Source organism: Glycine soja, chromosome 1 (genome assembly GCF_004193775.1).
Source record: "Glycine soja cultivar W05 chromosome 1, ASM419377v2, whole genome shotgun sequence".
Lineage (NCBI taxonomy): Eukaryota > Viridiplantae > Streptophyta > Magnoliopsida > Fabales > Fabaceae > Glycine > Glycine soja.
Genome location: NC_041002.1, coordinates 46,063,364 through 46,135,452, shown reverse-complemented (window position 1 = coordinate 46,135,452; position 72,089 = coordinate 46,063,364). Strand labels below are relative to the sequence as shown.

The window sequence follows — 72,089 nt, the reverse complement described above, 5'->3', positions numbered from 1 at the left end:
TCCATTTGATTAATACTAATAAAAAATCAATGTTTACATAATTGATGATACAGTATAATCAATTAATACGCAAAAAATGACTTATGATTAATATAAAAACATGGTTTTTTAAAAGTATATAAAACATGGTTAATTGATTGGTAATTTAGTGAAATTGATTGATGAAGCATCTACACTCCTAAAACTCGTTTTGTTACACAAGTATGCATCCAATTTTATTTTTTTTTAAAAACGCCAAAGTTATTTATTGTATATTGTTTTATTTGAGTTTCAAAAAAATTATTTATTTTGGTTTTATAAATGTTACATGACTTAAAAAAAATTCAGATATTCATTTTGCTCAAGGTCTTTATATTTCAAGTTTAGTGTAATCTTATTTGGTTTAGTTTGTTCTTATGGTTTGCATCGTTAAAATGTTCATTGGATTGATTACACAATCTTCATATACATATTGTTGCTCAAATTTAACAAGATGAAATAGTTCCTAAAATTATGCAAACAATTCAGTTAATTCAATCAATTATTAAGTTTCAAGCATGGTATTAAAAAATTTAAATAATCATAGGGCCAAATCTTGAAGAAAGTGAGATGAAAACTAAATCATGTCAATGACTCAAAATCCTACAAAACAATACGTATAACAAATTCTAAAATTTATTCACATAATTGATCAATGAAACCTTTCCTTAAGTATGAGTTCTGTGGGTGTCGTGGGAAATTGGTCTTGCCAACCAAACGGGAGTTTTCTTGCGGGGGTAGTGGATCTTGACATGAAGTGTTAGGGGAGGCCCGGAAATGGATTATCTGCATTCATACACTCGTGAAAATGGACCGTTGATTTGATCAAATGGTTAACATTTCAAAAATGTTTTTTAAGTTGAATTTATTAAAATAATTTATGAATAGTTGTATCTTTATCCGACTGTAGGGGAATCCAGATCTGGAAAGCCCAATTTCGCCAAATATAAATAAACTAAAATTGGAACCCATGTAATGCACAACTTTTTAGTAAAAAGAGTGAGAGAAAAAAAATCGAATAAAATGTTTAAATTTTTTTAAAATAAAAATAAAATACATTAGAAAAAAAAATACAAATTGTTCAACAGTCAACCCATGATGACGACGGCGTAACAGTTTATATATATAGAGATAGATTCCTTTGGCGTAATTTGATTTTATTTATGAAATATTTTGTTTGAAAAAATATGATATGCTGAGAATTTAATCATTCACTAGAAGTTGATTCTCAAGAGCAGACATTTTCAAAATACCTTCTGAAGAGTGATATTTCAAATCCCCTGGTTAAAATTTGCCTTCTAAAAACAGTGATTATTTTCATTTTTTTAAATTCAGACAATATTTTGTGCTAAATGATTTAAACTCTTCCTGAACAAATGCATTTTCGGACTAAAATTATCTATTCATTTACAAATTAATCTATTAGATGAAGAAATATGAATATTTTCTAACAAACAGACTAGTTGAGACTCGTTTTGAAAAGAAAAAAATTGTTTGATAATGATTGTAATGCTTTGAAACTTTTCAGGTACCCTTCTTGAGATGGAAGAAAAACCCAATACTCGCGGCAATGTGCATGGTTTCATCTTGGGCATTTGTATTGCCAATTACATTTTTTCTTCACATGCAGGTTCTATTTTATAACTAATTCTGCTTTTTATAGCTCTAAACAAGCATCCATTAACTTATATGCATGTAATAATAATAATAATAATAATAATAATAATAATAATAATAATAATAATAATAATAATAATAACAAATTTGTATCCTCTGTTTTTAGGGCTGGTTTCGTTGGATTAATGATCAATTATTCGAATTCACCAATTAGAGCTTAATTATGAGAAGTGTGTGGGAAAGTTGAAGAAAAGCTAAATATGAAGAGAGAAATATGAGTTTCATTTTCATAACTTTGGTCTTATATTTTTTCCATATAGTACTAAGAGTTCTATGTTCTTTTACAACCTTTCACATGCTATTAATTAAAGTAAGAAAAATGACACGAAACTAATTTTTTTTATTGCTAATCCATGTAACAATGTCCAGACTTTTGTGTTGAAGAGGCCAATTGTCTTTCCAAGATCACTTATTTTGGCTATTGTAATCATGAACTTCTTCTTTGTGGGTATGGCATTGGCAAAGGTAAAGGCCTCTTGTTTCTCAAAACATATGTTTATTTCCAACATTAAGCTTTCGGTTCAATATTTGTACCTAATGTAAAACTTCTTATTGGATTTATATAGGATATACCTGATGTTGAAGGAGATAAAATATATGGCATTGATACTTTTGCAATACGTATAGGTCAAAAACAAGTATGTTTTTCAAATCCAACATGTCAACAAAATTGGTTGTGTCCTATTGTATATCCTTTAGTTGTTTATAACTAATCTTTGACAGGTATTTTGGATTTGTATTTTCCTTTTTGAAATGGCTTTCGGAGTTTCCCTAGTGGCAGGAGCAACATCTTCTAGCCTTTTGGTCAAAATCATCACGGTAATATGCTTACTACCACATATAGGTTGCATGCAATTATAGGTGTATTGCATCCTTATTCTACTTAAGAAGTTATTTGTTTTGAATGATGAGGTGCAATTTTGATTACCAAGTGTTAGAATATATAACAAATGTCTTATAATATATTGGTTATTATAACTTACGAAAGATTGTCTTATTGATAAGAAAAAAATGTAAAAACAAATGCTCACGCCCAAGGTCCCAAGCTATAAGATGGAAAAGAGCAAATAGAAGTTACATGTGATTTTTTTTTTACCCATTCGACCTCTATGTATACATAGACCTTACTAGAGAGTGCAACAAACTTTATGTTCTAGGATTAAATATATTTATAGTTGTTTTAAAATTTTAAATTTATGCTTTTAGTCTCTATATTTTCTTTTTTACTATTTGTAGTTCTTTATTTATTTTCAATCATCAATATTAGTATCTCTTATGGACTAATTTTTGGCTATTTTTTGCCCCTCTCAAGGTCTAATATTGATGGATAAAAACAATTCCTGAGAGGTACTAATATTGATTGAAGAATATAAATAAATAAAGAATTGTCAGCCAAAAGAAATTTATAGGGATTAAAAACATAAATCTAAAACTTTAGATAATTCTTTTTTAATATTACTAACTTGTGATATGACAGATATCTAGACTTAAATGAAGAAATATTTCCTTTGCAAAGTTGTCTTTGTTGCATATATTATTACAACTTTATACTCTTGTTAATAGTGTCAACGGTAAAAATTGATCTTTAAATGATACATTCCTTTAAGGAGAAAGCTTAGGTATATTATTTTACCTATCGATATAAGTGAAAACAGACTTGTTCAAATTTTTCATCAATGTTTGAAATCTATTCGACACCAATGTTTTAGGGTGTGGGGAATGCTGTTCTTGCTTCAGTTCTCTGGTTCCAAGCCAATTCTATAGATTTGAGCAGCAAAACTTCTGGTGGATCCTTTTATATGTTGATCTGGAAGGTAATCCACTTAAAATTTATTTACCATTTGAGGAGTTCAACATAAAGATAATTATTTTTAAAAAAATATCCATTTGATTATTTTACCCCTATTTTGAGAAAGAAGATTGTTTGATTTCTAATGACTTCCAATTGAAATACAAAACACTTGGGTAAATTATCTAAATTAAAGTTATTTTCCATGAGCAAGAATTTCTACGATTAAGTTGATGAATTTAATCATATATAGATCTAATTTCATCTTCTAGTAAAAAATTCAACACTGATTGAAGTGCAAAACATACCTGAACGTGAATTATTGTCAGTTTACCTATATTTTTTTGAAATTGTTTTGAATTCTTTGTTCATCCAAAGTGGAACATAATCATGTATTGATGTCTTCTTTTTTTTCAGCTAATGTACGCATCATACTTCCTCGTGGCTTTAATTAGATAAAAATGTAACAGAAGGTTAAAGCAGTGAAACAACAAAAACTATAGCGATATATGTTTTCCCGGATATTATTTCTTGTATCATTAATATTTTTCTTTAATTGTGTAAAGACTTCTTGTGTATTTACACAGAGACTTCGATCTATTGTTAAACATTTCATAAATGGAACAGCTTGTTATGCTGAATTTTTTTTAGAAAAAGTTTAGTTAAGAAAGATAATAGTACTTTTCAAAGAGACAGAGACAGGGAGAGAATGAGAGACAAAATAATAAATTTCCATATAAATAGTATTATATAAAAAAATACAAATTTTGTAATATTAAGAATTTTTTATAACCTTAATATATTTAAATAAATAAAAACATAGATAATAAATAAAGATACTTAATTTTTTATTGATGTGAAACTTTATAAATTAGTATTTTAGCTTATGCATTATGGGATAAATGTTTGTTTTTATACGTGTAAAATACATAAGAAACAATATTTTTTAATGTAGAAAATATATTATAATTAAAATTCGTAACAAATAAATATTTTAAATATAATTTATTTTAAATTTACAATGAACAATTTAAACCGTACGCGATAGTATAAATTTATTTTCAACTATTGATATTTTTTTAAAGAAAATTATTGACATTCAATTTAGGGATAAAGATAAAATATAACAAATTTATCAAACAAAATATTAAATATATGAAATATTTAATTTAGGGATCGACATTATGATCATCATCATGGTTATTAATTTCACTATCACCATGACTATTAATACCACTACCATCATCATGAGTCATTACCAACATAATTATTGCTATTGTCATCGACACCACCATCGATAGCGATGACGGTAACAGTAACAATTATGTTGGTGGCGATAATAATGGTCACTAAAATGATTAAGGTAGTGACAGTAACAATGACAACAATCATACAATAATCATGTTAGTGGTAACGATAGTGGTCATAGTAGCGATAGTTGATGATCATGATTGTGGCTACAGTGACAACCATGACGGTTGTAGTGAAACCGTCATAATAGTAATGATGGTCATGATAATAATATATTTGAGATATTTTAGGAAGTCATAAATTAAATCTTTAAAATATTTAATTTTTTATTTAATAGATTTTATAGAGATTTTATGATTAAATAATATTTTAATTTGAATTAAAAAAAATTAATCTTTATCTTTAAAATATTTAATTTTTTATTTAATAGATTTTATAGAGATTTTATGATTAAATAATATTTTAATTTGAATTTTAAAAAAATTAATCTTTATCTTTTATTTTAATCTTGTTAATATTAGCATTATCATTTTCACATGACATAGTCATATGATACCTCCTATATGTATAATATAAAGAGAGACCTCCTATATGTATAATATAAAGAGAGACACTCTTGTTTTCATTTCTTTGCACTCGCATAACAAATTAAATGCCATACACTCTTGTCTTGACTCCTTCCACAAGGAATTGCTTCAATTGAGGGTACTTCTTTTTTTTCTTTCAATCTTTTTACTATGCCATGATGCATAAACTATTATGGATATGGTACGGGGGTATGTGAAATATTATTGATTTGATATTTCTAATAGCTATCACGTGTATGTATATTATACTATGTAACATCTTCCAATGCCTTTCCACTTCCCAGGCCCGGCGATGTTTGCTTGTTTAATTAGAATGCCTTGGTTATTTGTCTCTTGTATTTACTATTTAGTATTATTTTATTTTTCTTATGATATCTTATATATCCTCCTATCTTGTTCTTATACCTTGCATTTCTTTCATTCTATTGTGACATTTTTTTTTCGTTTCAACAATATTTTTTTTCCTAAACGGTTGAAATTAAAACTCAGATAAATGGTAATTAAAAAATAAATAAATAAATTTAAATATGTCTTTTTTTTATCTATAGAAATCAAATTTAGGTATTAAGAGATTTGTAATAATTCACACATTGTCAACCAATTGATCACTTCATTAGTATTTAAATAGTGTTATAATTTTGTCAGTTTATATTTCTAATTTTGTGCTATAATTTTTAAAATACTAGAAATATAAGTGTAATTCACTCTGTTAGTGCTGGTCTTTGAGATCCAGCAAGTCTCCATGAAGAAGACGATTTAGAGAAGAAGGATGAGAGAGAGAGAGAGAAGGTTCGAGAGAAAAAAGAGAGTTTGTTATTGCTTGCATCTAACAGCGTGATTTACATCCTTTATAGTTGGTTACAATGGAACCACTCATAACGGCTATAACGGTATCCTAGCTGCTGGGTAGTTGTTCGTTAAAGCTTGGAGGTTCGAAGCTGTTCTTCCCATGCATGGCTTAGCTCTTCAGCACGTAATCCTTCAAACGCGTGGGGATGTTAACTTGCCTCTTGGGCTTTGCTGTTTGAAACTCTTTTCTGCTATCCTCACTGTTAGGTGTATCATTCCTGCCGCCTTCGAAGAACACCTTGCCCTCAAGGTGATGAAGGCTTTTAAGGGCGGTCCAATCTTCCCACGAAGCTTCATCAGGGTGCAGATCCTTCCATTGCACTAACACAAATTCCTTTGGGCCCGCGTCTGTCGAGACTGTCTTGTGGCCCAAAATGGCTAAGGGAACCGGGACTGGTTGGTTATCCACGGCCGAGGGTGGCAGGTTTGTAGCTTGCGTTGATGCTGGAGATCCTATGAAGGGCTTCAAAAGAGAACAATGAAAGACTGGGTGGATGCGAGAATGTTTCGGTAACGCCAGCTTGTATGCAACTGGTCCCAATCTTTCTACGATCTGAAATGGTCCATAGAAGCGTTTGGCAAGCTTCGAATGAGTTGAACCCGTCATTGTTGTTTGTCTATACGGTTGTAGTTTAACTAAGACCCAATCTCCGATATTGAAGTTGTGATCTTGGCGATGCCCATCTGCGATATTTTACATGCGCGTTTGAGCTTTCAACAACTTTTGCTTAAGTAACGCAATTACTTCCTCTCTTTGACTGAGCCATTCATCCACTGCTTCTATCTGCGCAGAGCCTTCTACGTAGCGAGGGTAGTTGGGAGGTTTTTGACCAAAGGTGACTTCGAACGGAGTTAACCCAGTGGTTGAGTGAACGGAGGTGTTGTATGACCACTCCGCCCATAGCAGGAAACGTCCCCATGTCGACGGTTTGCGATGAACAAAGGCGCGTAGGTATTGCTCCACCACTCGATTAGCCACCTTCGTCTGACCAACCGTCTGAGGATGGTAGGCGGAGCTCATCCTGAGCTTGGTGCCACTCAAGGAGAAAAGCGTTTGCCAGAACCTACTGACAAAGAGTGGATCCCGGTCAGACACGATGCTCCTGGGTATTCCATGGATCTTACCCACCATCTCCATGAAAAGCTAGGCAACTCCTTGTGCTGTGTGCTGCGTCGGTAACATGCCGAGGTGAATCCCCTTTGAGAAACGATCCACTACCACGAAGATGCAGGTGTGTCCCTTGTATGCCGGCAGCCCCACAATGAAATCCATTGATAGATCTTCCCACGGCTGAGACGGTACTGACAAGGGGCAGAGATACCCCCTTGGCTTTGCAGTTTCATATTTGACAAATTGACAATCTGTGCAACTAGCAACGAATTTCCGTGTGTCTGCGGCCATGTTCTTCCATGTGAAATTTTCCGATAAGCGGTTCAAAGTTTTCCTGAAGCCCATGTGGCCTCCTGTGGGTGTCTGGTGGAACTCAGTCATCAAGGCCTTGATGAAAGAACAATTGTCGGGCAACCATATGCATCCACAGTGCAAGATAAAATGAGACGTTGTCGTGTGCTCAGGGAAGTCTGACGGTGACGAGCGTATCTGCTCTCGGAGGGAGATGAATTCTTCGTGTGACTACAGCTCCTTATATAAATCTTCTAAGAACAAGAAGTGGGGTGTTGACAGAATGAAGAAGGAGGCAGTAGGTGGTTCTGCAACTCTTGATAGGGCATATGCTACTACATTGGTTCTCCCTGAACGATATTGTATGGAGTAGTCGAATCCCAACAATCTTGACAAGTATCGATGTTGCTCGGGAGTTTGAACCGCCTGGGTCATCAATTCCTTCAAGCTTCGATGATCTGTGAGGATTTCAAAATGGTGACCTAGAAGATACTGTCGCCACTTCTTAACGGCGTTCGTAATCACTGCATGCTTGCGTACATATGCTGATGATCGTGCAAGCTTAGGACAAAACTGCTTACTAAAAAAAGCTATGGGGTGCCCTCCCTGGGATAGTAGTGCCCCTCCCTGAGGCATCCGTCTCGACGACGAACGGCTTGGAGAAGTCCGGTAATGCTAGCACCGGAGCGTTTGTGACTGCGTCCTTAAGGGCCTGAAAGGTAGCTGCTGCTTCGGGTGACCACGCAAACCCCTCCTTTGTTAGAAGGTTAGAGAGGGGAGCTGCCATCGCAGCATATCCCTTAATGAATCTGCGATAGAAGCCTGTAAGTCTCAGGAACCCACAAAGGCTGCGAGCAGTGCGCGGTGGCGGCCATTGTTGAACAGCTTGCACCTTGTCTGGTACTGGCTGAACACCTTCCCCCGACACAATGTGACCCAAGTACTCGATTTGGCGTTGCGCAAATGAACATTTGGACAACTTGAGTGTGAACTTACCCTCCATTAACACCTGAAAGGCTGTTTCCAAGTGAAGCACATGCTCACGAACAGATTGACTGTATATTAGAATGTCATTGAAGAAGACGACAATATACTTGCGTAAGTATGGCTGAAATAAGCGATTCATTGTGGCTTGAAAGGATGAAGGGGCATTACAAAGCCCAAATGGCATCACCCGAAATTCATAATGGCCATTTTGGGTTCGAAATGCAGTTTTCGTGATGTCAGTTTCCTTCATCAGTATTTGATGGTAACCCTGCATCAAGTCTAGTTTAGAGAACCAGGTTGCGCCTCCCAATTCATCTAACAGTTCGTCCACCATAAGGATAGGGAAGCGGTCTCGAACTGTGATGGCGCTAAGTGCTCTATAGTCTATGCAAAAGCGCCAGGTACCATCGTGCTTCTTTACAAGTAATACTGGTGAAGAAAAAGGACTCGAGCTATGCTGGATATGTCCTTGACTCAACATGGCCGCTACCTGGTTTTCAATTTCTTGTTTTTGAGAGTAAGGGTAACGATATGGGCGCGTGTTAACAGGTGCTGAGTTTGGTAAAAGGTTGATTGCATGATCAGTGGGTCTCGATGGAGGTAACGTGTTTGAAGGTTTGAAGAGTAAAGCATATTTAGTGAGGAGTTGGTTAATTTCTGGGATTTGGCAGGGTGAAGGTAGGGTTGTAGTGGTGTCGGGTTCTAACTGGATATGGAAGTAGGTGCTAGTGTTACCTGTATGTACAAGATGACACAACTGGGAGGGGGAGATTTGTTCCATGTTCTTATCTCGTTCTCCAGTGAGCTCGATCAGTTTCCCTGCATAGATGAACTTCATCATGAGAGAATATAATCAGTGAGCACGGGCCCTAATGACTTGAGCCACTGCACCCCAAGAACCACGTTCGCGCCGCAAATTGGTAGTACGTGGAAATCTACTGTGAATTCATGGTCTTAGATGTTCACTGGAACATCTGGGCAAAGCTGATGACACTAGAGTTCTTCTCCGTTACCCACTGTAACTTTCAGAGGAGACGTATTCTGTGGGGACAACCCCAAGGTGGTGAGCAAAGCCAGTTGGAGGAAGTTATGTGTACTTCCTCCATCAATCAAGATGCGAACCTTATGATTCCCAATAACTCCGACGACACACAAGGTTTCAGGAGCTCCATGTCTGGAAAGAGCAAGGAGGCTGATCTGAGCTGGTGGTTCGTTGACACTGAAAACTGCTGATAACGGTTCCTGGCTCCCCTCCTCTTCATCTGTAATAAACAAAAATAACGAAGGAGTGCACTTGTGACCTCGTGAGAACTTTTCATCACAATTAAAGCACAATCCTTTCTCACGGCGGAGGGCCAATTCTGCTGGTGACAACCGTTTAAAAGGAATCGTAGGAGGTGAGGGTTTGGTGGCTCCCTGAAGCAACAAAGGTTCCAGAGACATGGTGGGTGGTGTCGAGGGTTGCGAGGGAAGAAGTTTTGTGACTCGCGTGTTCTGACGACGCCCATCCATGAGTTTCTCCTCATGCAACCTTGTAAAAGAGACCGCTTGCATCAAGGATTGAGGTTGCATTACCTGAACTTCCCTGCGAATGGCGAGGCTTAACCCCGAGACAAAACAGCTGAGTACAAACGGTGTCGGAAGTCCAATGACACGATTGGCCAAGGATTCAAATTCTGCGAGGTACTCCGCTACTGATGACTGCTGTGTCAGCTTGCACAACATGCTAGTGGGGTCTTCGTATGTGGAGGAGGAGAATCGCATGTGTAACGCGTGGAGGAACGTAGGCCACGATGTCAACTGTCCATTCCGGTACATCCATTGAAACCATGCTAACGCCTTCCCCTCCATGTAGAATGAAGCAATCGTGAGACATTCATGATCTGGTGTTGCGTGGTATTCAAAGAATTGTGAAATCTTGAATATCCACCCCGCTGGATCCGACCCATCAAAACGCGAAACTTCTAACTTTAAATGGTGGACTGAACTCATGCTAGTTGCTGGTGCCGAAGTGAACGCCGGCGAGGGCCCTTGAGGCGTCTGTGAAGTCTCCAGCTGAGTCATTCTCTGAAGAAGCTCATCAAACCTAGAAGATATTGATGACGAAAGCTTCGCAAAGGCGTCTTCCCATCGTTCAGTGCTTGTCTTTGAACGAGTACCATCTGCCATAGTAACGACAATGAAAGCACCAGTGTTAGTGCTGATCTTCGAGACCCAGCGAGTCTCCACGAAGAAGACGATTTATAGAAGAAGGATAAGAGAGAGAGAGAGATAGAAGGTTCGAGAGAAAAAGAGAGTTTGTTATTGCTTGCATCTAACAGTGTGATTTACATCCTTTATAGTTGGTTACAATGGAACCACTCATAACGGCTATAACAGTATCCTAATTGTTGGGTAATAGTATGAATGGTTTTGGGGGAGATAGTACATATAGTGTTATATGTGAAAAACAATTATGAAATGTTTTTATAAGATTAAACAATGGAGGGTTATTGGGTGTAATTTTTTCAAAATTTAGAGGTGACTTGTATTTATTCTATATATAAATTAACAACATTTATGCAATATTCAAAGGTGGGATGTTTAAAGTTGAGAATAAATATAATATAATAATCCACTCTATAATGATCCATTTTCATTATATGACACTTATTTAACAAACCTTGCAAAAAAGATTCAATTTTAATTTGTTAAAATCTTTTATTAAATTATTTAATGAAAATACTTATAAATCTGTTGTGATTTAATTCTTAGTTCACAATCTAAAATCATATAAAAGTTCTAACACACAAAGATATAATACATGTTGGATAATACGTATGAATAACATAAATAATGGAAATACAATATTGTCCCTTATGACACTACAACCATTAGGAAGAAATATCCACGTATCTAAATAAAAAGGATACATGGCCACCAAAGTACATCTCCAAAGGGGTAATATAGAAAATTTTTCCCAAATATATAAAAAAATACCAAAACATACGACTCCCGTTGTTATTTACATCAATATACAACTTTATTATTCACACGGTAAATTCTTTTTTTTTTCTTTTTTTTTAATTTTAATTTTAATTTTATTTTTTAGGAATATATATAAATAAAGGAAATTAATAAAATTGGAGAAGATTATAATATAATTTTTTAGTTACGATGTAGGTATTTTTTAGCTAAGTTTATATGTCATTGGTGATTTTGTTTTGTTATGTACATTAATTAAAAAATTAGTTAGTAGTATTAAAATAAATTAAAAATACACGGTGAATAAATCATTGATACATTTTTCTTATATAATACACATAAAATTAAACAGTGTGGTGACTGAAATGATAGACGAGAATAACGAAACATACCAAAACATACAATTGTAATGCAAATATGATGAAATTAATGATAGTCTGAAAGATGTTGTACAGGAGACATGTCTTTTTTTATTTGGGTTACTGGTTTGTTAAATATAGCTAAAATTTTTATTGGGTAGAATTGTTTCCAGTAGTTGGATTCTACTAACATCTTTAGCATGTCTTTGTTGTTTTTCAATTCTGTTATTTTATATTCGATTAATTTTTCTGAATACTTAACATGGTCCGATTGTCGAAAGAACAATCGTCTGACCACTTGTGATTCGTGAATTCCATAAGGGGGAACCCCTAGAGGTGCAACTTGCTTGATTATATCCTTGAGTTTGTCCATGCTACATCCTGAATGAATGTCAAATCTTATTGGATTTGTTCCAATGAAGGAGTAACCCAAAAACTCACCTTGACATGGTATGTTCCACTTCCCATTGTAATACAAAATTGCAACATGAGCAGGAGTAATAGTGGATTGAAGCAGGTTAAGCATGCCATTCGATGTTCTATTGATGGTACATAATAATTCTATAGGGCCAATACACGAATATTGCTCATTGCACATTAACATTGTGTAAACATCATCATCATTTTTTAATTGTAGAGATTGAAAAAAATATTGTTGACATGCATCTATGAATGGTTTTTGGTAGTAGATTTCATCCACTAATTGATCATTAGTTAGTTGAAGGGTGTTGTGCATCCTACTCTTGAGTGTCTCAAAAGAACAACCATTAGGAACTTGCATTGGTGTTGGAGTGAGACTTTGAAAATAAACACCAGTTTGGTTGTGAGTGATTGATCCATTTGGAAAATTGAAGGCTAATCTCGAGTTAGCAATGGTCTGATTGCTTGTTTCTCCCAAGAATGCCATAGTATTAAAATTGAATTTGATTTGTGAAGGTATGTTGTGTGAAATTGTGTGGTTGTATTGAGGGTGTTTGGTGTTATTTATAGTTGTATGAGCATTTTGCCCCGTTGATATGTATCGGAATTTCATAAGGTTAGAATTGTGTTCCTGCTAAAGGCATCTCTGGAATCCAATGTTGATTTTTCCTTGGTACCTGATACAACAGACGTCCATTATAATTTTCAGAGTGAAAAAGAGATTATGAGTTGTCCATTTTATGTCAGTTTTGTTGGTGAGACATTTATTTTTTTAGAGACTTGTGCAAATTGTGGAGTGTTGTCAATTTGGACTGTGATTTTCCCTGGTACCTGATGTAGCAGACGTCCATTATAATTTTTTGAGTGAAAAAGAGATTCTGAGTTGTCCATTTTATGTTAGTTTTGTTGGTGAGACAGTTATTATTTTAGAGACGTGTGCAAATTGCAAAGTATTGTCAATTGTGACTGTGATTTGTCCCTGGTACCTGATGCAGCAGATGTCCATTATAATTTTTCGACTGAAAAAGGGATTCTGAGTTGTCCATTTTATGTTAGTTTTGTTGGTGAAACCTTTATTTTTTTAACAGTCTAGTGTAAATTGCAAAGTATTGTGAATTTCGACTGTTATGTTACCATGCCACCTACTGTAGTAGAAATGGATAAACTGGAAATTATTAACTTAAATTTAAGCAAACAATTTATTTCATTACGTAAAGTGATCACTGAACACCGACATAAGACACTACAGGAAAACCTCATAGTAGAAACAACTAAGACATGAATCATCCCCAAATTACCAATCTCGTTTGAATATTGTTTTGTGGGATGAAAACATGTTACTTTCTTCGGGCCCAAAAGAAGAGTCAGTATCACTACTATGGTTTTTGACCCAACAACTCTTGTATTCATCTGATAGGTCCTCAAGATTGGAGGTTGAGTAATGTTGGTTGTTTGGTGGGTTATTATTGTTACAAATTATGGCAAATAACTCCACAAATGGTAGTGGTGGGTTGTTGTAAAAAATGTTGAACATTTGTCGAACATCAACATCATCTTGCAGAATAATAGATGTGTACCTATAATGTTGTCCTGACTCAAATATGGGACATCGAAAGTGGAGATGTTGGATATGTTGATGTGGTTCAATGTTTAGTTTTTGGTGAAAAAGTTCAAGCAATTGTGTAAAGGTTATGACCTTGTTGACCATCAAAGTTTTTGTGTTGTTACTAACGAAGGTGGTGCCCTCATTAGTGTTGCAGATTTGGCTGTTGTAGTAATCATAGAGATATGCAGTTGGGTGACACATTGTGGTAGGTGTTGAGATGAATATTTGAAAGTTCTACGAATGTCTTTAGCTACAATGGTATTTATAGAATTTGTTTATAGTTGAGTGAGTCACTAGTGTTAACTGTGCATTTAGATGAATTGGTAAATGGTCACTTAAGCATAGTTTTTTTTATTTTGTTCTCCAATTTTGAAGTAATTGTCCATGGAACTTGTGCACAATATATTTTTTTTTGGATTTTTTGACGTTTAAACTATGGAAAAAATGTATCGTGGATATTAGTAATGTGTTGGACATAATTTAAAAAAAAATGCAGAACATGGACACTTAAGCTTTGTTGTAAGAATCCAAATCATAGTTTTTTTTTTCGATTTTGTTCTCCTATTTTGAGGTGGTTGTCCATGGAACAGGTGCATGATATATATATATATATATATATATATATATATATATATATATATAGATTCTTTGAAGTTTAAAATATGGAAAAAATGTGTCACGGATATTAGTAATGTGTTGCAGATAATTTTTTTAAAAATATAGAACATGGACACTTAAGCTTTGTTGTAAGGATCCAAATCATGTTTTTTTTTTCGATTTTGTTCTCCTATTTTTAGGTGATTTTTCATGAAACTGGTGCACAATATATTTTTTTGGATTCTTTGATGTTTATACTACGGAAAAAATATGTCACAGATATTAGTAATGCGTTCGACATAATTTAAAAAAATTGCAGAACATTGACACTTAAATATTGTTGCAAGGGTCTAAATCATATTTTTTTTTTATTTTTTTCTCCTATTTTGAGGTGGTTGCCATAGAACTGGTGCACGATATATTTTTTAGGATTCTTTAACGTTTAAAATCCAGAAAAAATGTGTCACGGATATTAGTAATGTGTTGGACATAATTTAAAAAAACACAAAGCATGGACACTTAAGCATTGCTGCAAGGGTCCAAATCATAGTTTTTTTTTTATTTTGTTCTCTTATTTTGAGGTACTTGTTCATGGAATTGGTGCACGATATTTTTTTTTGGATTCTTTGACGTTTAAACTACATAAAAAAATGTGTCACGAATATTAGTAATGAATTGGACATAATTTAAAAAAATGCATAAACATGGACACTTAAGCATTGTTGTAAGGGTCCAAATGATATTTTTTTTTTTACTTTGTTCTCCTATTTTGAGATAGTTGTCCATGGAAATGGTGCATGATATATTTTTTTTTATTCTTTGATGTTTAGATTATGGAAAAAATGTGTCATGGATATCATTAATGTATTGGACCTAATTTAAAAAAATGCAGAACATGGGCATTTAAGCATTGTTGCAAGGTCTAAATCATAGTTTTTATTTTATTTTGTTCTCCTATTTTGATGATGCCAAAGATGAGCGTCATCCAAGTCAAGAATCAAGAAATTCAAGAAGAACGATGTACTTAGTTCATAGGATCTTGAAAAGAATTTCTTAGATGTTGCTGCACAGGTTTGGTTGAGGAAAATATCTTACAAAAGCTTTTAAATAAAATTATGTTTTCAAAAATAAGATGTTTTCTCTCTGGTAATCGATTACCAGACGATGTAATCGATTACCGGTAACTAAAATGCTTTTTGAAAAAGTTTCACAAATTTTGAATTTGAATTTAAAACAATGTAATCGATTACACAATGCATGTAATCGATTACCAGAAGTTAAAACTGTTTGTAATAGCTTTTAGAAATTTGAATTTAAATTTTAAAAGCCTATAATTGATTACAACAATTATGTAATCGATTACCAGACACGAAAATTTCAAATTTCAAGTCTGAAGAGTCACAACTCTTCAAAATTAACTGTGTAATCGATTACCATATTTATGTAGTCGATTACCAGTAAGAAAAATTTCAAAATAACTCCTAAGAGTCACAACTGTTCAAAAAGTTTTTGAATGACCATCAAAGGCCTATAAATAGGTGACTTAGGGTACGAAATTTCTTAGAGTTTTTCTAAACAAAATTGTCTTATCCTCTCAAAATATTCCTTAGCCAAACACTTGCATATTCAATAAGGAATCTTGAGTGATCTTCACATTGTAATATCCTTCTCTTAAAGAGAGAAATTTCTTCTTCTTATTCAAAGAGAATTATTCAAGAGACCAAGGGTCTCTTAAGTTGTAAGGATTTCTGAACACAAGGGAATGATGTCCCTGTGTGGTTCAGACTTTGTAAAAAGGATTTTTACAAGATAATGGAAATCTCAAGCAGGTTGCTTGGGGACTGGACGTAGGCACAGAGCTTGACCGAACCAGTATAAAAACTAAGTTTGCATTCTCTCTTCCCTTAAACTTCTTTTATTTATTGCAGTTTAGCTTTAAAGAAGTTTATTTTGAATTGTTCTTTGTGTAATTCATATTAAGGGTGCGTTGTTAATCCAAAAGAGAGTTAAAATTTTAAGATACTGAGGCCACTTTTATAACAACATACTTTAAAAAAATGCAAAACATGAGTATTTAAGCATTGTTGCAATGGTCCAAATTATAGTTTTTTTGATTTTGTTCTCCTATTTTGAGGTGATTGTCTATGGAACTAGTGCATGATTTTTTTATGGATTCTTTGACGTTTAAAATATAGAATAAATGTGTCACAAATATTAGTAATGTATTGGACATAATTTAAAAAAACACAAAACATGGGCTCTTAAGCATTATTGTAAGGGTCCAAATCATAGTTTTTTTTTTAATTTTGTTACTCTATTTTGTGGTAGTTGTCCATCGAATTGGTGCACGATATATTTTTTTTGGATTCCTTGACGTTTAAAATACATAAAAATGTGTCACGGATATTAGTAATGTATTGGACATAATTTAAATAAAAATGCAGAACATAAACACTTAAGCTTTGTTGCAAGGGTCCAAATCATAATTAATTAGAATTTTATCTGTTGCGTGTGGGCATTCATTGTTCAATCACATGCACTGATAATGTGTGGAGACCCATATTAATGAAAAACACCTTTAATCGATTGCATAAGGTTTGTTGGTAATGTGCAATTGTTCACTATGCAGTCATATGCAATGATACTTGGCATGTTGGCTGCCTTGCACATGGCTTTTGTCTGAATGTTAGGCCTCAAGATTCCAAAGGCCATTAAAAACACCATCTTATTGTCATGCGTCGTGATTCCAATTGCCATTAAAATGACAGCCTTACTATAACGCCTTGAGATTCCAAAACCCCTTTGCACGACTATCTTATTGTCATGCCTCTAGCTTCCAAAGCTTGCCTACCTCTATATTTAAATGCATGATATCACCCTATTCTTTGCATAGTTAGATCAAAGTGTTACTGAGCAAAAAAAGAATAGTGCAAAAAAAAAAAAAAGAGTTTCATCCCAATTTGTGTGTTCATTTATGTCAATGGTGAGATCACTCTTAATTCAATTGGAAACACAGTTTTCACCAGTAATAACACAAGATCGATGTTGTTGTATCCAACGATGACGCTAGCCGACATAACCAATATAATACAATCATCAATTATAGATGCTGATGTTTCGTTTGCAATTACTTCAATTTGGTATCGTTGTCCTATACACGAAATGAATGGACATGTTGAGTATACAGCATGTCCAATTACTGATAAAGAATATGTTTGGTGCATGTTTAATACATTCATAAACATGCAAAGTGTAATATGTATGGAACTTAGAGTTGAAGTTCATACTTCACCATCATTGTCTCACGCTAATGACCTAATTTGGATGGAGATGGAGCAGAAGTTAAATAGTTCCATGAAATTAGAGGAGTGGGCCAATCAGGAATGACCTTTATTCTCTTAAGGTCCGTGGGAACCCCTTGATCACTATTTAAAAAATTAAGGAAAGTAATGCCATAAAACATACCTTTTTTCTGTATTTTCATGTTGATTATTCCTACAAAAAGTACAACAAACCAAAGGTGTTCCATATGAGCACCTAGGTTTGTATTAAAACCAAAAATAAGAAAAAAACCTACCTAATGAGTTCCTATGTACACGGATCATAAAGATGTTGGGTGCATGAGTGATTTTACAAAAGAGGGTTGCAACACTCAACACATTCATCATATCACTTATTTTAGGGATTTGGTTCCTAATAATACCTATTTTAGGCACCAACAAAGCACAAGGATTTAAGCTCTTATAAACCAAACTCTCATCCAATAACTATTTTACTTGAGAAATAACCTCAAGCCCAAGAGGTGTGGCAGTGCTAACAAGTGTCTTTTTATAAAGGAGAAGATGTGGAGGTTGTCTAAAAGGGGAAATTTCTTTAATTTTTGTCTTTATTGCAAAATGACTTTCCTTCTTAGATAACCTCTTGGAGGAGACACTTACCTCCTTACACTTCTCCTTAACCATTAAAGGTTGTCCTTCTTCTTGGGGGTAGGTTTCTTCACTAGATTCTTTCCCTTTTGCTTCTTCACTTTCACTAGAGGAAGGTGAAGTAGTAGCCTCATCTTGGCTACTATAAATGTCTTGGCCCCTCATAATCATGGTTTTCTTGGTGGGGCATTGAGAAGTAATGTGTCCTCTTCCAAGACATTTAAAGCACTTTATAGAGCTAGTCTTCTCCTGCATACTAGCCTTAAGAGGTTGTTTTTCTATTGTATTCCCCTTATCATCTTTGGGATTAGAAGTTGTCGCCCCTAAGATGTCTTGAACTTGGTCTTTCTTTGGATACGAGTGAGAGCCATAAGATTTTGAAGTAGACTTCCTTTTTGTTGGATCAAGTGGCCTTGGAATAATTAAGAAGGGGGGGTTGAATTAATTATTAATTTTCCTTGACTAATTAAAAAACTTATCCTTCTTAAAGTTACTAGATTTAATTAGGCTTTTACTACTGAGTTAAGAAAGTAAGAAACAAAAATAGAAACTTAACCAAAAGTAAAAGCGAAAATTAAAAGTACACAGCGGAAATTATAGAGTGTAGGGAAGAAGAAGACAAACACAAGATTTATACTGGTTCAACCACAAACCGTGCCTACATCCAGTCCCCAAGCAACCTGCGGTTCTTGAGATTTCTTTCAACCTTGTAAAATCCTTTACAAGCCAAAGATCCACAAGGGATGTGCCCTCCCTTGTTCTCTTTGAAAACCCAAGTGGATGTACCCTTCACTTAAACTGATCCACAAGAGATGTACCCTCTCTTGTTCTCAGTATAACAATCCCCAAGTAGATGTACCCTCTACTTGTACCACAAAGGATGTACCCTCCAATGTGTTGGGACAAAGAATTCTCAAGCGGTTAGTCATTTAAATCTTTGTAAGGGGAAACAAAAGATATCTCAAGCGATTAGTCCTTTGAAATCTTTTGCTTAAGGGGAAAGGAAGAGCCAAAAGAATTCTCAGGCGGTTAGTCCTTTGAATCTTTTGTAAGGGAGAAGAGAGACACAAAAGAATTCAGGCAATTAGTCCTTCGTTCTTTTGGCAAAGGGAGAAGAAAATTAAAAAGATGAATAACACAAATTTTTGAACAAACTTTTCTTGGAAGAGGAAGTTTTGAACAAAAACTTTTAGAAAGATGAAAAGAAAAAGAATCAGAAAATTTTGTAGAAAGAGTTGAATGATATTGAATGATGTTAATTGAAAGATAGATTGAAAGATAGATGATTGATCTCTTCTTTTAAAATTCATTCCATGGTCACATATTTATAATCTTTTGATGACTCAAGTCAAAGCTTGTGACTCTTGGCAATTTCTTAAAAAAAAACTAGTCACTTAAAAAGTTGTGACTTTTGAAAAAATCTTCAAAAACAAGTTTCTTGAAGAATTGACTTTTGGAAATGTATTTTTCGAAATCAGTCACTAGTAATCGATTACCATTAAGGTGTAATCGATTACACATCAACAGATGTAACTATTCATTTTGAATTATGAAAATCTTAACGTTTTAAAACACTGGTAATCGATTACTACCTTCTGGTAATCGATTACCAGAGAGTAAAACTCTTTGGTAATGATTTTGTGAAAACTTCTTGTGCTACTCAATGTTTTGAAAAACTTTTTTAATACTTATCTTGATTGAGTCTTCTCTTGATTCTTGAATCTTGATCTTGATTATTCTTGAATCTTAAATCTTGGAACTTGATTCTTGAATCTTTGCTTGAAACTTTGCTTAACTCTTGATTCTTTGGCATCATCAAAATAACCTTGGAAGGCATTGCTTCCACACTTTTAAGTTGTTGCTCTACCCTTATTTCTCAATCTAAGTAAGCCTCTACATTGTCATTCCCATGGAAGTATGGGAGGTTAATGTTAGCCTCTTGAGGGTTTCTTTCCTTTTCTATCCTATGGGAGTGAGGTCTAAGATGTGACCTATGCCTTCCTTCGTAATAGTCATAAATTTATTCACTTAGGCTCTTGCAAGAGTTATGACTACTATAGGACGCATGTTTTTCTTTTCTTAACTCTTTTAGTATTTTCCTTCTTTCTTCTTCCCTTATTTGTTCCCTCTCATCTTGATTTATTTCTACCCTCTCTTTTCCTTTTTCTTTTCTTTCTAGTTTTTCTTTCCATAACTTGAGGGAACTCAACTCATCTAAGATTCTAGATAGAGGGTCCTTATGACTAGTACCCTCACCATTAACACTAGATGAATGATGACTCATGTTGATTCCTAAGTTGTGGTACTTTTTTGTTGGGGGTTTACAAAAGGTAAAATCTAGGGTTCAAAAGAACTCAAGATATGTGTGATAAGCAAGAAGAAAGTATTATGTAATAACAAGATAAACTAGGCATGACTAGTAAATAAAATAAGCTATGTAAATAAGCAAGAAATTAAAGTGCAAGAGATGTAAACTAGGTGGATCCTAAGAGTGTTTGGATGACCTCATTTAAGGTTCCCAATAAAGCACTCACTATCCTAAGGGAAAAAGAAAATTGCCTAAGATTATTACACACAAATGGAAGTAGGGTGACTTATTGGAGGATCCTAACTTACTTCTAATGAAAGGTCTTTTTGTTACAAAATTTGAAAGTAATGAAGGTAAACGTACAAGTGTCCAATTACAAATAAATTGCCAATTACAAAAAGGTCCTCAATTTTGGTGGCTATTCTTTCTTTGGTGTTTCACTCAATTTGGAGTGCTTCTTAGTCCAATAGCTCTTAAGGTGGTTGGCCCCTTGCTTCTTGACTCATATTCTTCAATGGATGACACTAATCCTTCTTTCCAATTCCCTATATGGAAACTCACAAACAAGGAAACAAAGAGACAAGAAATAACCAAAGACCAAAAAATGAAATGAAAGCTAAACCAATAGAGTTTTAACAAGACAAATTTTCAAGGATTATTCAACAATTAAAGTAATGAAAAGGACAAAAAAGCAAGCTAGAACTTAAAGAGAAACTTAGAATGGCTCTAGAGTATAGTAAAAAAAACTAAAAAAAAAGACTCAACAAACCTCTAGCTTTGGCACTTGTTTTCAAACTAATTTTCAATTGAAATTTCAGAACTAAGATTAGTATAAAATAGGCACTAATTATAGAACAAATTTTGAGCCAAAACAATAAGCACAATTCCTTTTCACTTTTTTTTTCCTGGATATTGATTTTTCTACCAACTTCTGTAATTTTTCGTATTTTTTCCTTTTATTCAAATCACTTGGTTATTTTTTATAATTTTTTTTCCAGATGTCTAGAAAATTCAGTAAAAATTTCAGCTCAAAATTCTCAATTACCAATTCCCAGTAATTTTTACAAGTTCGTATGTTCAAGCTGTCAGCACCAGTGATTTCAAACTTCGAATTTTTTAAGCATGGTATATTGATTGCCTTGGGTATACTTTCAAACTTCTTATGTATGTTGAACTCACTAGGATTTTTTACCACAGTTTTAGGAGTTCAATATTCACTCAGGATCAAAATTTCAGCCAACAATTCAATCACCAAAACTCAAATTCACAATAAACACAATCATAAGGAAACCTAAAAGTTCAAGAAAAAGGTTCACCATCAAAGACTCTCTAAGAATTTTGCATGAACATGTTAAGGACTAATTAACACGTAAGATTTGAATCAAATCAACTAATAGGCTAAAAGAATTTCATACACTCATGAACAAATGAGTTAAACAAAGAAACAAGAAAAATAAAATTCAGCACAACATATGGAATCTTATGTGACAAGTTTGATGACTAGACATGAATTCTATGATAAAACTAAAAAAAGGTGAACAAAAAAATAGAAAAACAAAACTCAAAGGAACCTAAACTCAACACAATTCATGTTTCAAGAACAAGAACAAGAAATTTGAACCATCGAAAAATCAAATCTAGCTTCTATAGCAAGTTTAATCGGTAAAAATTCTAAAGAATCATGTTAACAACATTCAACACAAGACATGTGAAGAAATACATGGAGAAAAATGAAGAAACAACAACGGAGGAGAAGGTAAAGCTGAAATTTAATGGAGGTTTAAGGAGCACCTACTTGAAGCTCTTGTGCTCTGATTACCACTTGATGGAAGCTTGCTTGTGAAGCTTCTATAGAGGATGGATCATTGAGCTTCAATAAGGTCCTTCAATGGTTATTTTTCACCATGGAGATGCAGCAGAAGATAAAGGAGAAGAAGTGAGAGGAGGCGCCATCCACTAGGGAGTAAGTCATGGAAGAAAGAGCTTCACCACCGAGAGAGTGTCTTGGATAAGAAGCTTAGAGAGAAAGCTTCAATGGAGGAAAATAAAGAGAGAGAGAGAGGGGGGCACGAAATTGAAGGAGGAAAAGAGGGAGAGAAGTTGAATTTTGAAGTGTATCTCACAAGACTCTCATTCATCAAAGTTACAACAAGTATTACACATGTTTCTATTTATAGCCTAGGTAGCTTCCTTGAGAAATTTCCTTGAGAAGCATCTTTGAGAAGCTTCCTTGAGAAGCTAGAGCTTAGGTACGCACAGTCCTCTAGTAACTAAGCTTACCTCCTTGAGAAACTTCCTTGAGAAGCTTCCTTGAGAAGCTAGAGCTTACCTACACACACCCCTCTAATAACTAAGTTAACCTCCTTGAGATGAGAAGCTTAAGCTTAGCTACACACACCTCCTATAATAGCTAAGCTCACCCCCATGCCAAAATATATGAAAATACAAAAAAGTTCATACTATAAAGACTACTCAAAATTCCCTGAAATACAAGGCTAAAACCTTATACTACTAGAATGATCAAAATACAAGGCCCAAAAGAAGGAAAAACATATTCTAATATTTACAAAGAAAAGTGGAACCAATATTGGCCCATGGGCTCAAAAATTTATCTTGAGGTTCGTGAGAATTCTAAGACCTTCTTTAGCAGCTTTAACCCATTTCTCTTGGAGTCTTTTATCCAATACCCTTGGGGGATAGAATTACATCACAGGACCAAAAGGATAAAAAATATTACAACTATAAAGACCAAAATGAATGTTTTAAACTATATAAAGAGACTAGAAGGGAAAGTTATTGTAACTATAATGACCAAAAGTAGGGTAATTAAGCTTTTTGGTATATTGCATTTTTTTAGTTTTTTTGTGTGAAATATAGAGAATTAAAGCAAAAATGATTTTTTAACATAAATGAAAATGTTGTTCAAGAATTAATTTTTGGGATGACGAGTCCAATTATTGCTCCTATGTATGCATAGGTGTTTGGTAAAATTCACATAATTATGAAAATATTATTGTTAATTGGTTAACTTCAACTTTGAAAAAAATGGTTTTTCTTTGAAAATATATTTTTGGAAAGGTTGAGTTTAATTTTGAAAGGAATTTTATTTTGAAGATTTCTAAAAACTGGAAATTTAAATTAATTTTGAAGATTGACTTTCATTTTGAAAAAAAGAAGCTTATTTTGTATTGAGAAAAATAAACCCATTTGCTTCAAGTTATTGTTAGTAAATACTATTAAAAAAAACTCTTAACATACAAATGGTATTTAAGATAACGCTCGCAAATATTAATATAGAAGAAAAAAAATTAAATTTAACACGAACAACATTAAACAAAATATTCGTATTGTGTAAAAGCAAAAAAAAAAAAAATGAAGCAAACAATATATTTGCAATATTTTATATTTTAATCTAGATAACTTTGATTAACCTTTCACGTAGTATATAATTAGTCACATAAACCCATCGCAATCTTATCCAGTTAAGAGACAGCTTAGGATATAACTTTTGAAGGATGGAGAAAATAAATTTTTATTTTGAAGCAGTATCTTCTAATTTAATAGTTTTAAAAACATATAAAATAATATATTAATATAATTTTAGTACTATTCTAACACTTTATTTTTTATTTTAATTAAACTCTTTGAATTCGTTAAATATTACCTAATTTTTAATTTGAAAAAAAAATTATCCTCCTTTCCTTTGAACTTGGAAACCTTCCCAACAAAGGACCCATGAAATAGTTAAGTGAATTGTTTGATTTTAATTAATAATTTTACAAATTTAAATTTTATTTTAAAAATACTAAAAATTAAATGATTTAAGTAGTGGTTATATTCAATAACAATACTTATAATTCAAGGGATATTTTTTTCACCAATTAGTTCATCCACTTATATATAAAATGAGTGAGTATCTTATTAATAGACTTCATAGTAAATTAATAATATACAAAAAATAACCATTAATATTTGAAAATGAATCTATATTTCTTATAATTACACCTAAAAAATATATCAATTTAATTCTACAATAAAGGACCAAAAAAGTAACTAATAAGATTTCTTGATCCATACAAGGTAGAAGTGATTCCTTCTTTCACCTAGCAGATGATGGGAAAATGTGAAAGACTGAGATATTCAAGTAGTAATAATAAATGTTAATTAGAGGACAATGGGGATATGTGATACATACTTGTATAGTAAATATTATTGGTGGAATGTTTACTCCGCCGGAGATTTCCACCTACAATCACGAAAGGTTTTACAAGAAAAATGGATGAATAAATCAAAGAAGAAAGCAATGGGTAATGTGAAAGCAGACATGTATATTGGTACCAGTTGCGACAGAACAAGCATTAGGAGAAGATAAAACACGCACTGAATCCATGGAAACTCCGAACCCAATAATAAGAACTCTAATAACACTTTCTGTAGAAAATAAAAAATAAAAAATAAACAAGCACACACATACAGCGGAAAAGAAAAGGGGAAGAGAGATTTTATATACAAGTTAGAATTAATCGATATGATTTGATTTATATACAAATTGATGCACACCATCGCACATGGTAAGCCTTTCGAATGCAAAAAATTACAATGTAATAATAAAATAATAATAGTCAGAAGTAATTAAATAAAGCAAAAGCAAATAAAAGTAACTGAAGACGCCGTAAATAAAGCAAAAACAAATAAAAGTAACTGAAGACGCCGTAGTATCGGACTAATTTCTTTATTAATCATTCATATTTGAGTCTAATTAGATGTTGCAAGCAGTATTAATTAGATTTTTATTATCGGAACAATTAGTATTAGATTTGTTTATCATTACAAGCAGTATTTTCTTTAGTAATGCTCACTACTACAAAAACTTATTTTTCGTCGGTTCTATAGCATATTTAAGACGATTTTCCAGTAGAAAATTAAGATTTTTGACGATAATCTCATAAACAATCGTCTTACAATGTATATTTCTTTTTAAGACGAATTTTTAAAAAATCATGACCATTCTTAAAATCCTCACTATATTTTAAAAAAATTAAAAGTCTATTAAATTAATTATCTCTAAATAGTTATTATTAAACTCATAACCAACAAACAAATTTAATAAAAAAATTAAGCAATTTATCATACACTTAATTAACAACATAAGAGGCAAATGATACATAGAAGAAAACACCAATACATTTAATTTATAAATTCTAGAACCAAAAGATTTATCATTACTATTTTGCAGTCAACTATTTAGCATACACCAAAAACATGGATAAAGGGGAAGAAAGAGTAATATTTAGCAGTCAAATATTTAGCATTCAAATATTTACCAAATCTTCAAGTGCCTTAAAGATATGCGCCTCTGACAAACCTTCCAATTTAATGCCTTTCTCAACACCCAAATCTAGAATTACGGAACAAATTATAGGAAATCAGGGTCCATCACAAATAGATTTTGAAAATGATGCAAATAAAAAAAAGATACCTTAACAAGATATAATCAAAAAGACATGTCAAAAATGGACAATTGAAAAGCTCCGTTTATAAACTAGAATTCTTGCCTTGGAAATGTTTTTAACAGTTGAGTTTTACAATTGAAAAGCTTTCATAAGCTAGAAGCTAATCAACATTACATCGATCATTAGTATCCTCATAATCGTAGGTTCATAATTATAGAAACCCGTATTTTTTCCCCCTCTTGTGCATATACATGCTCTCACACACAACCAATTGCACATACATGCTCTCATTACATGAACTTAAATTTATTAAACAACGTCATGAGTATAAATTTGACACATATTAGAATTAATTCATATCAATATTATGTTAGTTTAAAAAATTTCACGCAGAAAAAATCATATATACAAATTCTTATATTAAATAAATCATTCTTCTTTTATATATCAACACAATGAAATCTTTTGTTATTATATGAATCCTATAAATTTGACAGATATTTGTATAATGTACACTAAAAAAAAGAATGACTTAGTAAAAATTAGTATAAGTTAAAAAATTAATTGATACATGATTAATTAATTATATTATAATATATAATATGTTTATGTATAATTAGATGCCAATTACAAATATACTTATAAATAACTAATTTATGTAAAATTTAACATACAATTAATAAGATAAACTAGACAATTTAATAATTAAATTTGTTAACTTTATATTTCATAAAAAAATACAGGTGTCTACATGTCTTTATGTACGGTTATGACTACATATAAACAAATATGGCATAAAGTTTATATGGATTTTATCTTGTTGTCTTTTTTCCATCCCAAATTACTGTCATGCTACTTTGGTTAATGGCACTTATTTGTGAGAAATGTTACTATTAGTAAGTAATAGGACATTCTCAACTTACAAAGAGAATAGCAAGAGTGAGGATATTACTTATAGTTTACATCTCACTTGGCTCTCTAGTATTGGAAGTATGACTAAAAGAGGGACAACACAGCTAAGTCCTGGAATAGCAAGTAGAAAAGCAACAAAATTAATTATATAAAAACTGTTCTTTACTGACATATTACTTATCAATCTACAACTGTTTATCAGAAGATGTCAGCAGGTAAACTCATACAATATGAGTTCTAACATCCACATTTTTTTGTGATAAATATTACATACTTAATGACACTGTAACCAGGCAAGAGTGTAAGACAAAAACCTGCTAAAGAAGTATTCTGAGAGTTGCTGAACCAAATCTCGTAGGAAGCTCACCTCTCTCTGCAAGAAGCTATATATATATATATATATATATATATATATATATATATATATATATATATATATATTTGATAAGTTGCATTATCCATATTTAGTGTCACATATCACAATGGATTCATGCACAGACAAACTTGTTTTGACCATGATTTCTTTTCAATGCAGTAAACAAAACAAAGTAATAGCATATAAAAGAACAAGGCCGGAAAAAGAAATTTACACACCAAGAGATTGCATACTAGAAGTAAAAGGAGCAACATGATTTGGCAGGGCAAGAGTAGGAAAATGACAGTCACTAACTAGTACAACTAAATCAATATTATCTTTAAGAAAATCAATGGGATCCATAATAAATCACTGGATTGTAAAGGACAGAAGGAAGGACGCAAAGAATTCTAGCCATCAAAATTAGCTATATATTTTATTGTATTAACTACAAAAAATAACAACCACAAGCTTTTCCATTGAGACTTTTCTCCAAAACTTATATGCTATGTTGGAATGTGAATACCTTCGTAAATATTTTATAAAAGCGTGAATGTGTTTGTCAGTATCAATCTAAACAAATTACAACTGTTCAGCTCTACCTCAGATCTATCAATAGTCATGAAATCATGTTTATTTTTGTTAGTCACGTGCATTATTTTTTCTTTAATGCATAAAAAAGTTTCCTATTTCTTGGAAACATGAAAATTGAAGTACTAGTGAAAAATATTAGGTACCATTAATACATCAACATTGTCATCATGTCTTTTTTGCAAACAAGGTGCAGAAATAGTCCTTGTTTATCTTCAGTTTTAAATAGACATTCAAAACACACAAATACCTATAGAACAAATGCAGAAGAAGACAGAGAGAGTGCAGCACCAATCACTACAGCTTCATCAACACTTCTAATGTTCACCTATGAATATGATTTCAACATAAATTAAAGATTAAAGCAGTGAAGCCTCTTAAGGTTTTATTGATATTATACCTTTTCATATCTAGCAATAACAATAATTAATCATCTTTGTAAGCAAACAATCATCTTAAAAGATTAAGCTGTTAGGCATATTGACTTTGAGTTGAAACTACAATTTGATTAGAAGAATAGGGGCATTAAGGAATGAACTCCATACTTCATTTTCTACTAGGGGAGATCAGATCTATGGATCAAGCCATGCCATTGGGGCTCTATCAAACACCACCTTGAATAGGGATTTTAATTATTAATTCAGAGCATAAAGGATTATCTAGTATATGGTCAACTAGCATCTTGTAGAATGTACAAGAAGTGGGAGCCACTTCCTAAAGGCTCAAGTTTTAGGTAAGTGTCTAGTAATTTCTTTCAAAATTTAGAAGCTTCGATCACTATCAAATTTCTTATTTGGAAGTGTCTATACTCCGAATGCATGCATTCTTTCTGTCTGTCTCTCGCAAGAATGACTGTCATATCAAGAAAAAGTAAAAACATGAAACTAAGAAAAATAGTCAAGATATTGAAATCCAAATTCTTTTTCTGTGTAGCCAATCGACGAGTTACACCCTGAAATAGATAAATGTGAGCAAGATTTGAGTACCATCATTATACTAGATTAGAAGCATTAAAATCCCTTCAGATTATAGAGAACAAAAAGACATGATATGTATGTAGGACACCTACAATTGCAGAAGCATCTCGACCAAGCTGTGCAAACTGAAGACCAATGCCACCTTGATTGGCCAAGAAATGACCAGTTGCATAACGACTGGTGGAAACAGCTAGCCAGTTTGGAGTAGATCTCCACATACTTTGTTTGGTTAATTTGAAGCCCTATTAAAAAAAACTATTGCATTGCATACACATAAACAATAAACCAAAGAATATTTTAAAACACTCCCATCTAACTGTGAAATGTTTTAAAACATTAGAATCTAATCGACAAGAATATTATCGTGCACACTAAATTTTGTACACCATATGGCCCAATGCCTACATCATTTGCTTAGTACACCAAAACATGTGAAAAAGTTTTCCAATATATAACAAAATTTACACACCTTGTTACTCAAAGGAAATGTCGGAATTTCTACATTTAAAAGGCAGCTTTTGGGAAAAGTTCCCTTTTCAACATCCCTAATAGCTATGATTATTAATGGTAAACAAACTGATACAACATCCTTGAAATCGTTTTCTTAACTGTCATCCATCTTCCTACAACAGGACACGATATCAATTCATAACACCCAGCTTCAGCACAGTTAAAAAAAATGTGTAGAATCATCAATTTACCGATTTAATGATATTGATAATGCCGGTACACCACATAATAATGCTTCCCTAGCTCTGGCAACAACGTACCAGAGTAACCGTGCAGAAGAGGGAGTGTTGTTCCTTGGAGTAACCTGCCTCTAAAATGAGCCTCTTGTAATGGTAAACCCTCGTCTTCTCCAACACCTTTGTGCTTGGGTTTGAAATAGTAGGAAACGGAGGCGAGATTGTCATGCTTGAAACACAAGCGGGGCTCTATTTCACGGGCGAACTCGTCGGTGAACCAGACCCGGCTCACGTCCAGGTAGAGTCTCAGCTCCTTGTGCTGGTAAAGCCACACCACGTAGCGCCGCCATAGCGCGTGTGGCTCCTTCTCGAGTCTAGTGTTGAGAGATTTAGTTGTTGCTGTGGCGCGAGAGCCTCATGCCTAAGAGAGTAGAAAGGTTTGGAGGGGAGGAGTGGGGTGTGGCGTCGTTTTGGGGTGGAGTGGTTGAGAGATGGGGAGGATGAGCAAATGCCTGAGATTGCAACCATGATTTGAAATGAAATGAATGAGAACAAGGGTTAGTAACTTAGTAAACATTCTTTTGTTTATTGGGAACAAATACGAAGACGGTCCTTTCTTGAAACTCGTCGTCCTTTAAGTTTCCAATAATTACAGAAATATCACCGTGTCACATTCTAAGACGATTTTGCATAACTGTCTTAGAATGTGCGTCATAAAAATAAAATACAATGATCTTAATTACAAAAATGTCACCGCGTCACGTTCTAAGACGGTTTCCGTATAACCCTCTTAGAATGTGCATCGTAAAAAATAAGTTTTTTAGTAGTGGCTATTCCGTACGAAAGCTTCTTGCACGAATCGCACAAATAAGTTATGTGGGGTTAGTTTCTTTTTTCAAGAAAATAAATATTAGTTAAAATAATATTAAAATAAAAGATAAGTCTTGGCACAAATACACATTCGTGCAATTTTTACAAAAACACTTTCGTACAAACAAGCATTTCTCATTTTTTTCAAGGTACAAATTTAACATACAAACTAATGAACAATAACAAAAAATAAAGGAAAGGAGGCAAGGATAATTGGTATGAAATTTTGTATATTAATAATAGCAATGATTACATTATTTATAGTTTGTACAATGGGAAAGAATGACCTAAAACCTAGGAAGATAAGATGGAATCAAAGCATATTCTTGTACTATTTATGGACAGCTCATAAATGAAATATATATACAAGAAAAATAAGAGAAGGGAAATAATGCTCTGTTGTCATATATTGTTGCTGCTATGTGGTATTTAAGCTAGGATTATATGCTTTCTTTGTTAGCCCCCCACAAGTTGGAGGTGCAAAAAGTGTTTTGTAATTGCAGCTTGGAAAGATTGGTGCTGAAGGATTGAGGAGGAAGAGTCTTTGTGAATATATCCGCAAGTTGATTTGAAGAAGAGACTGGGAGCAGTAACATGAGTCCTGCTTGGGATTTTTCACATACTAGATGACAATCAATGTCCAAGTGTTTGGTGCATTCATGAAAGACCGGATTGGCAGCAATGTGAAGAGCACTATGATTATCATAGTAAAGTACGAAAGGCTTGGAAAGGGGAATCCGTAGATCTCTTAGAAGGTAAGTAAACCATTGTAATTCACAAGTTGCAGAAGCAAGTGCTCGATATTCAGCCTCAGAAGAAGAATGTGATACTGTAGTTTACTTCTTAGTTTTCCATGAAACAAGTGAATTGCCTATAAAGAAGCAATAACTAGTAATAGAGCGCCTAGAGTCAATACATGTTGCCCAATCAACATCACTAAACCCAAGTAGATGAGGAGAGCAAGTCGTTGAAAAGATAAGCCTTTGCATGGACACCCTTTGAGATATCGAAGAATGCGAACAGTTGCAGCATGATGAGCTTTTGTTGGTTTTGACATAAATTGACTTAGTTGCTGTGTAGCAAAGGCAATATCAGGGCGTGTGCTTGTCAAATAGACCAATTTTCCAACTAGGCGTCTATAAGGTAGGGGATCATCAAGAAAACCAGAGGAATCATTATGGAGTCGAAGAGAACTATCCATAGGAATGGAGGATGGCTTACACCCACGCATACTAGAATCTTTCAGTAAATCCAAACAATACTTACATTGGCACAATGAAATTCCTTTATCAGAATGTGCAACATCAATCCCCAAAAAATATTTTAGTTTCCCCAAATCCTTAATGTGAAAATTAGTGTGAAGAATACACTTAATGCGTTCAATCTCAGCAAGGGAATTACCGGTCAGCATAATGTCATCAACATATACAACTAGAGCAATAAATTCATAATTATGAGCCTTGATAAACAGATTATGATCAGCATGGGCATGTGAATAACCCCAAGTCAGCAATAGATTAGATAATTTCTCATACCATTTTCTGTTGGATTGCTTTAATCCATAGAGTGATTTCTTCAATTTTCAACTCTGACTTGATGTGTAACCAAGCAATCCAGGAGGGATCTCCATGTAAACGTCCTCCCTGAGGTCCCTGTGTAAGAAAGCATTGCTAACATCTAATTGATGGAGGTGTCATCGATTAATTGATGCCAAAGAAAGAACAACTCTAACAGTGGTCATCTTAACAACAAGGGAGAAGGTTTCAAAGTAATCTATGTCCTCAATTTTAGAGTATCCTTTGGCAACAAGACGAGCCTTGTAACACTCAATGCTACCATCTTGTAATCGTTTGATCTTATTTACCCACTTGCACCCAATTGGTCGTACATGAGAAGGGGTTTAAACAATGTCCCAGGTTTGATTCAACTGCAGAGCCTTGATCTCGTATTTCATGGCATCACGCCAACATTGATGTTTCACAGCTTCATGAAAACTGGTGGGTTGGTGCTCAGATGACAGAGTCATAAGGAAATGGTGATGAGATGGAGAGACATGAGTGTATGAGAGGAAACTCTGAATGGGATATGCGCATGTTGATGAGGATTGAGCAAACTTGAGGGAAGGAATTTGAAATTGATAATCAGAAAGGTAAGAAGAAGGATAAGTGTCGCGGCTAGGCCGACTTGGTAAAGCATGGTTAGACGGTGGTGAGTTTGGTGGTTCTTGGATGTGTTGATCAATGATGTTGGGGTTTGGTGTGTCGATTTCAGGAGGAGTTGAAGGATTTGGGAAAGGTGATGATGAGCCATTGGGTTGAGGAATGGTTGGGTCAATGTTTGTTGTGATAGGTGTGGATGGGGTAAAGTGAGGTGGTGTAGGTAGTGTATATGAAATTGGGTCTATAGGTGAGTTTGGCTGGGCTTCGCTAGTAAAGAGGTTTTGGTTTATGTGGAAAGGAAAGAAGAATTCATGGAAAACAACATTTCTAGAAATGAATATTTCTCTTGTTTTAATGTCTAAAATAACATATCCCTTTGTACCATTTTGAAAACCTAAGAATGCCCCTTTTCTTGAACGAGGTTGAAACTTGTGAGTTTGATTATGATTTGATGCATAGCATAAACAACCAAAAACTTTGATCATAGAAAAATCTGGGTGAGTTTTGTATAAAAGCTCAAATGGTGTTTTATAAGAAATAACGGGAGAGGGAATGCGATTTATAAGGAAAACGACATGTTTTATAGCATAAGACCAAAAATTTGTTGGAATTTTAGATTGAAACATAAAGACCCTAGCTACATTAAGGATGTGTTGATGTTTGCGTTCCACTCTTCCATTTTGTTGTGGGGTATACACACAACTATTTTGGTGAATTATACCCTTTGAAGAGAAAAATTCTTTAAGAAAAAATTCAAGACCATTATCGGATCGAATGCATTTAATTTTTGTTTCAAATTGATTTTCAATTAAATTAATAAAATTTTGAACATGTGTCTTCACTTCACTTTTTGATTTTAATAAAACCACCCAAGTATATCTACTAAAATCATCAAGTATAGTTAAGAAATGTCTATGTCCATGAATTGATGATTTAGAAAATGGTCCCCAAATATCCATATGAATCAACTCAAAAATTTTAGAGCTTCTACTTGAACTAAGAGAAAAGGGTAATCGTTTTTGTTTAGCCAAATAACAAATGTCACAAATTTCATTAGAATCTTTTGAAATAAAAGGGAATTGTTGATTTAAGACATTCAGACAATTACCAGATAAATGACTTAATCTAAAATGCCAAAGCTAGGAGTTATTAATGTTGGTGGTGGTGATATTGTTGGTATATGGGCTTCTATCCTTTCCAACTATCAAGTGAAAAAGGCCTTCCTTCAAGTCATCCAAACCAATTGTCTTCAACGTGCTCATGTCCTGTATTTCAGAAGAAAATTTAGAAAGATCACTAGAAAAGGTAATACAACATGGGAAAGTGTATAATAACTTTGGGATAGACAAAAGATTGAAGCTAAAATCAGGAACAAAAAGAAAATTATGGATAATAAAATCTGGAGTGAATTTTATGCTACCCGAAATGTGGGCTTGGACAGTGGATCCATTGGGTAAATTAATCTTTACTGGTGTAATTGTAGAATATGTATAAAAATAGTCTAAGGAACAAGTTATATGGTTTGTGGCTCCAGAATCAATTACCCATGGTGTGGTGTGTGAACTAAGAGTGTTAAGTGTGTGTGTGTGGTGGAAATAGAAAAAACAAAGTGACTACCAAAACCAGAATTGTGAAATTGATTTGAGCTTGAATGAGTGAGGTTGGCTCGTGTAAGAGTAGTCTCTGAGCTTGCACCACCAGGTCTAGAGGATTTGCTGAGAAGATTCATCAATTGTTGGTATTGGGCCATTGTGATGTGAAACTCATAACCCTGAGCTGAGCTTTCTTTCTTGTTTTCTCCTCCATGAGTTAGGGTTGCCACTTCAACGTTGTTCACCGCACCTCCACCTGAGGAGGTTGTGCCGCCACCAGAAGCAGATTTATTGTTAAAGAGACATGGGCGACCTGGGTATTTTGAATGTTCAGGAGGGTACCCAAACTTAGAGTAGCAAACATCACTGGTGTGACCAAGTTTGTCATAGTGGCTACATTTTGGCAGCATGGTGTTCGATTTCTAGAAGCAAAAATCAATGGTGTGACCGAGGTGGCCACAGAAGTCACATTTACGTGTCAATTTGGCCCCCCTGGTTGTGGGTTGCCTCGGCCTTTTCCAGAAACTGCATTAATGAATGGGTTTGAGTCCAAGTTGGGTTGGAATGTTGTCGTTCATGTTGGATGATCATGGAAAATACTCGATTGGCAGAGGGAAGAGGATCGAGCAAGAGAATATGAGAACGCACCATGGCAAAATGCTCATCAAGGCCTTTAAGGAAGCGGATGATAAAATCCTATTGGTGGTAAGTCTTTGCAGAGCAAGAACAAGGAGGCAAAGGGCGATAGTTACCTAGTTCCTCCCACAAAGACTTGAGAGTAGTGTAGTAATCAGTCACAAAGAGAGAGCCTTGTTTAAGAGCATAGATTTCCTTCTACAATTCAGCGACTCAAATAAAATCACCTTGAGAGAAGCGTTCACGGAGGTCATTCCAAATATCAATAGCATTCTCAAAGAAAATAACACTTTGAGCAATAGAGGGAGAAAGAGAGTTAAGCAGCCATGACATGAGAAGTGTATTGCATCGCTCCCAGGAAGAATAAATCGGGTCTGTGGGCTGAGGAATTGGAATAGATCCATTGAGAAAGCCCATTTTGTGCTTGAAGATAAGAGCCATTCGAAATGAACGGGACCAAGATTGAAAATTATTGGCAGTAAGTGGAGGAGTAACAATAACAGATGTGGGACTCTCATTGGGATGGATATAGAAAGGGCAGGCTGGGTTTTGAATGGGATCGATGAAGGAAGGTGGTGGTGGTGGAGTGGGAGGTGGAGGTGGAGTAAGATCCTCCTCACCAGATGAGCCGGAGGTAGCCATAGGGAGATGGCGGCTAAAACCTTAGAGGGCTCTTGATACCATAAAAGAAAATAAAGGAAAGGAGAAAAAGAGAATTGGTATGAAATTCTGTATATTAATAATAGCAATGATTACATTATTTATAGTCTGTACAATGAGAAAGAATGACCTAAAACCTAGGAGGATAAGATGGAATCAAAGCATATTCTTATACTATTTATGGACAGCTCATAAATGAAATATATATACAAGAAAAATAAGAGAAGGGAAATAATGCTTTGATGTCATATATTGTTGTTGTTATGTGGTATTTAAGTTAGGATTATATGCTTTCTCTGTTAAACAGATAACGAGTCCACTAACATACTCTCTAAAATCCCTTCAGGGAAAGAACACCATGATTGAAACCTAGACATTTGCTCCTCCATTTTCCTCCTAAGAGATGTGTGAGAACAACACTAACTAGTCTCGACTAGCCATCTCATTTATGCTAAGAATCATAGTAGCATAGTTATGCATATTATTATACAGGATAAAGTATCCTGTCAGGTTGAGGAAACACCTCACATTCAAGCTGAATATTTTCTTTGACCATGTATGCATCCAAATTGAACACTTCTCTTTGGCCACACATCCGCATATGCCGCACAATATGTCTAAATCATCAACATATGCAAATAACAGGTACCATCTGATCATATTATCACTAATAAATCCACTTAAAGATAATTACTTTATTAGAAGGACCTTGGTTGAATAAGACTCTCAATCAATTCTACCCCAAAGAATCATGGTGCTATCCTAAAACAATAAAAACAACTATTTGCTGCTTTGCCTTCACCATGAAAAAATAATTAATTTTTTTTTCTCACCATCAAGCTAATCCAAACACAATATAATTATGAGTTAGGAATCCATTCCACATGTCACTACTTCAACCAAATTTAATTCCAACCACTTTGAAAAGATGCTTACAAAATGGACAAAGAACCCAAAACACAGTATCAAATTACATGCTCAATTCATCCAAATTTCATAGAAAGAGTGAAGTGAAATTGATTTTTCTTAAAAAAGAGAAAGAGAAAAAGAGAAACCGGTACGGTTAAAGGGCGAATAAAGAAGCCTTTGCTGAGTGCAAGGCCAATGCGAGCCAATCCCAAGTCGAGTCCCCGACTGAAGCCTCCTCTCCATTGCGGTTGTCTCTTCTTCCGAAGCGCGTTTGGGGGAAGTTCATCCAAAGTTAATGCCTTTACTCTGTGATAACCATTTTTAATTTACCATTTACAAAGGATGGGTTTTTTTGTGAAATTTGAAGGTGAACGAGAGAGGAACGGTTTCTAGGGTGGTAGAGACAGGCACTTGCTGTGTCCACATTATTGCAAAAAGAGAGGGAGAGAGTTGCATAGAGAAAGAGTTGCAAAGTGAAAGAAAGGAATAAAATTAAAAGAGAAAAAAAGGTTAAGCAATACCACTAAGAAAAAAAGAATTTACATCATCATTCAATCATAACTTACAATATACTTTATTGACTTTTAAAATAATAATCATACTAAAATAATTCAAATAAAAATTAAAAAATAATATAAACTGTTCATGTATAGATATTAAACTCAAATTAAAATAATAAATTTTTTGGACTTAATTACCAATTTGGTCCGCAAAGAAAGAGTAAAATAAGCCAATTTGATTCTCAAGTCTCAAAGAGACGTTTATATAGATACTTACAAATTATTCGTCTTTACATCGGCAGCGACAATCAAACTCATGTCCTTGTGGGATATGTGTAACGTTCCTGATTGTCGACTTCTTGATGAATCACACTACAACACTTCACACACGGTGATACTTCACTCAACATCCTTTGGTCAAAACCCTTCATAGATAACCTTTTTTGAGACCTCATCTTCTCTTAAGATCATCGATTGCCCCCACAAACCGACACAAAATGTTTTAGTGTGTTTTGTCCTCACTCACACTCTTTTTGAAAAACTTCCTAGAAGGTCACTCATCGCATAACTAGTCCAAGTCAAACACGTTTAACTATGAAGTTCTTAAGTGATAAATTATCAAAACGCAAATGTATCTTGTTGGTATACGTAGTACCAATTAATTTCTTTAAGTCATCATCAATTGTACAGTCTTATACTTACATAATCTCTGGTTCCTTCTCATTCTAGTGTGACTCGTTCGAAGTGTTACAATATGAGTTTGTTCCTTCCCAACTAGACCAATATTTATCTGCACCTTTCTCCAATGAATCATATATGAAAGTTGAATACTAAGAAAATTCTATGACTAATTTATTGTAAAAAGAGGTGACTTATGCATTTTTAGAAAAATTAATATGAAATTCACTTAATAATTAAAACTATATTACAAAGTGTAAAAAAAAAATTGTTATAGTAAGAAAAAAAGGATTTTTTTATATTATCATTCAATTAAAAAGTAATGTGAGTATAATTATATTAAAAGTATTGTATATTAAAAATTTGGCTTAATGAACTTTTAATCCTTGATCTTATTTTTTGGTTTAATTTAGTCTTATATTTTTTAAAAAAATTAATTTAATCTTTTATATTTTTAAATTAGTTTAAATTCATCCTTTCATCCACTTAAAATTAACATCGTTGATATTTTAACAATATTATCTTTAAAAACCGTCACAAAATTTGTTTTCTAGATTTTTTGTTCTCTCTCCTCTTCTCCTTTCACAAACCCAGATTCATGTTTCATCTTTTCAACTTCAAGTTCCATGTCCCTCGGAGTGCTTTATCTATACCTTCCATGGAATAACAACTTCCTAGCAATCACTTCCACAATGTTCTCATGGCTCGCAACACAACACAAGATTGGGGATTTTCATTTTGATTTGATTAGGGCTTCTATGATCCTGATTTTAACCAAATGCCCACCTGAGATTTACTTATGGCTTATGATTCCATATTCCTCTCCTTCGGTTGATTGTTTTACTTTTATCCATATTCCATGTTTTTATCCATATTCCATATCGGGGCTGGCTAGGTGGACTCTGATTTGTTGTAACCAGCAACAGCATCTTTGGAAGTGGATTTGAAGCGGCGTCTATGACAAAAATTTTATTAGTTGATAATGTAAAAATTTGTGCATTAATGAAGCATAACAATCAAACATTAAAAAGAAAAGAAAATTGAGAGAATAATTGAAAATAAAAAATATATATTTATAATTTTCTTTTATACTTTTAAATCATTACGAAGTAATTAATAAACAACTTTAATTTTAAACTATATGTTTTTATAACTGAAAAAAATTGCACGACTTTTTTTATTACTTTCATATACTAATATAACATGACTATACACTTTCAAGGACCGGAAAGGTATTTTCCTTTTAAATGATATTTAGCATGTTATACCAACCCGGGTCATTGGTGCTGTTTACCTTGTTAAACTAATACCAGCATATAGTTGAAGCGGGACATTTGTGTTTGGTAGGAAAGAGAAAAATACAGTAGATAAAAATAAAAATAAACGTTAGGTGACATAAAGTGATAAATAAAATTGTTTAGTCGAAGAAAAAATAGAAAAAAGACAAAAAGAGAAAGAGAGAAGAGTGAAAATAAATAAGAAATAATACAAATGAATCTCATTATTTTTAAACTTATTTTCTCCATACTTCTTAACCCAACATCCAAAATTATTTTCATCTCCTAAACCAAACACCAAAGACAGCTTTAATACATATCATAAAGTATGAACCATAAACGTAAATGCTATTTTTTTAATACTGCAATATTGACACCTAATCATAATAAAATTTAAATTTAAAAAAGTAATCCGATTCTTTAGGTTACCCTCCTCCACTATCCTTTCACTCGTTAGACATACATTTTTTGTTACCAAAAATTTCCTGTTTAACTTGTTTCATGCTTCAGGTTTAAACCCCTTGCAAATGCAAAAAACATTTTTCTACACGTCATAACAGCAAATTATAATCTTATCAGTTTTCTTAAATGTTAAACTGCATTATGCTAACATATTCACGTTCACCAATCCAGTCCCAACAAGGTATTTTGCACATTGCAGTAACATAAAGGGTTTTTGACACATCCCAACATTCACATGAGCAAATCCTACAGTATTCAAATCTCCCTGACAGAATAAAATCCCGACAGATAATTAACAACCCTTTGGGTCCAAAAAAGTGAAAAGTTAAAGAAAGAGAGTCATTAAATATTCTTTGGTCCTACCAAAGTGATTGGAGCTTCATGTTCTGAAGGTTAATTGGTCATTTGCTGCACCTGAATTGGCTGCAGGTGTCAGCACCACCAGCATTATCTGAAGTTCACACCTGTTGTTTGGTTTCAGAACCTCCACCTTCAATTTGGGTGCTGACACTTGAACCTGGCAGCTCAGTTTTTGTTTCCCCAGAAGAATTTGTCTGCAACAACTGGGGTTCATAACTTGGTCCAGCCATAGATGTTGGTGCTGGTATCTGAGAAGCTATGGCACCTGTCACTGGTGCTGTTGCTGGAACTTGTGCTTGAGATAGTACGGTCATCAGGAGCTGAGCCAAAAGTACCTGTGGATCATTATCACCTTGTTGAACTTGAGCATTAATTGCATTAGACAGAGCGTTGATGTCAGGTGGGTAAACTGCTTGAAGCCCTGAGAGTGCTCCAGACAGGGCTTGCTGCTGGCCTACTCCAGATGAAGCACGCCTTAGTTTTGATAAGTGTTTTTTCCCAGTCATATGACTCTGGTAAACAACTTGTGACTCACATTTAACATCACACAGCTCACATCTAAAAGACATAGTTTGTGCAGGCTCCACTGGCTTTGAACCATCATTAGTTCTCATGTATTTACCTCCTTTTCCTCCTTTCTTCTTCCGCTTCAATCCTCGGCCTCTTGCAGCAGAGTTATCCACGGTTTTCCCCTCGGGCACCTCAGCTGGAACCTCGGACATGTTTCCTACGTTATTCTGCAGCTGTATTTCCTCCTCATGATTATTGATTATAACCCCAGAGCCCATATTTTCTGTGGGGTGTCCATTTTTCTCGGACTCCTGAACTTCCTTAGGTTGGTCTGTTAAATTCAATTGAGAGGTAGGAATTTCCCCACTCTGTTGTTCATTTATAGCGTTGCGCCTCTGCAATTCTTCATGCACCCTCATATTCTTCTGATGTTTCTTCCCAACCTTGTGTTGCTCCAAGATTTCTGGAGAATTGCACTCAACCTTACAAATTTCACAACACACTTTACGTGGTGGTACTGGTGGTTGCACTCGAGCTGGCACATTAGAAACAACAGGTCCAGAAGAATGAAATGGAATGTGTCTAACACCCCCCACTCCATGTCCCCTACCATGGCCTCGACCACGACCGGCCCCTCTAAATGGTCTACCACCCCTGCCACCCCTACCTCTGTATTGAGATGGCCCAGTCTGTAAATAGGAATTAACAAAAGAATTCAAGCATATACTGATATGGTTACAATTATCAGGAATGCATGAACGAGGAATTTGAGAGGAAATTATTAGAATGACAAGATGTGCACACAAATTATTCAAATCACAAGGATAGTGATGTTCAGAGAGAGAAATGTATAAGAAAACAGACATGAAACTAAACTTTCAGTAATTCATCCTGTCCACAATAATCTGTCAACACTCAACATGATGAAATATAAGTCAATTAATGAAAAGCTCATGATTCCTAAAGCCTTGCAAATACTGGAGAAAAGAGTTATTGATGAATATAAAACGGATCAAGAAAAGGAAATATCTGGTTCAGGCAAGTGATAATAATCATGGAAAATTTTAAAACAGAAAGTCATTTTAAATTTTCACAAACATTAACAACCCTTATGGCCCTGAAACTGCTTCCCAAGAAATCAACAATTTCAAGTATCATTCCAAATCTTATATATAATCCAATCCATGTATCTTGAAATTAAAATTTTGAATATAAAGCATTAGCAAGGTGGGCATTCACTTGAAAAATCCTAAATCATAAATTCAATACAAAATTAAATGCATCCAGTGTTTGTCAATGGTCATTATAACAAAGGTTTAATTGGATCTCAAGCTAAATAATAAAATGGAAAATTAACTTGACAGTTGACTAAGCTCTCAGCTTCATAGCTTAACAATTTTAGTTTAAATGTTTTTCTTCACTTTTAATTTCCTAACCAATCCTTCACTTTTATTTTCGCATACAAAATACAAATTAGTGGTGGGTGCCTCATGTACCAAGCTTCAATTTTTTATTCCAAAATTTAAATGCAGACTAATAACAGCAACAGGATCCAGAATTCTCATAACAGGATTCCCCAAGTCTGAACTGAAAAGAAACATCCTCTAACAAATGAGAAAACAAAGTAAATCAAATAAAAATTATATCCAATGAATAACAAAAAGAACAAAGTTTCTTGTTCTAAACTGTGAGGCACTGCATTGTTACTTTGAAAGGCCAGACAGTTAAGAAGAGAAACAAGATGATCTGATGCCCACATCAGCTCTAAAGCAACCAGCAAAGACCCACCACCATGTGGCATTATTGTGACAACAAATATATAATATGAGCCACAATAGCTAGTGCTTATATTATGCAACTCCCGTCTTTATCTGGTCACTCTAGGGTGTTGTGGCCAAGTTTGCAGAATTCTCAACATCTTCTGAAGGTTTTAGATGAAAAGCTGAGGATATAATACCTAATCCAGTATCGATCTTTTGCCCAGAGAAGGTCCCAAAAGAGGCTGACGGAGCACCGCAAAGCTATTCACTATAAAAGCATGACAAATGTTTAAAAGGTAAGTGTTGCAAAATCTTCAACCAGCCTTTTCCGTTTACTTCTTCAAATATTTTTTTTTTCCTTTTTGGTGGGAAATATAGAAACTGCCATGTTGCTGTAGCAGTAAATATGCTGAATTGAGTCAAGGAGTAATAAACCATATTAAATGGCTTGACTTTGACTCAATCTATCTTAAATCATCTAGTTTCAGCTACACCAAAGAAACTTGCCAGAGCTAATTAAAAGCCCGAACTGATTGGCATAATCAATTAGCCATAGAATATAGTACAACTCTTTCAATGATCTCACTGGAGCAATAATAGATACAAAGCCTTTGCTGTATGTAATATGTCAAAGCTTGTTTCTATTAATCTTGTTTAGTGGCAGAGTTACAAGCAAAAGGGCTCAGAATGACAACTATTTTAAATAAATACAACTAAATAGTACTACCTCTGGTCCTTTATAAACAAATGAGAACATTCTTTTGGTCCTAAATCCTAATTATAAACTTTCAAATATATTAATTGTCAATTTTCTTTTATATCTTTCAATTTATTTTGAAGTCTATTAATGAGACATTCAGTCATTTCTCATGATAATAATTCTGAGTATTTTTGGAATAAATTTAAATTTATGACATTATTAATTACAATTAACTAATTTAATTATTTTTATTAGTTTTGATGAATTACATATTTGTTTCATACATATAGGACCAAAGGAAATATATACTACATATATGAATACTCAAAAACAACACAAAATACCCAAAATTAAAGAAATTTGTGATAAATAATAAATCACAGTTTACACACCATCACCATCAATCTAGGATCAATAAGAACAACGTAATGAAGTCAAAACATGTGAAAAAAAGAACATAACAAATTAGATTAAAAAAATAGCAAAATGTGGACCAGGAAATCTAAAGGAAGAAGAAAAAACAAAACACTGAAAAAAAGGCGATTTATGAAGTGTGAAAGTACAGAGGCTAAAATAGAGGTAAGTTCTTGTGGAATATTTTACCCAAAATAACCCTAAAAAATGGTGTACTAGGAAGCTGAATATGACACTTAAATGAGGCTACCTTGTAACAAAATAAAAAACAGTTTTCCCATAAGGATTCTGTAATCTGTAGGCCATCCCACTCCTGAGTAAAGTTAAGAGTCAAAGTTGTAAGACATAACCCACACACCATCCTCACACTCACCAAAACATTAGTTTATAGGATAATCACCAATATACAGTTTAAATAAACCAAAAAAACCTACTCGTTACCAAGGTTTTTAAAAACAATCTACAACTGCGATTTCGATCGCAACGTCAAGGTTTTGGGGGCATTCCCAACTGCAACACAACCACAATTGTGGCCACAATTTTGACTACAATTGTGGATGGAACAACAATTGTGATTTTCAATGGCAATCTCTATAATAAAAATGGTCAACAGTCACAATTTCAATCCCAACATCAAGGTTTTTCAGGTGGCAGTGACCACAATGCAACTGCAGTTGTGGTCACATCAGCCGCATTTGCCTGCAATGTCCCTCAATATCAAGAATGCAACAAAACCGCAACCGTGACCACAAAACCTTGCTTATTTATTACAGGCTGATGAACCCCATCTCTTCATCAAACACATCCCAAATTCCCTATCCACAGCCAATCCCACTCAAACACACAACTGAATCCCCAATTTCCTTAGGTCACAAGTCACGACCCACTCACACAATTTTCCTTTGATAAAACTTCATAAATAAACTAACAAACAAAAACAAGAATAAATGGAAATAATAATTACAACATAATCAAGAATTGGAAGGATTAAAGGAAAAAAAATACCAGGGCGGGTTCAGGAGTGATGGGGTAGATGTTAGGAGGGTGAAGAGGAGTGAGTTTGGGTTGGAATTGAAACTGGGTTTGATATGCGTTGGGATAATACATGTATTGAGAATTGTAAGCATAGTATTGTTGGTACACATATGATTGATCGTTGGGTTGGATTTGGATCTGAGAAGGGTCGTAGCCATAGGAATGTTGCTGCTGGTAGCTGTAGCCTGAATAATCCATTGCTGTGAATGTGCAATTTGGTGAGTGTTTTGTGAGGGAAGAAAAAGAAGGAAGAAAAGGGGGAATCAGCGAACACAGGGTTGGGAAGTCGTTTCACTCACTCGTGGGCCATGGCGATGACATTTAGCTAGTAGGACGGGGCTAACTGATCTTAGTAACTTAGGGTTTCAAGGGAATTGGGCCATATGAGCCAAATGTTTTTTAGTGTTTTTTCTTTCGGTTTGTCGCACTTCAATGTGAGTCCAGTTTAAATTCTTTTTTATTTTTTATTCAAAACATAACATATATAATATAATAAATTAAAAAATAATAATAAATATAATAAACCATTTAAAGCATAACATATAATATAATAAACTACATAATAATAATAATAATAGTAATAGTAATAGTAATAGTAATAGTAATAAAAGACTAAATAAAGCATAACAGATAATATAATATAATATAATAAATTAAATTAAATAATAATAGTATTATAGTAATAACAGAATTTAGACATATAATAGTGTCTTTAATTGTGTATTTTTCTATTTTTGAGTATTTATATGTGTGTGATATAAATTATGTATATTGTTTTCTAAACTTCACAATATTTTTGCTATCCCGCTCTAGCATTTTGGGATTGGCTGCTATACATCGCTATCTGGGGTTGACTACTTATGGAGCAGTTGCATACTAAAATAGGTGTAATAATAATTTTCATCAAACGTTATGTATCAATAGAATAAGTTGAATAGTAACTGTCATGTTGAGAGGTTGACAGAAAGTTGAAATGTTGAATTTGTTGTGTCAAGAGTATTATGTTATGCATATCTGTCATTAACAAGTGTTTCTAATATTATAGCTGATAAAATAAAGTGTTTCTAATATTATTTTTCATATTAGGTAAACTTTTATGAGTTTACAAGTTGATTCTGTGGAAGCTCCATGAGTTTACATAGACTCTCAAATTTGACAACCTTGACCACACCCATAGCAAATCACAGAAGTACCTAAACAAACTGCAAAATTCCTCCACCATGCCTGTCCTTCCTCTTCATTTAGTAAAGTAGATGGAGATAGAAAACTAATTGGGGGAGGAATTTGTTTGAATGGGAAAGAGAATTGGTGGCTAAATTTCTGGAAGAGTTACATTTGGTGGAGGTAAAATAGAATGAAGAAGACTCTTGGGTTTGGAAATCGAATGAGTCAGGAGGTTACAATGTAAGAGATGCTTATATGCTAATTCTTCATGATGGCCTTGTAGATGAACATGCAAACATTCTTAAACAAGTATGGAAAGCATCTATCCCATCCAATGTGACAGCTTTTTCATGGAGCTTGCTCCAAGATAGAATTCAAACAAAGGAAAATTTATCAAAGAGAAGAATTGAGCTTGCGGATAATGATGACTCTTGTTCTTTCTGTGCTCAAACAGTGGAATCAACACAACACCTTTTGTTTAACTGTAAGTTATCTTCAGCAGCGTGGAACTATTATTTTAAATGGTTGGGCATAGTGGGGGTGCAGCATCAAGAGCCAACGAACCATTTTATCCAGCACAATTTCCAGGGAGTTGATTCGATCAGCAACAAAAGATGGAAGGTAATTTGGCATGCAGTGGTGTGGAGCCTTTGGTGCTTAGGAACTCCATTATTTTTAAGAATCAATCTTTGGACCAGAAAAAGGCATTCGAGATGGTAAAATTACGGTCTTGGCAGTGGCTCTCCTCAAAGGATACGTCTTTTAGTGCTTCTTGGAATGCATGGGAGGCTGTTCCTTGGTTATGCTTGCAGGAGAATCTCGTGTGATATGATCAAAGTGTTGGGGCGGTTATCTTCTTTGATGGGCTGGGCATTGTTATTGGGTTGTACTTGAATTATTTATACTGTTGTAGTCAGCAAATGTTTCTTTAGTTTGTTTCGGGGTGGGGTTGAGTTATGTGAGCAAAAGGACTCTAACTAGATCCATTTCATTTTGGTAACTTGGTCCTTTGACCTCTCTGTGTGGGTGTGCAAAAACTAGTTCAGTAAAAAAAATCGAACCGAATTGGTTTTGAACTGTTTTAACTGGTTCGTTATTATATCCAAATAATCAAACTGATTTAGAAATTGGTTCAAAATCGAACTGGTTTTAAAAAACTGGTTCTGAACTGAACTAATTTTTAAACTAGTTTTTAAACAATTTTAAACTAGTTCTAAGAACCAAACCAGTTTCAAACTAGTTTTCGAACTAGTTTTTGAATTATTTTTTTCAAATAAAAAAATATTTAAATAAAAACCAGTTCGGTTAACCGAACTGGTTTTGTAGAAACAATTTGGTTAACCGAATTAGTTTTATAAAATAGTGCACTCATTTTTTCTTGAACTAGTTCGGGGATTCAATTTAGGTTTGGTTACAATCCGGTTCAATTCGAACCAGTTTTTTTGAACACCCCTACCTCTCTATATTCTCCTAGGTACCTCTGGTACCATATTAATATATTCATCTTTTTTGGCTGACCAATTTTTTTTTTTAGTAAAGTAGATACAAAGGTACTGGTGTGAAATTGCAATACAATTCAAGCAGAAGCTTTCAGTCTTCAATACCATACCATTAATATCAGCTAAAGACCAAATTGCAATAAAAACAGCAAATTCAAGTATGGTAAAAGTTGTTATGAATACCACATAAGGTAGAATAGGAAGCTCAATATGGCACTTAAAATGAGGCAACCTTGCAACAAAATCACAAACAATTTTCCCATAAAGATTCTGTAGGCCATCCCACTTCTAAGTAAAGTTAAGAATCAAAGTAGTAAGACATAACCCACACACCACCCTCACTCACTAAATCGTTATTTTATAGGATAACAACCACCAATATATGGTTTAAATCAACCAAAAAAAATCCTACTCATTACCAATGTTTCAAAAAACAATCTACGTCAAGGTTTTGAGGGAGTCCCAAACTGCAATGCAACCGCAATTTTGACTGCATTTGTGGACGCAACAATTGTGGTTTTCGATCGCGATCTCTATAATAAAAACAGTCCACAGTCACGATACCGATCACAACCTCAAGGCTTTTCGGGTGTCCGTGACCGCAATTGTGGCCATATCGGCCGCAATTGTCTGCAATTTCCTTTAATATCAAGAAACCCGACATAACCGCGACCGCAACCACAAAACCTTGATCATCTATTAAAGATTAATGAACCCCATTTCATCATCAAACACATCCCAGATTCACTCTCCACAGCCAATCCCACTCCAACACACCCGAATCCTCAATTTCCTTAGGTCACGACCCACTCACACAATTTTCCTTTCAAAAAACTTCATAAATAAACTAACAAACATAAAAGAGAATAAATTGAAATAATAATTACAACATACTTAAGAATTGGAAGAGGTAAAAGGAAAAATTTACCGGGGCGGGTTCGGCAGCGGAGGGGTTGACGCCGGGAGGGTGAAGCGGAGCAGGTTCGGGTTGGAACTGAAACTGGGTTTGGTGTGCGTTGGGGAAATACGCGTATTGGGGATTGTAAGCGTAGTATTGTTGGTACGCAGCATAGGATTGATCGTAGGGTTGGATTGGGATCTGAGAAGGGTCGTAACCATAGGAATGTTGCTGTGGTTGCTGCTGGAAGTTGTAGCCTGAATAATCCATCGCTGCGAATGCGCAATTTGGTGAGTGTTTCGTTGAAGAAGGAGGAGGAGGTAGAAGAAGAAGAGGGAAAATCAACGGACACAGACTTCGTGTTCTACCGGATTGAACGCAGGGTTGGGAAGTCGTTTCACTCAACCATATGGCTACTACTAATTATTTTATGTGATAAATAGTATATTTGTGCTTTTTGCTATCTTTTATTATCTTTCAACATTATTATCATTTGTTAGTTATTTTGTTAGTTATCTTTCAACACTCAACCATGTCTTTTTTGTTATTTATTTTTTATATTTATAAATAAGTTACTTATATAGAAAATAATACACATAATTATCATTTGTTTTAAACTCTTGTATTTTTTTACTTTAAGTTATATTTTATTTAAACGCAAGAAGGTCACGTAAGAAATTCGATTGAAAAAAATTGTTCTTTTAAACTTATATTTCAATTCATATTTTTGTTCTCTCTAATTTCATTAGTCATACTATGTGTTTTGTAAAATATTTATATACTTATGTAATTATGAATTTAATTATTTGAAAGTCTTTGAATATAGAGTTTTATAAAATTTGTTGAAGGGCCCAAATAAAATATTTTTTTTGTAATTTATTAATAACACTCATTATTTATTTTTACCATTTTTTGCCTTTTTTGTCAGAGTTGTATTATGCATTGGCAAAGCTTTGACTTTGCTCTTTTTTATTTTTTATTTTACACCATCAAATCTAGTTTTGTAGCTTTAAAAAATTTGGATGTAAATATCTTATGCGACTTTAGACAAGAAAGATCAAAAGAATTAAAAAAATATTATAACTATAAGAATTAAAATTGAATATTTTTAACTATAAAGACTGTTGCAAGTATATAAAGTAAAATGATAATTAAACCTAATTTTTAATACCCATATTATAGATTATTTGAGTTTAATATTTATAGACTATTTAGGTAAAATATTTTATATTATCAATCATAAAAAATTATGGTGAATATGACCTTTAAAATTATTATTTTAAAATTAAATAAACTTATCATACATATTAATTTATAATTGAATAATAATGTAAAAAAAATTACATTATAAATATAATAGATATATCAACTACTCATTTTTTCTTAATCAGCCAAGCAAGTATAATTATATAAACTGGGTATAAGGAGTTTTTTTTCCAAACAAAATACCAAAATGGGTGATCAAACAAACTATTCGTTTATCTTGGGTTGTTTTCGCCACATATGATAGGATGTAGGAGGTGGGGCAATGATCTCTTACATCGGTTATTTTTACTATCGATGTAAAAGAATATTTTTTTACACTGGTTGTAAAATTATTAACCATAGTCCTCCACAACACGATGTTCCTTCTCTTCTCTGCAAACACCAATTGCACCTCCACCATTGCACACAACTCCATCGACAACCACTACAAGAATGTTTAAAGCCCACTGTAATAGTGAAATCCCACTGTAAACAAATGGCTTACAATGGGCTACGAGTCTGTCTGTAAAAGTTCCATCCGTAAATTTTATCAACGACCATGAAGTTGTCTATAATACAATGGGCTATAATGGGAGGATATGTCTCTAATGACTGGGTGCGATGATATTGGTCATCATGATCAGAATATTCTTCATAGTCTGTATGGCAACGACGACAAGATTGAAGACATTGACTAAGGTCACTCACAAATGCTTTAAGTTCTCTAATGGTGTTGAGCATCTCTTCTTGTGTCTTTTGATGTTGTTCTTGTTACTCTTTCATTTTCTGTTCAAGTCTTTCATTTGCTTGTGAGATTTGTTTAGCCACCCACTCTGGAGCAATGGTTTGAGATGACTACAAGATGCTCGCTTCAGTTGTGTTAGTTATTCCACACCAGACCTATAATGGGAGGACATGTCTCCAGCTCCATAAAGACGTCCTTGAGACTTGCCTCCAACATCATCAGCCCACAATTTAACTCTTGATGCAGGGTTAATGGCATGTGTCCCATCACTGGAGCCTTCCTGCAATTTCTTTTGAAAGTCTCCCTAATTAAATGAAAAAAAAAATCAATACGTCACAGTTACTTTTTTTACTGAAAAATTAAATAATTTATATAACATGTTAACTTACATAGGTTTGTTCTGATCTCTTATCCACTTAGGTGTTGTCCTTTTTTCTAATATGTGTCTCTTTGAACACCTCATCAATGTGAGGAGGTTAGCCAAACCTATGCAACTTTAAAATACTTAGATATATAAGTATGTCATGTAAAAATCATAAAGACACTTATTACACTACTAAAATGCACCAGCACACATACACACACTTACTGCACTAGTTTAGCACACAAAATGCACCAAATTTAATGGTTCAGCACACTTAGGTACATTACTCAAATTTCCATAATGCCATTTGAGAAAATTATTGATAATCAAACAAAACAAGAAAAGGAGGAAAACAAAATCAAAATGAGGAAGTTCAATTTTTAAAGTCTCCATTCACATAACAATTCACTTACGGGTTCTTGCACCAACTCTCGTTCATTTTGTTCCTATTCTACTTGGAAACTAGAGCAACAATGACTATCCTTAGTTTAAATCATATATCATACACTAGACATTAGGAATCCCTGCATGCAAAAGGGAACAATATCAAAACATGGACTTTTTCCCTCGCTGTAACAACTAGAAATCCCTCAAGAATAGGAACAGAATAAAAATCCTATTTTTTAAAACTGAATCCTATTCTTTTTCCAAATTAAGGGAATATAGATACTGAATTAGTTGAAAGCATGGTTATTGAATCGAGATTCGAATCATGAACCGGAAGAGCTATTTAACACATCGTGAATCGAATCGTATTATGAATCCTAAGATACAAGAACAATAAAATTCATTGAAGTTTACATAAAAAATAAGTGACATAAGTAAAATTAAAACATAACTTAATATATCATATGAAACTATGAATTAAAAAGTAATCCAAGATCAAAACAAAATATTCCAATATCAAAATAACATAAAGTGACCCACTGGCTGCACAAAGTTAAAGTTTGAAGACCCTAAAAACAAAATGATGGCAAAATGGCCAAGAAGAACGTTCAATAAGATAAAATGAGAAAAAATAAATAAATTAAGAAACTAGGAAAAAAAAGTCAAATAAGAAAGAAAAAATAAGAGTTTAAATCTGCTTAGAAAAGGAGACAAAATAAATTGTAAGGAGAGAAGAGTCATGTAATAAAAAAATTGACAAGGTAAAGCTGTAACCGTGAAGAAAAAAAGAGAGTTGAAATCTGAATAGAAAAAAGATACTGATGCTTTTTTTTCTTCTCCCGCTTTATAGATGTAACAGCCACCCTGCCATTGATTTATTTCTTCTGTATATGGCAACGAAATTAAAGCATTACTAAAAGATAAAGGCTCTAAAGTCTACATATCAAGATCACTCTATTTTAATCAAAAAAAATTATGAGGGTCTTGCAGGTGTTTCAGGCCCAAAATGGGTGCTGTTATTCTGCACTTGTAGATCACTGTGCATAGTGGCTTAATTTTAGATTGATTTGAGAGAGAAAGGCTTTGGGCTTCTATTGAAAGGTAAGCAATCAAAGGTTCAAGGCTGAAAGAAAGTAGATAAATGATAACTACTAAATAATTGTATTTTGATAATAGAAAATTAAGTAAAATTATCTTTAAAAATAATTATTTAGTAGTTATTTGTGTTTAATTGTTAAAAATTGATGTTTGGTCAAATTTTGGCTGCAAATATAAAAACTGGAGGGGCTAAAAGCAAAAAAATGAAAAAATAACGAAGAAAAGAAGAAATCTGCAACAAGCTCCAACCCAGATGCCTCGCTTAGCGCGCAGCTCGCGCTGAGCGCGACTAAAGATACAGGCACTAAGTGAGGACATTAAACACGAGATTCAGCACCCGCGCTAAGCGAGCAACAAGCGCTAAGTGGACAAAACAGAAACTAAACATGTTAAACGAGATGAGCTCGCTAAGCGCGCGATCCAATGTGCACTAAGCGAGGAAGGACGCGCTAAGCGAGCCTACAAAGACCCAAAGCCCACTTTAATAGCTAGAAATAGAGAGTCAGGCCAAGGGGAAAGACACCACCCTCAACAACCCCGGAGACTCAAAGTTCTACAATGAATACATCCTAAGACTGAGTATCTCTAATAGGGAAAATCATTTACTCCCTTCCTTTCTTTCACCCCTCTTATTCCATCAGTTCTTGTATCTCATCCATTGTAAAGTCCTCAATGGCCATGAGTGGCTAATACCATAGTTAGGGTCAGACAAACCTAAAAGTCAAGTGATGTATGATGTACTCAGTATTTATCAATGCAATACTAGGTTTTTCTTATCATATTATCTTTTATGTTTATCTTTTCATGCATTATTCATCTTTTCATTCTTTTATGGATTAGGTGCTCGGAAGAGAATAACTTTTAGATAAGATTTAAAGTATGCATGCATCAGGTTTAGGGGTTAGATACTCGGAAGAGGAACTTCTAATAGAACAAAAAGAAAAAAATTTCATAAGGAAGTCATTGTTAGACATAGAATGATAATTTTATGCCCATGCATTTTTGCAAACATCTAGAATTCAAACTTCATGCATTTTATTTGTTGAATCTTTTCAAAGGAATTTGGGAGATAGATAAATAAGATAGGTTTGTTATCGTGAGGAATGAGGGGTAAGTAAATGAATAGATGTTGGTAGGATAAAATCACCTGAATTGATAAAGAAAAATCATAAAATCATACATCATATGCAAAGAGGGCATGCTAGATCCCAACAACATCATCACTTTAATTTTCCTATCTTTTACTTTTCTTATCCTAGTTTTTATCTTCCATTTTATTTAATCTTTATCATCTTTTAATTCAAATCTTTTATTTTTTTTTTTCATCTTCTATTTTTATCTTTAAATCTTTTATCTTTTCTTTTAAATCTTTATCTTATCTTCTATCTTTTTTTTTATCTATTCTTCATCTATTACTTTTAATTTGGGTTTGCATTAATCTAAGTACAAACAAAGTCCATGTAGATTCGACACTCGGACTTTCGAGTACTTTATTACTTGTGACAAATTTGGTACACTTGCCAACAAGTTAACAATAAATAAACTAGTCTTAGGAGCTCCTACTATGAGGTGTCAAATGAAGGTGAAACTTGCTCGAATGATGCAAAATCACTTGCTTGTGAAGAAGCTCACAAAATCTCTTGCAAGTTGGGAGGCTCTGACCTTGTTTTTGGAATTGCAAGCTAAGCTGGTTTAGTAGCTAGCCTTTCTCGCCCTTCTTATATTCCACAATTCGACAATCATCATCATGCCTAATTGCCTCTTGTTGTAAAGGGAGAAAGAAGATTCACATCATCAGATTCATCATTTGAGGTTTTGAAAGAGAAGAAAAGTGAAAGCAACGTTCTGTCTTTTTATGCTAATAGTGAGTCGGGAATCTGAGGGCGAGCCCTGGTGCAGCGGTAAAGTTGTGCCTTGGTGACTTGTTGGTCATGGGTTCGAATCCGGAAACAGCCTCTTTGTATATGCAAGGGTAAGGCTGCGTACAACATCCCTCCCTCATACCTTCGCATAGCGAAGAGTCTCTGAACAATGGAGTACGAAGTTTTTTAATGAATCGGGAATCTGTAGTAGTAGTAGTAGTTAATAAATGCATAGAGCAAAGAACAATGCCAATTACTTGATTCCTTATACAACATTGCCTAATCTCGATAAATATTGCTTTCCATTGTCAACATTCAAATCCAATCCACCAATTTCTAAAGCTTCACCCTCTAAAAATCCCCTAACACTAATCTATATTATCTCGGGTTCTCTGCTATCATGCATTAGTGCATCACAAATCCTCTCCCCTACCTCCTCACAGAGACAGTTCAAATGCCTAAATACACACGCTATTTTCAAATAACACGAATTCAACCTTTCAAAACAGCAGAAATCAACACATGCCTGACATTGACAACACAATTTTTCTTTGCACTACACAGAAAATGATAATTTAAAAATGAATTTTTGTAATAATGGCTAACCAGGTTTTTTCGAAGTTATGAGGGATTTGTGGTGGCGCTCCGAGGTGTGCAGTGGTGGCGCGGTGTTGATTGTAGCTGCTCTGCCTCGGCGCGACGGGAACCCTGTCATCTGCCACATGTGACTGTCGTTGATGAGCTACGGGAACTCCAAGACCGTCGTCGTTGCCGAGTGAGTGAGTGAGAGAGGGAAGTTTGTTTGTTTTCTTAATTTTAATTAATATATTAAAAAAATTACAGTGGGTTTAACCCACTCTAAACTTTATGTTAATTACGCTGGGCTAAGACCACTATAAACAAAAAACAGTTCACTAATTTTAGAAAAGTTAAAAATAAAATACAGTGGGTTTAACCCACTGTAATACTTATTTTCATTATAGTAGGCTATGTCTACTATACTTCCTATTCCATTATTGTTGGAAAAGCCGACCATAATGACATTAGTCAAGAAAAAAAAATATTTAATAATTTGTAATTGGTAAAAACCAACAGTAAAACTCAGGGTAACTTCAATGACGGTTAGACTCATTGTATCATGTTGTTATTATCTATACTATAGCCGTTTGTAATTCATTGAGGGTTAAACCCACCCTAAGTTGTTTATATTACAGACAAACTAATGGTTTACGGTAAAAAGTTCATTGTAATAGAAATATTCTTGCAGTGTGTAATATCACATTAGAGTTAATAATTTTTTATTAAATTTTTTTAATGATTAATAATTTATTTAATATATAATTAATCTAATAATTCTATTAATTATAATGATTAGTTAATAATTTATCAGGAATTAAAATTATAAATTTATATAACATAGGGAATTAAATATTTCAATTAAACGAGGTTATTTGAAAAATTGAAAAATTAGATGAATAAAATTACAATTTAGTCTTATTTTTTTAATACTTTATGTATTTTTTTATTTTCAGTTTAAATTTTTGCAATTTTTTATTTATTTATTTTACACATTTTTTAGTTTGGTCAGGCAAAATTGTGTACATGGGTTTAAAATATAGTTTTAACATGTAATATTCTTTCATATTTCATTAAATGTAAAAAATCATATAATTAATTTTTTTTTAATATATTTCATCAAGCAAGCTTATTTTAACATCTAATATAATTTCAAAATATAAATAAATGTTGACTCTCAAAAGTGCATACCAGAATATTTAATTTATCTAAAATTTAACTTGAATAATCATTAAAATAATATCACATAATTCGAGAGTACCACAAGATGTATATCACAAAGGAGCCAATGTTTCTTTGAACCGAAAGTGAACAATTAATAACCTTCCTTTCGAAAAAAAGAACCAATGAACAACTCTCAGTTTCCAATTTCAGTTTAATTTTCCATATAGCCACAAAAAACTAAAAGCCTGAGCAATTAGGCAGCAACAAGAATTACTTGCGGCTACAAAGTTTCCACATTTTGTGAGACCAGGAGATGCTGCAGCCTGATCTGGTGACTGGTTGTTAATGGACAATCCCATTGCATGGGACCAAAGGTGAATTTCATAAATAGTAGTCCTAAGCATCTTTCTTATGGGAAACAATCACACGTGATAGTGTGATACACAAACAAGGCTTAAGTAGTGGGGGGCTTTTTTTTTAGTGTGCATGACTTTAGACTTTAGTGTAAGAGGGGCATGGAATCATGATGTTTGTGGAGTGAACCCAAGGCAGCCCTTTAGTTTAGTGCATAACACAAGAATGACAGGCAGCAATAAATAAAATAGTTTATTTAACAAAGAGGGTTGAAAGAAAGGAAAAGGAATTGTGTGGAAGGATTTAATTTCAACTCCAAAGTAGGACACCTTCCTTGTCTTTTGGCATTTTGCAAATACTATAAGGTTATCATTTGGCACAACACTATTACACTAATGTTTTGTTAGCTTGGTCAGGAAATACAGTAAAAGAAGGGAAACACCAAAGGTTCCCTTCAATAAATTCTTGGCAACTAATTGAGCATCATGTTCTTACTTTATCATTTTGAATATCACTATTTTCACACATGGGTTGCTCCATGGTAATCACAAATTGTGCTTTGTGCGGTGGAGTTTCTCTATGTTAGGTAACTACAGAAGAAATACAGCAGCAAAAGCAATTAGTTATTTTTTTTTAAAAAAATTCCTTGTGAATTTTTAAGTAGTGGTTGTTAGGTTGTAAGCCACATCAGAAGGAAATATGTACGAGTAATAGCCATAATTTGTGTTTGACTTCTTTTTCATCATTTTGTTACCCAAATTGTCAATGGCTAATAGAGCTTTTCAAACATAGTTCATTTGAACTTATCAAAAAGGTTTAAACTTGTTACTTCCCAATTGTGAGAGGTTATGTAGATGAACTTATGTTGTACATTTGACCAGTTTTGTTCAACCAAGGTAGGATTTGGGAATCAAATTGGATGTGCTAAGCAATGGTCTACTTGCTCAACTTTGATTCATGTAATTCTAACATTAGTTATTTAATTTAAGAAAGCGATAGCCTTAAAAGTTTGGCAGTCACCTAATCTTTCACATGGCTAATTGAGTTAAACCCCATGCTATGTGTACTTTGCTTGACTTGTAAAACAAGTTTGGTTCTTCTTTCTACTACTCATCTAAATGTAAATCGGTCCTGCATTCAACTTGAGGGGAGGCTTTGAAAAGGGGTAGGTTAATTAGCTCACTCCTAGATAAAAACAGAGTCAAATTCTGGTTAAAAATCACACAATTTATAGAAAAAGAATGACATCAATGCGGTGCCATATTAAAGATCAATTATGTCATACTTTGGTTGGTAATACAAATAATTAAATGCTCGTACGCTTCTTTCTTAAGTAGGCAGAGGAAGACTATGATGAAATTTGAAAACAATAAAAGTGTACCCTAATGGCCCTTTTTTCTTTTGCACAAGAGTTAGTAACAAATTAACCGTATGAACACAAAACCTAGGAAAATTTCATACAACTAATCCATGATCACCAAGTACCAACCAAACTATCCATTTTGGAGTTATAAAAGGTAGACCTTTAGAATAAATTGGCTATGCGGTGGGAGTTTCACTTTTAATGTTTGATGTGAAAGTTACTTATCATATACCCGAAACCCAAGCAAAGAAATCTCAAAGTTTGGATCAATTTCCCTCACGTGATATCCCACCACCTCATTTGTCCAAGGACAATACAAGCAATAACAATTCTTTTTCTTTACATTGCCACAAACATAGCAAATACACCGTACCATTTAACACTTGAGATGAAGCCGAAGATATCCCACAATTTTATGACCAAATATTGAGAACCGGGGCGCATAGTGCCATGACTCCAATCAGTGTCACCAATGAAACCACTATTCTATAGCATACGTAACAATTGGTGCCAAATTTGATGATTTGAAACACCCCTCGGAAAAGCGATTTTCAATAATGATAATGATGATGATGTAGCATATTATTTAGACCTTTGACAAAGAAAACGAAAGGCTATGGGGGAGAAAAAGATCACCTTGTTGACTATGTCCTTTTGGAAGCCTTTTGAAGTCACACCTTCTAAAAACAAACTTAAAAATTTTTGTTTGTTTCTCTTTTTTCCAATCTAGTCTTCCCCGGCCACCACCACTTGAAGTGTGGCACTCACTCTCACAATTCACAAGGACAAAAAAATAAAAGACAACACAATTACACAACCTCACTCCTCTTCTACTTCAATTTCTCCTTTTGATGTCTCTCTTATTAAACCACTTTTTTTTTTCTTCCTGATTTTAATGAATGGAGCAAGAAACGACCCACCGACTCATATGGCCCTCTTAGTTCCCAACCATTAAGGCCAGCCAACCCAAGCTGTCTTTAGTCTTCTCATCAAATTGCATTATCCTTTTGGGCTGCCACCTGATTATGTCAGCATGAAAGCAAAGCACCATAAATAGTGAAACAAAAATTGTTACGGCTATGATTTTTGGTGTTTGCTTTTTCTGCAAAATTGTGCTCTTTAAAAGGGGTGGTTTTCATAGGCTTATCTTGTTTGGGGGGGCTATTCCCCTTTGAAAATATTGGACAAAAAGGAAGATAAGATGGACATGGGTGGATTGGTTGCAAGTCCGTATTCAATTTATACATGAAAATAGGGGAATATAAAAGGATGGATACAAACTAAGGAGGAAAAAGAAAATGTGATTATGGTCGATAACACATAAAATAAATACTAGTCAAGTGAATAGAGGCATTGCTACCGGGTGTTGGTATAGAAGCCAGTCATTTTTACTTTTTTCAAAAGTCAAATGTGGTAGTATAAGACATGGGGTGAGGAGAAGGGAAAGGTACTTCGATTATTAAAATCACGACAAAACTATCTGGATGAAATTTAATCTTGGAACAAAAACCACTAAAGGTAAAATTACTAACATATATAGAATTTCATTTTATGCATTCACTTTACTAGCTAGTATCCTTGCCCATGGATCATTAAACCTTGTACAACTAATTAATTGAATTTGATAACAGATTTGAAGAGAAAATATAATTTATTATAGCGCGACGAATATTGACTTGATAATGAGTTTTATATTTTTTTATATAGAATTTTAGAATTATTTGTCTTTTAAAATTTTAAATTATAAAAACTGTTTTTATTATTTTTCAAGTTAACAATTTTCTTTTTAAGTTATACTCTCTGTTGCATATACATCCTTGATTTTTTTTTCATTTTCTGTAGTTTTTCTCTGTCTCCAAATCTCAACCTAGCTACTTTCAATTTTTTTTTTTAAAAAACTATACATTTTTTTAATTTTAAATATTTTTCTAATTTTAAGATATCCATATAAATACCCGAAAAATATTTAGTTATTTATAAACTACGGATTGCAATTACCTTGTTTTCATTAACGAAAACTGCACAATAATGACTTTAATTATTCCTAATTATTAGTACTTGTTAAAATCTGATTTTGAATGAAAAAAAAATCTAATATATATATATATATATATATATATATATATATATATATATATATATATATATATATATATATATATATATATGTATATATATATGTATATTTAAATGTATGCATTTGTGAAACAAATTTGGTGAGGTTTGTTTTATAAGTAAAGTAAGCATATAACAAACAACGTTAAATTGAATAAATATTGAATATTAAATAAATAGTGATGCGTGTGTCTCTTTCTTAGTGGTTCAGAAATTGAATTTTAATTAATCTTTAGATATTGAATAAATATTAAATAAATCGTATTAGAACAACAATACCCACTTATTAATAAGAACAAAGTAAATATATAAAAAAACTTAGAAACATACTGCTTTTAACAATTCATTGATTGTATTTTATTCTCATCTTTATATATATATATATATATATATATATATATATATATATATATAATAAAAAAATCAAATTTACGCGTTAAATTGCTTAAGAAATCAAAGATTTAACCTTTCATGCATGTTGTGATTGTAAAAGGGGGTAAATGTTTAATCTAGTTTTCCCCGATACTAAATTATGCATGTTGATTAATTACGCTTTTTTTAAAACAAAAAACGAAAGTTCGAATAAACAAAATGATTTTAAATTCTTGTGTACGTTTTTAAGATAACGTATTTTAAAATATGGTTGCTACATTTATTTTTGTTTTGGAAATTTTTTTATAGGTACACATAATCTTAATTTTTAGGATTTAATACCTTTTTTCATTCCTATAAAATATTGTGTTTTTCATTTTAGTTTCTATAATAAATCACGGGTTAATATAAAGTGAGCGCCAATTAATTTTTGAATATATTGTTTGAAATTTTGTACTTTTTTTGACAATTTTAAATTTAATGGCTGAATTAATAATATTTTCTTTCAGAGAAATATTATTAAGAATATCAATTTATTTAGTTTTACATCTATTATCATCGTGACTATGTATATGCATAGTAGGGATGTAAGTGGCGGATTGAATTGAGTTTTATTTATTTTTCAACTCAATCCAATTAGTTTAATTGGATTGGATTGAGGTGCTACTATTAATCCCTACAAAGTTGTCCTTTGAGCATTTTCATCTCACCCAACCATTTTTTTCCTTCTTTCCTTTCTTCATTCCTTTTACCTTTTCTTGTTTCCCTTTCTTCATTCATTGATTCATTTCTTATTTCCCTTTCTTTCCTCACCTAATTCTCCATTGTTGAGGTATTTTTTTCTGTTTTTGTAAGCATAGTGGGATCATGATTCCATTTTTTTGTGTGTTTTTGGTAAGGATTCCTTTGTGTTATAGTTTTTGTTGCATAATATAATTACCATTTCATTGTGTTACAAATTCGCACCTCATACAACACAACAAAATCACAATTCTAATGTGTAATAATTTATCTAACACAACGAAATTCATCCTTACATAAATTATTACACGGCGGATGATTTTGTTGTATTGCATAAATTTTAACATAACGGAATCACGAATCCATTGAGTAACAAAACTTGTTACATAATGAAATCATGATTCTGTTGGGCTGCAAATTATGCAGCAAACAATTTTGTTTTTTTTGGAAACAACTAGTTCTTTTGTGTTGATTATGTAGGTCAATGGATTGGAATACATATATATTATATGAGGTTACAATTCCACCTAGATGGGAATATATGGATGATGGAAGCCAAGGTTTCTTTTACGAACCCTCCATTTTATATGGAGTTGAGCCTAATGATATTGGTATGGGGAATGATAATGATGAAAATGTGGGTGTTGATGACACTGATATGCATTTGCAACCTAGCTATCTCGATTTTTCTAGTTATTTCATGACTAATGAGGTATATTTCCTGATTTTTATAGATTTGTGTTTTGTAAAGCCTTGTGTTTTGTTATTGAATAATTTTTTTTATTCTTTTAGGTTTTTAAAAAGAGTGATGATTTGTTAGAATGATCTTGATGTCTAGAAAGGAGCACGATTTTTTGATTGTGATTCAAAAGTCAAAAGTAAGTAAAAAAACATGTTATATTGAGTTGCAAAAATGGGGAAAAGAAGTACAATAGTACAAAGACAGGTTAGTGTGCAAGTCTACTGGAACCAGAAAATGTGGGTGTCCTTTTAAATTAAAATGGAGGATTGTGAGAATCATAGGGTGGAGATTTACTATAGAATGTGGTTTCCATAACCATAAAGTGATGGCAACACTGCTTGGTCATTCATATGTTAGTCGTTTAATCAATAAAGAAAAAACTATGGTCGTTTAAGCAATGAAGGAAAAACTATGGTTAATCAATTGACCAAAAACATGGTGAAGCTTAGTCAAATTTTGTTGACAATCAAAGATCAAGACTAGACAAATGTTAGTACCATCAAAACCATATACAATGAATTTTAGAAATATTGTCGTGAACAAAGGGGACCAAGAATGAAAATATAACATCTGATGAAGTTGATAGAACATGACAAATATATTTACTAGTTTAGATGGTTAGACAATGAAGGTGTCGTCAAAGATATATTATGGGCACACCCAGATTCCATTAAACTCCTAAATTCTTTTCTAACAATGTTGATTTGTGATACAACTTACAAGACAAACAAATATTATCTTCCGCTGTTGGAAATTATTGGTATCACTTCAACAAACATGACTTTTGTTGTTGCCTTTGCTTATTTAAGTTCTGAGAGAATGGATAGTTTTGAATAGGCTTTAAGTAAGGTGAAATGATTGTTTGTGAAAGATGATGTGTTGCCTCATGTTATTGTCAATGATAGGGATCTTGCTTTCATGAATGCATTGGAGACTGGATTTTCTTCTTCAACCAACTTGTTATGTATGTTTCACATTACAAAGAATGTCAGCACAAAATGCAAAATCCTGTTGTGGCACCCATTTACCACTTAGCTAATTATTAAATAAAAATAATAATAATTTTTGTTAAAAAATAAAAGAGTATATTTAAAACTTTCATAATCTTGTGGTAAAGTTCATCACATACTCAAATAATTCAAACTCAAATAAATACTCTAACTATCAATAAAATATATTGGCCCACGTTTGGCCTTACAAGTTCTTAAAACATAATCAACTTTAAGAAATAAAATCACTAATTTCATTTAAAAAACATAGACGTAAAACCATAAAAATCAATCCGCGATGTCACAACCCACTAGGAGTTTACAATCCCAAAATAAAACTAAAAATAAAAGACAGTAACCAGGCCTCTCCTTCAACCTCATCATCATGACCTTGTAGTTTCACTTGCAAGGGTGACATTTAGTCTAAACACAAACAAATGGGAAGTGAGATATATCTCACAATGCATATAAATCTCAGATAAAGCATAAAGAGATATGATGTTAGTATAGAACAATAAAAGAAGAGAAATAAATAAAGGGAAGAAAGAAAAAGACACAAAGTTTATCGTGGTTCAGCACACAATGTATGTGCCTACGTCCACGGCTACACTAGGAGAACTTTTTATTACTTATACATAAAAGCTTACAAGGTGTCTCTATATATAACACTAATGAGACACAAGTTTTTACAGACCAAGCGATGTGGGACTAGGACCACACAAGTTTTACAGACCAAGCAATGTGGGACAAAGGAACTAAGACCATAAACTCTAACAATTCTCCCACTTGGGGTCTAAGTTCCAAACTCTAGCAGCTCCTTGTAAGCAATGAGTTCATCGACTCTTTACCTAGTGTAGAGCCTTCATCTTCAATTATCCTTGAAGGCCAACTGAGGCAATGCAAAGCCTCAGTTTGTCAGTTGTAACAACTTTAGTCAACATATCTGTTGGATTATCTGATCCTAAGATCTTCAATACAGATAAGTCTCCATCATTTATCAACTCCCTGATAAAATGGTATCTTAATTGAATATGCTTGCATCTAGAATGGAAGACTGGATTCTTAGCAAGACTTATAGCACTTTGACTATCACTAAACATTGGAGCATTATCTTGTTCTTTCCCTAATTCATTGAGAAAATTCTTTAGCCAAATCATCTCTTTAGCTGCTTCTGAGATAGCTATGTACTCGGCTTTCGTGGTTGAGAGAGCAACTCTATCTTGAAGTTTAGACTTCCAACTCACAGCAGTACCTCCTAAAGTAAAAATGTAGCCTGTGGTGCTTTTCTTGGTATCAAAATCTCCTCCCAAGTCTACATCTGAAAATCCCTGTAAAGTGAGATTGCCTTTTCTGAAGCACAAACACATCTCTGAAGTACCCTTCAGATATCTGAGTATCCACTTTACGCCTTCCCAATGCTCCTTTGCTGGATTTGATAGGAACCTACTGACAACTCCCACTACATGTGCTATGTCAGGTCTGGTACACACCATATCATACATCAAACTCTCAACTGTTGATGCATATGGTACTCTTGACATGTAACATTTTTCTTCATCTGTTTACAAAGATTGCTTCTTTGGAAACTTCAAATGAGATCCCAAAGGGGTATTCCTGGTCTTAGAATCTTCAAGGTAAAACCTGTCAAGCAACTTGTGTATATATTTCTCCTGAGACAGCTTCAAAATTCCTTTTGATCTGTTTCTAAGAATTCTCATACCAAGGATTTGTTTAGCTGGACCAAGATCCTTCATTTCAAAGTTTTCTGCCAACTGCTGCTTCAACTTGTTAATTTCTGCCATACTAGATCCCGCAATCAACATGTCATCAACATACACGACAAGGATAACATAACTATTAGTATATTTCTTAACATAGCAGCAATGGTCCATGTCACATCTGTTGAATCCTGAGTTGCTCATAAACTCATTAAACTTCTTGTACCACTGCCTCGGTGCTTATTTCAAGCCATATAAACTTTTGTGAAGCTTGCACACAAGATTCTCCTTGTCTGGCACTTCAAAACCTTCTGGTTGGGTCATATAAATGTCTTCCTCTAAATCCCCATGCAAGAATGCAGTTTTAACATCTAACTGCTCCAAGTGAAGATTCTCTACAGCTACTATACTCAGAATAACTCTGATGGTAGTCATCTTTACAACTAGAGAGAAGATCTCTGTGAAATCAATTCCTTGTTTCTGCTGAAACCCTTTCACCACAAGTCTCGCCTTGTATCTTCTTCTACCGTCAGATTCTTCCTTTAGCCTATAGACCCACCTATTCTGTAACACTTTCTTTCCTTCTGGCAATTTAGTTAAAGACCACGTCTTATTCTTCTGAAGGGATGTCATCTCATCTTTCATCGCTAGCTCCCACTCAATAGTGTCATTCCCCTGTGTAGCCTCACTGAAACATTCTGGCTCACCAGCATCAGTTAACAACAAATAATGCAATGAATGGGAATACTTATCTGGTGGTACTGAAATTCTGCTAGATTTTCTTGGAGGAGTTGATGGTTCTGGTTCTGACTCACCCTCTACGCCTGTACTCTGGTTTCTGTTGGCTACACCACTTTCTGAAATTTCTTCAAGTGTTGCTTTCTCAGAAATTTCTGACAGTTTACCTGCACATGTAGATTCTGTAGAAAATTTGTCCTTATAAAATAAGTTCTCGTTAAAAGTAACATTCCTGCTTCTGATAACTTTCTTGGTTTGGTCATCCCAAAACTTGTAGCCATACATGTCAGATCCATAACCAATAAAATAACACTTCCTCGCCTTCAGATCCAATTTATCTCTACTATTAGAGTCTGTCAGTATATATGAAACACAACCAAAAATTCTCAAATGTGAAAGTTTTACCTCCTTTCCAGACCATACTTCTTTGGGCAACTAATAATTCAAAGGAACTGAGGGTCCTCTATTGATGAGATATGCTGTTGTGTTTATTGCTTCTGCCCATAATGCTTTTGGCAAGCCAGATTGGATCCGCATACACCTCGCTCTCTCGTTCAAGGTTCTATTCATCCTTTCTGCAACACCGTTTTGCTCAAGTGTTCCTAGTATTGTCTTGATCATTCTGATCCCATGTTCTGAACAGAAGTCTTTAAACTCCTGACTATCATACTCCCCGCCATTGTCAGATTTCAGACTTTTAACCTTTAGACCTGTCTGATTTTCAACTTCTGTTTTCCACCTTTTAAACACATAAAACACATCAGATTTATTTTTAAGAAAATAAACCCATACCTTTCTGGTAGAGTCGTCGATAAAGGTGACATAATAGCGTGAGTTTCCAACAGATTTCACTGGGGTTGGCCCCCAAACATCTGTATGCACCAATTCTAGCTTTTCAACTTTAAGAGTCTTCCCTACCCTTGAGAAGCTGACCTTTTTCTGCTTTCCAAGGATACAATGTTCACAAGCACCAACATCAACATGCTTGAGGCTTGATAGCTTACCCTTTGCCGCCATAAGCTTCATTCCTTTTTCACTCATGTGTCCAAGTCTTTGATGCCACATGGTTGACTTATTGACAACCTCAGTAACTGCTACCATATCCTCATCTGCAATCATGTAAAGAGATCCTCGCTTCTTTCCACGAGCCACAATGAGATTGCCTTTTGTTACCTTCCAAGCTTCATCTCCAAAAGTGGTGTGATGTCCCTCATCATCCAACTGCCCTTTAGATATTAAATTTCTCTTTAAGGCATGAATATGTCTGACATTGCGCAATGTCCATAGGGATCCACTGGAGGTCTTGATGTTGATATCACCTCTTCCGACAATGTCAAGAGATTTTCCATCTGCAAGGTAAACTTTCCCAAACCTTCCAGAAATATAGTTAGACAATAAATCTTTAGAGGGAGTAGTGTGGAACGACACACCTGAGTCCATGATCCATGAATCAACAGGACTATCCAAACTGCAAATTAATGCATCATCAAGTTCATTAGTCGCTGCATTTGCGGATTCATCATCATTGCGCTTCTTGTTTTTGTGCGACTTGTTCTTCTTTGGTGCCTTGCACTGATTGCTAAAGTGACCTCTCTTGTCACAATTCCAGCAAGTAACGTCACTTTGAAATTTTCTCTTACCTTTCCCTCTTGACTTTGATCTGCCTCGACCATTCTGACCCTTCTGGGTAGTCCTTCCCCTGCCTTCAGTATTCAATGCTGAATAGGAAACATGACTGGAAGATTCTCCTGAATCTCTCTTGCAAACATCTTCGGTCAAGATCAAGTCACGGATGTCACTAAGCTTTAATGTGTTCTCCCTTGTAGAACTACTAACTGTAGTAACAGTTGCAGCCCAACTATCCGGTAGTGATGACAATAGAATCAATGCCTTCACCTCATCTTCAAATTTAATCTGCACTGATTTCAATCGGGCAAGAATAGTATTAAATTCATTAATATGATCAGTTACAGAGATACCTTCTCCCATCTTGAGGCTGAACAACTGGTGCATCAAGTATACTTTGTTGGCTGTCGACGACTTCTCGTACATATCTGATAACGCCTTCATTAAACCTGCAGTAGTCTTCTCGTTCACGATGTTGAACGCGACGTTATTGGCTAATGTCAATTTGATCACGCCAAGAGCCTGTCGATATAGCAAGTTCCATTCTTCTTGCTTCATGTCTTCTGGCTTAACCCCTGATAAGGGTTGATACAACTTCTTTTGATATAGATAATCCTCTATCTGCATCTTCCAAAACCTGAAATCTCTGCCATCGAACTTCTCGATCTTCACCTTCCCCTCTTCTAATGTCATTGCTCTCACTGCCTCCTCTAAACTGAGAAGCCTCCCACTAATTCCTTTAAACTAAGGAAATCCCATGGAATAACCAAAAGCTCTTGATACCAGTTGTTAGTATAGAGCAATAAAAGAAGAGAAAGAAATAAAGGGAAGAAAGAAAAAGACACAAAGTTTAACGTGGTTCAGCACACAATGTATGTGCTTACGTCCACAGCTACAGTAGGAGAACTTTTTATTACTTACACATAAAAGCTTACAAGGTGTCTCTATATATAACACTAATGAGACACAAGTTTTTACAAACCAAGCGATGTGGGACTAAGACCATACAAGTTTTACAGACCAAGCGATGTGGGACAAAGGAACTAAGACCACGAACTCTAACAATATGATACATTGTAGTTAATTTTATCACACAAACACACAACATCCACTTCAAATGTCCAATGAACATAGACACACATGCAGGATGATGCACATTTAACTTTTGAACTCATATGCATGTGATATCATTTCGAAAATACTTTGTGAATGTAGTCTAGGAGTCCATGTAGTTGACGAATTGCCACATAATGGACAACTTGACACTATCATTCTCACCGAGATGACATCGCTAGTGACACATTAGGGTGTTTCGACCTTGTAAGGATACTCCAACCTATATGATCAGTATGAGCTTAAAAGATATTCCTAACCGTTATACCCTCAAGATCAGAGTCATGTGTCAACTCATTCTTGACCTCCTCGTTTAGGTTCATAAACTTCCTTCACTTTAAAACATATATGCACAACATGATGTGTGATTCACAAACAATATGCACTAATTTATTTTCAAAGTCCCTTGGAGGTTCCTATCCTGTGGAAACTAGGTTCTCCTAACATTTTCACAATGCATTCACATTTTTTTATAGACATCATGTATTTAATCACAATACCAATTATAAGTATAACAAACAACTTCACATGACAAAATATACACTTGCATAAATTAAATCATAATAGTTTTAAACTCCAACGAAATACTAATTTTTTAATCATATCATGATAACACTACAAAATCATAAACATCAATTAACATATAGAAAACAATATATCATATAAATATTTAATTATATATATTGAATAATACTAATAACAACATTAAAATAATTATTGAAACCACATTTCTTTTAACTAACTGTACAAATAATAATAAAAACATATCGTGCATACACACATGACCGAAACACGCGAACTAATATTCTTACCATATATAATTAAAATACTAACTCACAATCATTTTGAACTTCAAAGTTATCATATATATAATGCAAGGTAGCTAATTACTATTAATAATTAAGAATATATATATATATATATATATATATATATATATATATATATATATATATATATATATATATTGGTTTTAAGTTTTTAACTTATTCAAAACTCAATATAAGCCTCAATTCACGTAATGGATAAAATTGGAACCCACTTGGCAAATCCAAGTAATAATATAAAATAATATGAGTATATGCAAAAATATGGGTAAAACAAACAAGTATACATACTACATTGATAAATTACTAATACTAATTTCCTGAAACTCCTTCAATTTTGTGAGATAAACCAGAGTCCCCTAACTTTCTTTCTTGCAATAAGTGGAGGGATAAAAAACTTTAAGGTAACTTCTTTGTTCATGATTTTGATGACACAGTCCCCAAAGAGAGCAAAAAGAGACGGTGTAAGGATCAAACTAGATTTTTAGAGAACCTATTAACTTTTAGAGTTGAATTGTGTTTCCCAAGACTAAAGAGCAAAAACATAATTTAATTATTATTATTTAAAAAACAAATAAAATAAAATATTTAATAAAAAATAATATTTTTTAAAAAAAAGGAATGTTACACTCGCAAATAAGGTTGAAAAGTGACAAAATATCATGGATACTTGGGAACTATTGTTGCAGTCTCTGGATGAAGAATCATATAATGAACACTTGAAAAGCTTTACAAACTTGTGCACACGTTATAAATATTTGTTGATTATATCCAAAATACACGATTGACACCTTTTAAGAAGTTTGTACTAGCATAGACTAATCGGGTGATGTATCTTGGAAACACAACAACAAATAAGTATATAAATTATTTGACATTGGTTTCTTTTAGCATTTCATTTTTTTAAATTCAAAGTATTTTTTTTACATTTCATTTTGTTGCATAATAGGGTTGAAGGCAAACCTGCAAGATTGAAGAGGTTGTTTCATGATTGCATGGGAGATTTGTGTAGTTGTTGGGATGCAATGAATATCATACTTGTCTTGCAGCATACAACGATTAAAACTTCGTTTAAAAAAAATGTGATTAAACCCAGGTTTAATTCCCCACTATATAAGAAGTTACGCGGCTTTGTATCACAAGACATCCTTTTTCATGAGTTGCAACATGTTGACACTATAGGTACTAATAATTCTACTTGTGGCTACATAGTTAGAGTTACTCACAGTCTACCATGTGCTTGTGAACTTAAACGATTTATTAGTATATATGACTCCATTCCCTTGAGTTGCAACAATATATTGTGAACATTAAAGATGTCACACCAGATGAAATTATGGTTACATGACAATTGCAGCTTTGTTAGGCCAAGGTGAGGAGTTTTGGTTTCTCATTCGCCAAGATTTGATTTGAGAACTTTAAACACGACACTCTCTTCATATTAAATTATTTGGCTTAGAAAAAAGAATGTTGGAATTAATAACCTCTTTGTATGTTGAGTGCCGCCTAGTACCCGAAGCGAAGTGGATGACCATTCCTGACATGAGTTATGTCATTACTGATGGAAGCTTGCTTGTGGAGCTTCTATGGAGGCTGGATCTTTGAGCTTCAATGAGGTCCTTCAATGGTGATTTTTCACCATGGAGATGCAGCGGAAGGCAAAGGAGAAGAGGAGAGGGGAGGCACCATCCACTAGGGAATAAGCCAAGGAAGAAGGAGCTTCACCACCAAGATGAGCCTTGGATAAGAAGCTTGGAGAGGATGCTTCAATGGAGGAAAAGAAAGAGGGAGAGAAAGAGAGAGGGGGGAGCACGAAATTGAAGGAAGAAAAAGGGAGAGAAGTTGAACTTTGTGTTGTGTCTCACAAGACTCTCATTCATCCAAGTTACAACAAGTGTTACACATGCTTCTATTTATAGACTAGGTAGTTTCCTTGAGAAGCTTTCTTGAGAAAACTTCCTTGAAAAGCTTCTTTGAGAAAACTTCCTTGAGAAGCTAGAGCTTAGCTACACACACCCCTCTCATAACTAAGCTCACCTCCTTGAGAAGCTTCCTTAAGAAGATTCCTAAAGAAGCTAGAGCTTAGCTACACATACCTCTCTAATAGCTAAGCTCACCTCCTTGAGATGAGAAGCTAGAACTTAGCTACACACCCCCTATAATAGCTAAGCTCACCCCCATGACAAAAAACATGAAAATACAAAAAAAAAGTCCTTACTACAAAGACTACTCAAAATGCCCCGAAATACCAGACTAAAGCCCTATACTACTAGAATGGCCAAAATACAAGGCCTAAACGAAGGAAAAAACCTATTCTAATATTTACAAAGATAAGCGGGCTCATACTTAGCCCATGGGCTCAAAATCTACCCTAAGGCTCATGAGAACCCTAGGGCCTTCCCTTGGATCTTTGGCCCAATCTACTTGGAGTCTTCTATCCAATGCCCTTGCGGGGTAGGATTGCATCATTCCCTCCACCTTGGAAAGGATTTGACCTCAAATCCCGAGGTTCTTCATACTTTGGGCTCCTTCCCTCAACACTTTTTTCTGTATTTTCATATTGATTATTCCTACCAAAAAGTATGACAAACCTAAGGTGTCCCATATGAGTACCTAAGTTTGTATTGAAACTAAAAATAAGAACAAACCTACCTAATGGGTCCCTATGTACACACACCAGGAAGATGTTAGGTGTACGAGTGATTTTACAAAAAAGGGTTGCACCACTCAAAACATTCATCATACCACCTATTTTAGGGACTTGGTGCCTAATAATACCTATTTTGGGCACCAAAAAAGCACAAGGATTTAAGCTCTTGCAAACCAAACCCTCATCCAACAACTTCTTTACTTGAGGAATAAACTCAAGCCCAAGAGGTGTGGCAATGCTAGCAAGTGCCTTTTTACAAAAGAGAAAATGTGGAGGTTGTCTAAGAGAGAAAGTTTCTTTAATGTTTGTCTTTATTGTAAAATGAGTTTCCTTCTTAGCTAAACTCTTGGAGGAGACACTTACCTCCTTACACTTCTCTTTAACCACTAATGGTTGTCCTTCTTCTTGGGGGTAGATTTCTTCACTAGATTCTTCCCCTTTTGCTTTTTCACTTTCACTAGAGGAAGGTGAAGTAGTAGCCTAATCTTGGCTACTATAAATGTTTTGGCCCCTCATAATCATGGTTTTTGTGGTGGGGCATTGAGAAGTAATGTGTCCTCTTCCAAGACATTTAAAGCACTTTATAGAGCTAGTTTTCTCTTGCATACTAGCCTTAGGGGATTGCTTTTCTATTGTCTTCCCCTTATCATCTTTGGGCTTAGAAGGTGTCACCCCTAAGATGCCTTGACCTTGGTCTTTCTTTGGATAAGAGTGAGAGCCATAAGATTTTGAAGTAGACTTCTTTTTAAGTTGTTGCTCTACCCTTATTTCCCAATCTAAGTTAGCCTCTACATTGTCCTTCCCATGGAAGTATGAGAGTTTAATGTTAGCCTCTTGAGGCTTTCTTTCCTTTTCTCTTCTATGGGAGTGAGGTCTAAGATGTGACCTATGCCTTCCTTCGTAATAGTCACGAAGTTCTTCACTTAGGCTTTTGCAAGAGTTATGACTACTATAGGAGGCATGTTTTTCTCTTTTCATTTCTTTCATTATTTTTCTTCTTTCTTCCTCTCTTATTTTCTTTCTTTCATCTTGACTTATTTCTTCCACTCTTTTTTTTCCTTTTTCTTTTCTCTCTTGTTTTTCTTTCCATAACTTGAGGGAACTCAACTCATCTAAGATTCTAGATAAAGGGTCTTTATGACTAGTACCCTTGCCATTAACACTAGATGAATGATGACTCATGTTGGTTCCTAAGTTGTGGTTCTTTCTTGTTGGAGGTTTGAAAACAAAAGGTAAAAGAAACTATGGTTGAAACTAGCCAAATAAACACTAAAAGAGGTGTGAAAGATAAGGTAAAAAACTAATTGGTAAAATGCAAGCTATCTAGGCGGTTTGACAATGGAAGGTAAAGGAAATAAGCTATGAAAGTAAGCAAGAAATGTAAACTAGGCGAATCCTAAGAGTGTTTGGATGACCACATTCAAGGTTCCCAACAAAACACTCACTATCCTAAGGAAAAATTGCCTAAAATTCTTACACACAAATGGAAGTTTGGTAACCTAT

General features: G+C 33.9%; 3 protein-coding genes and 1 long non-coding RNA gene across 4 annotated transcripts in view; 1 reads left to right on the top strand and 3 right to left on the bottom strand.

The window, feature by feature from the left end:
- Window positions 1-4,125, top strand: part of LOC114417018 (glycinol 4-dimethylallyltransferase-like) — a 6,548-nt gene extending 2,423 nt beyond the window's left edge. Inside the window, exons 7-12 of the mRNA XM_028382098.1 lie at window positions 1,547-1,648; window positions 2,065-2,160; window positions 2,262-2,333; window positions 2,419-2,514; window positions 3,405-3,509; window positions 3,902-4,125. Of these exons, the coding sequence (XP_028237899.1) occupies window positions 1,547-1,648; window positions 2,065-2,160; window positions 2,262-2,333; window positions 2,419-2,514; window positions 3,405-3,509; window positions 3,902-3,943 (513 nt within the window). The 3' untranslated portion in view covers window positions 3,944-4,125. The remainder of the gene's footprint in view (window positions 1-1,546; window positions 1,649-2,064; window positions 2,161-2,261; window positions 2,334-2,418; window positions 2,515-3,404; window positions 3,510-3,901) is intronic.
- A 20,580-nt stretch (window positions 4,126-24,705) lies between these two features.
- LOC114417016 lies at window positions 24,706-27,409 on the bottom strand. Its single transcript, XR_003667693.1, has 2 exons — window positions 24,936-27,409; window positions 24,706-24,843 (listed from the first exon to the last, which is right to left on the bottom strand). It is a non-coding gene; the product is annotated as an uncharacterized LOC114417016 (long non-coding RNA).
- A 12,153-nt stretch (window positions 27,410-39,562) lies between these two features.
- On the bottom strand, window positions 39,563-48,211 carry LOC114417013. The gene is made up of 2 exons (XM_028382076.1): window positions 47,828-48,211; window positions 39,563-41,016 (listed from the first exon to the last, which is right to left on the bottom strand). Exons 1-2 carry the CDS (start codon window positions 48,065-48,067, stop codon window positions 39,916-39,918), a joined length of 1,341 nt encoding a protein of 446 aa, XP_028237877.1. The 5' UTR covers window positions 48,068-48,211; the 3' UTR covers window positions 39,563-39,915.
- A 991-nt stretch (window positions 48,212-49,202) lies between these two features.
- LOC114417005 lies at window positions 49,203-54,331 on the bottom strand. The gene is made up of 3 exons (XM_028382065.1): window positions 54,105-54,331; window positions 50,177-50,273; window positions 49,203-50,091 (listed from the first exon to the last, which is right to left on the bottom strand). Exons 1-3 carry the CDS (start codon window positions 54,220-54,222, stop codon window positions 49,923-49,925), a joined length of 384 nt encoding a protein of 127 aa, XP_028237866.1. The 5' UTR covers window positions 54,223-54,331; the 3' UTR covers window positions 49,203-49,922.
- Window positions 54,332-72,089: the final 17,758 nt, after the last annotated feature.

What these genes read in the sequence shown, in the direction of transcription:
- LOC114417013 (XM_028382076.1), bottom strand. Translation starts at nt 48,067, where the DNA reads ATGGATTATTCAGGCTACAACTTCCAGCAGCAACCACAGCAACATTCC. An exon ending in CCGCTGCCGAACCCGCCCCG is followed by an intron (nt 41,017 to 47,827) that starts GTAAATTTTTCC and finishes TCCTATTTACAG; the next exon opens with ACTGGGCCATCTCAATACAG.
- LOC114417005 (XM_028382065.1), bottom strand. Translation starts at nt 54,222, where the DNA reads ATGTGGCAGATGACAGGGTTCCCGTCGCGCCGAGGCAGAGCAGCTACA. An exon ending in CATAACTTCGAAAAAACCTG is followed by an intron (nt 50,274 to 54,104) that starts GTTAGCCATTAT and finishes AAAGTTGCATAG; the next exon opens with GTTTGGCTAACCTCCTCACA. An exon ending in AGAGATCAGAACAAACCTAT is followed by an intron (nt 50,092 to 50,176) that starts GTAAGTTAACAT and finishes TCATTTAATTAG; the next exon opens with GGAGACTTTCAAAAGAAATT.